We start from the raw sequence: 72,089 nt of genomic DNA, 5'->3' as shown, positions 1-72,089 counted from the left end.
ATTGATCTTTTTGCTTTTTATATTAGGAAGATAATGAATTTCATTTTTAAAATATGTGTATCTCTTAAAATCATTACATTGAAATACTAATCTTCATATATGGACTTCTTTACTATGTTTTTCTTTCAAATGGAAAACTTCAGAATTACATTTTTAAAATGACTATAATCTCATATCTTAGTCACATCATTCTTTTAGTTAATCCAGCTTCAATAGTTTTGGTAAAATTAATCATCCTTAAGATATGATAAACTTATATCTCATCACTTATTCTAATTTTTATATATTATCAGTCAATTTCATATCCAGGGTATCATGCAACCAATCTTCTGTTAGAGTTACACATTACCCTCATTAACTAATAACAAAATAATTTTCAACTAAAGCTTGTGTCTCCTTCCTTATTTGCTTTCTAGTATAATGCCTGCCTTGTAGCTAGAATTTCAAGATGCTCTTATTCCTCTGTTTGGTAAACACAAAGAAATTTTATACTTGTGGACCTTCCTCTTCTGCCCTTCTAATGTGTACTGGGTGATCCTTATGAGGGGTACCAGACCTAGTGTTATCCTAGCTGTCTTCAGATACCAGTAATCACAGTACTCCTATACTGTGGAGCAAATTTTAGGTCTTGTGGGTGTATGTGTATGTGTATGTGTATGATGTGTGTGTGTGTGTGTGTGTGTGTGTGTGTGTGTTGGGATAGCAGCAAAAAATGGAAAGTGGAAATTTTTTTAATGTCATTTAGCTTCAAAAACTTAACTAAGTAGTTCTCAATGTGTGGTCCCCAAACTGATAGCATTTCTAACTTATTAGATATGCACATTATTGTGCCTCTCCATAGACCATTGGAATCAGAAGCTGTGTTTTTAGCAAACTCACTGGCTTACTTTGTACAGCACATTTTGAACACAGTTGAAGGTAGCCAGGTGCTTTTGGTTTTGGAAGATAATTATTCTTACGGCTTGAACCCTAGCTCATTTTCCTCTTTTACTTCATAAATGTTAGCACTTCTTTCTGTAAGTTGGATTTCCCTGCAAGTCTGATTTCCTTTTCCTTCTTTTCTAAAGCAGGTCTCCCATGGTTGCATTCATCGGGCTTGAGGTTACCATATTCTAAGGTGGCAGAATCCTTGGATTTCCTTTTCTACATACATTGACAAGATGAACTGGGTGCTGCTACTTCCTTCTTTTTAAAAACACTTCCACGTGTTACAAGCCAGGCACATGTGTTTCTTTGAGCAGGTATTTGGTTCTTACATGTTCTCAACAATAAAATACAAGTAAAATTTTTATCTCCTCCCCCACAATTCAGATTCATAAAAGCATCCCCTCCTAAAATGTAAATCTCCATATAGATTTATTTGCTAGCAGTTTATAGCTGTATCAAGTGTTTTTCTCTGATCAACATTCTGAAAACATCCAGAGAGAGAATCTTTAATTGTTATTCTGGATCTGTAAAAGAGCATGCTTTCCAGCCACTCCATGTTTTTCATTTCCATATTTATGTTCCAGAATGCATTATCTGTTTTCCACAGTCTAAATTTACTGCAACTCCTTTGTGCCTGGGCAAAGTTCCCAGTGAATTATTTATTATGTTTCCCTCATACAGTTTTTGCAAGAGTGTTTTCTTATCTTTATCCCATTTGTCTTATTCTGGTGGCCAAGATGGATTCTTCTGGTAGATAAGGACAGCAATGTGATTTAGAGGATGGTACATGGCTTCCTTGCTAGCACAGTGCAAGGCCTGTGTTTTTATTGTTCTGTTAAGCTTCCTGGTTCTGATCTTTCTTCCCAACACCTGTCCCATGTTTTCAGCTCCTTGCTTGGTGTTATTCAACCTTCTACTATGAACTCTGACTTCAAACCAGTGCTTCTTAACCTGTACTGTGCACCACTGTCCAGTGGCTCAACTTGTTAAAACGACAGATTTCTGGGCCACCCAAGGCATTCTGACTCAGTAGGTCCTAAGGAATCCCAGAGAACTAATATTTCATGAATTCTGCAGGTCTGATGATGATACTTTGAGTGTCACTAATTGGCTCAACTCTTTTGTGATTTACCTTTAATTTTTATACAGGAGGCACATGGTTGATGTCTCAACCATCCAACAGTCATTTTTCCTTCCTCCTTAATAACAGGTTTTAATTTTATTCAGGGACTCAGCAAAGCCTCTTGCTTCAGGAAAGCCTGCCTTCAATTATAGTCCCAGGATGAGAATCTTAATAAGTTTAAGATAATGGAGTTAAGAAATTGAAAGTAATAGGAATCTCCTTCCCCTGTGAATTGCTTAATGTGAGACATGAATAAAGTTGTCTGTGGGACTTCTGAGAAAGGATTTTTATCTCTCAGGAAGATACACCTGAAAGAGATAAACCCTTTCCCAGGCCTGGGATTGACAGGCTATGTTTCAAGGGTGCTGCATCCAGTCCAGAACCACAGAGATCTATCAAAACGTCATGTTGCACCCCACAAATATACTCAATTAAAAAGACAGAGCTTGTCAAATACGAAGGACAGGCAAATGAAAAGTAAAAAAATAATTAGGTGACAAATCAACAAATTAATCTGGAGTCATTTTGTCTCAGGACTTCTTATGTGGGATTTCTGTTTCCTACAACTAGAAGCATATTAACCGATATTATCCATCTATCTACCTACCCATCTTTCTACCTACCTATCCTTACCTTGCCTCTACCATTAGATTACATTTCCTTTATAAATATTTGATGATCAGAAAAGACAGTTCTTACAGTGTTAGAATACATCTATGTTACTTTGAAAAGATAGCTGCCTTCCACCAACATCATATCAATAAATGATCCCATTTTTCTTCTATCATGCAAAAATCAAAAGGAATAGAATGTAGGAAAATTAAAGGTGATGAGATCAACACCCCAGAGTCTATTCAAGAATGTTCTATGGCAACTGGTTTCCTGTTATACAGCAGGAAGAATGGGGAGATTGTTTGCAAAAAATCCTTTCTGGTGTCTTGTACCTCAGCAACCCATTTTTCTCCGCCCTGCATTCACTAGGTTGTTTTTTTTTTTTTTTAATCTAATCAGGCATTCTCACTAAAACCCTTTACAGTCTTCCCATTTTTCTTAAGATAAACATGAAGAATCCTTAAGTTGGTCTGCAAAGCCCTGCAGAAGCTGGTTCCCACCTGTCTCTCAAACTCCTCTAATGCCATTCCCTCTGCCTGCTTTCCATTCTGCATTCCTGATGTGTGCTTCTTGCCTCACAGTTGTTATATACAGCACTTACGCTTCCAAAAAAAGCATCCCCCATATCTTTTCCACTTCACACCTTACCTTTCATCTTTTATAGTTGAGCTTAAATGTCACTTCCATAGAGAACCCTTTCTAGATACTGGAATAAGTTTCATTCTGCTCTTATACATAATTACCTTTTGTGGTACTTATCACAATTTTAATTGCATAATTATATGTGTGATTAATTATTTAGTGTCTGTCTCCTAAAATTATCATGTGAGTCCTCGAGGGCAAGAGCACATCTGTTTACTACCATATCCCATGCACCAGACACTAAACACAGGTTGAAACAACCTCTTTTTCCTTCAGGCATATTCTGTAATGACTGTAAGTATCTTCACCCACTCTTCCTTCAGCAAACACTCAATAAATGATGGTCAATCCAATTTTTTCGCTACCGTCAAATGGATAAAAAATAGACATTAACTTTCCTATCACACAAAGAGAAACTGAGATCTAGAGAAGTTAATCTGACCTGCTCATATTTGTTCTATGTTGACATTTGAAGTCAGATAGCTTGACTTCTACTCTCAGGCTTCACTTTAAGAAGAACATTATTAGTCAGTCTGCTCAGAATGAGCACACTCATGTTTAAACAAACTACAGCTTTCTCCCATTCCCTGCACCGGAATTCTGTGCAGCTTACCCTTGCCTGAGTCATTCTTGGAAAGCATCTGAGAATACATTATGTGAAAAACACCAGCCCAACCAAGAATCTCCTCCCCACACTCCAGGCACAAGGGGTCAATAGAGTGTTCTAGGAATATCACTGAAAAGAAAACAAGAATTTGAGAGAAAAGATTTCTCTCCAATCATTACTCATGACTCACCTGTAGAATATCTGACATGTGCCTAAGAATAAAGACCTAGGAAAACTTGACAAGAACTCAAATATTTTCACTTTCTTCTGTAGAGAGTAATTCTAGGAGTTATATTAGTACAGTCATAGAAATTAAGGTTCCTGCTATGGCCTTGAACTTCTGAAAGTAGTACTTGGGCAACTAAAAGATCTCACACCATGTGCCAAGGTTGTGAAGAAAACTCAGAGTAGTTGGTGTCATTTATCTAAGAGCTAAGTAGCCCTGAGAAGTTTCTATGTATCTGTGGACCTGCCTCCTCTTCTTCTCAACTCTTTTTGCATAGCTCAGGAGTGATATTCTTCAACATGACTCTATTGGTAACTAAAGGTTGTCATGCTTTTTATTTTCATACAAACAAGTAATTTGTCTCAGCTTCAAGGAGGATAAAGAAACCAGGTGAACTTCAATAGGTAAATGGATAAAGAAAATGTAGTATATATATACAAAGAATATTTCTCAGCCATAAAGAAGAATGAAATTATGACATTTGCCAGTAAATGGATGGAACTAGAGATTATCAAGCTAAGTGAAATAAGCCAATCCCAAAAAACCAAAGGCCGAAAATTCTCTCTTACATGCAGATGCTAACACACAATAAGGAGGGAAGGGATAGAAGTTCATTGCATTAGACAGAGGGGAATGAAGGGAAGAAAGAGGGAAGGGGAATAGGAAGACGGTGGAATGAATCCAACAGAGCTTTCCTATGTTCATATATCAACCTGTGCAAGTCTACATTATGTACAATCACAAAATGGAAAGTTATACTCCATCTATGTATAATACGTCAAAATACATTTTGCTGTCATGTATATCTAAAAAGAACAAATTAAAAAAAAACAATAAAGAGAAGCAAATGGCAAGGGGACAGTTAAAGAAGAATAAAGGCCCAGTTTAGGAGCTGTTATAGTGTTTGGAAATTCTGTTTTAAAATTTTAAAATCAATGTTATATGTCTCTATCAATTAATAAAGATTGAGTGCTCTGAGTCTGAGCCAGGAACAGTACAGAAATACCAAAGGATGGTCAGAAAAATGGGAAGTCAAAGTAGAAAGAAATAAGGCCTTGCAGTCTGAAGAACACAGATTCAGATCTTCCACCTACTGGATCAACTTCTTTTGCACCAGTGTTTTATTAATATAACACTAATAGCCTTACTAACTTCATAAGTCTGTTGTAAGTATTATGGAAGAAAAAATATGTCAAAACTACACCAAAAAAAAAACTATCTCAGCATTTTGTTAGTTCTTTGATTGAACAACTGTTTTTAAAGGCCTATCCTGTACATCAGAAAACTTACTAGGAAAAAAATCCAAACTTTCAGGGTAGACTCTGTTCTCCAAGGTTCAAATCAACTATTACCTCTCTGTTATGTCATTCCCTAAAATAAATCTTTCCCTTACTCAATGCTGAAAGCTCTTAGTTAGTTCATTGCATTGCTTTATATATTTGTTTACATGTCCATATTTCATCCTGAACTCTGAGTTCCTCAAAGACAGGGGCTGCATCTTGGTCATCTTTGGGCTGTCATGATGCCCAGGGCAGTACCTGGTCCAGTGTGCTTTTCACTGAAGGACAGACAAAGAGATGTGTGAAAAGATGAATAGGTGCCAGATATAGGACAGCCTGGGCTCCCAGGGAGGAGTTGCCATGACTGTAAGCAGACTGGCTGGGCTGGGACAGGAGCTAGGTTTGACTTACAGGGGAAAGAAAAATGAAGAAACACATGAGGTCCCGTGTTAGGAGCCTGGAAAACTAGGTTGAGGAATTTGCACTTAATTTTTTAAAGTGTCAAAGTCTATGGGAGTCCTTAAGTAGAAACATGGTATAATCAGACAAGAAAAAAAAATATGACTGGAGAATTCTGTTCATAATCAATGTCTATCTACCCATTTCGTGGGAAATTCCCTGGAACCAAAGAAAGCCTTGAAATCCTTGGAATTGCCCTTCTGCTAATCTGTGGCATGAAACCATCCAACACAATAGTATAACAATTCAGACACAGGTGGGCAATGAAAATTGATTTCAAATGCAAAGTATTATTGAAAAATGTCTTTATCAGAAGAGTTTAAGAGAAGTAATTTCAAATGTAATTTTTTAAGCTTATTTTTTTTGTAGTTTTCACTTGTGATAAGAAAATTTCCTGGAGTAAAAAATGATAACAACAACTTTAATATTATTTACCTCTAATGTCATGTTTACTCCACAAAAATAAATCTATGTGGAAGAAAAATATGACCTAAGCAATGTTAATCCAAATGATAAAGTGTATATGTTACTATAAAATTCGATTTGCTTTTGTAATCCTAAAGTATTCTCTGGAACTCAAAGATCAATGAAGTTTCTGAAATTAACCAACATTTCAAGAAATAATTTAAATAATGAGGTAATCTAACTTACTGAACCTTTTATCATAGACCCAACATTTGCAAAGTGGAGTGGAAATTCCTGCCTTCCTTGATTTGAAGAATCTGAGTCCTCCAACATTGTATCAGATGTTTTTAGTTTATATAGTGTAAGTGTTCCTGTGAAGTTTCAAGTCAGGCATTTTTAACAGTATCTTTGAAAATATGAGAGAGACCCTAGAAATAAAATCACCAGTAAATTCTTTATGATGCAAACACTTCTCTATGTCACATGTGTTACAGGATCCACAATTCTTGTGCCAGATTATCCTAGAATGGATATAAATGGTCAAAGTGCTGGGCTTCTCACCCACGTCCCCCCGCTAATTGTATATACAAGATTATAAGATGCTATTCTCATCCTAAACTGTGAGTTCCTCAAAGACAGGGGCTGCATCTTGCCTTTCTTTCAATTGTTAAGAGTCATTTCTAAAGAGCCAACACAAGAGCAGATGAGCCACACTGGTTGGATTTAGGAGTAATTGGATTTTTGTTTCTCTTCACAAAAATTATGCATGCCTGGAAAGAACAGCAAGAATAAACTTCAACTGATGCCTACTAATTACCATCAACTAGTGCCTGGCTTTTGAAATCTGATTTAAGAAAAAGAAAAAAAAATTAAATAAAACCACAGGCTTGGCTGATAGAAAACTGTATAATGCTTAAGCAATGATGGGGGAAGACCAATCTTAAGCAGGCTATACTTTGGACCAAACCCAACTGATGTTTCTCATCCTTGTTTATTTTGTTACTTGACATGATTCAACTCATTAAGGATTTCAAAGGTCCAAGGGAAAGTACTTCTAGTTTGCCAAGGCATCCTTAGTTGGAATTCCATTATCTCCCATGATCCGAGACAGGGATTTCCTCCTACTCAGTTCTGAGTAATTATGTGTAAGCAAACCCTTGGTGTTCTCCAGGAGTGACTGTACTAGTTGATGGTTCACCATGAATCATTCATGGGGTAGGTATCTTCAATGGGAGGGTAAGGAAGATGAATGTTGATTTGCGGTGTTTGGATGAAGTATGGCTTTCTCATTCATCTCATTTGCTTCATCAGACTTAATGCTTGTGCCTGTAAACTATACCCTCTCCTAAAATGATTACAGGAAGAGAGAACAAGTATGCTCAATTAGTCCTTTGTGCCCTACCAAGGCTAATTTAGATTACATCTTAGGAATAGGATTTCCTTCTTCCAAAAACTGGGAATGAGTGTTTCTGCTTTGCGTGTGTGTTCTCTCTCTCTCTCTCCCTGCTCTTCTTTTCCCTTCCATTATTGGTATGTTTCATTCCTTCCTTTGAATTCCTTTGAATTACATGACTTTAGGACTTTCCAGAGAGATACCTTGTTCTATCCACTCCTTAGTATGTTAAAACTGGAGAAAGGCTTTGAGGTCTTCATCCTCAACATTTGTACTCCTAAACAAAATTTGGACACTAATGAGGAAAAATTAGATTCATTAATGAGAACTCATAAAGACTTCATGAAAAAAAAATGGCTTTTAAGATAGTGAAAGAGAAGTAAATAATAAAGCCGGAGGCAGAGTTCTTTCCAAGCAGAGAAGCAAAGTCTGGAGACTAAAAGCCATCAAGCATGTTTGGGAAGCAACCACAATTAGATTTCCTGATGTAATATCCTATGCAGTAGGTAGAAATTTATCTGGAAACATAGATTGAGTCTCTATTCTTGACAGCTTTGAGGGAGTTTATGCATCTTTGCAATGTGTTATTAAGCCATGTGAACATTTTCCAATCACCTCAATCTTTTCCTCCAATAACAAGAATGACCTTCCTCATATGCAAACCTGACCTCATCTTCCCTGTTGACATTCCCTCAGTGGCTTCTTCTCAAGACAAAGCTGTCATTATCAACATGGCCTCCAAAATCAGCAGCTGGCTTCTGCCCACTCTTCTGCCCACCTACCCTCAACTCACCACTTCCTGGTTATGCTATGTTCTGTTTAGTGCAGTTACATACGCTGTTTTTTCTATTACTTTCCTTTGACTCTTGTGATTTCCTGAGTTTCAACCAACCATCCTTCAAGTTCAGGTTTAAAACAGTGCTTCCTAGCCAGTCTCAACCAGATGAGGCCAGGTTCAGCCTGGTATATCCTTAGGAAACACTTGTATTTATCTTTTATCTCTTTTATCAATACTGTCACTTAAACAATTTCTTTCACTGTTGGTTAAATGTCTATTCTACCACTAAGTCATGATGCCAATAATCATGTCTGAACCAGATTAAACTCTAATAAATATATGTAAATAAGTGAAGGGAAGAAATATAAATAGAACTATGCTTCAGATTAAAATAACCACCATTCAATAGATCATACAGTAATACACAGAGATTAGAGACAGTCTATCTTTAAGTAAAAAATCGAGTACTTTATATACTGAAATTGCCTATTTGTGTTTCTATTTCAATCACTGGATTCCAAGTGTCAAGGGCAAGAATGTTTTTTAAGTGTGTATCACATAGTAGTCACTTATTTATTGCAATATACAAAGCCATGGGTGTCTTAAACAAAATATATTGGCTCTTTGTCTTAATGTATTTAAGCTATAGCTCCTCTGCCCTTTGTCCTTTCCACAGGTAACAAGACCCATAGATTTGAAAACCACCTATAAGTCAATCGTTTGCCAGACTGAAATTTTCCCTGGTTTCACCTGCAAGACATCTAAATATAAGAGAATTAATAGCTATCTTTCCTCTGACCCTTTATATATATTTGCTCCATGTATCCTTCATGTTAGAAAATGGCATTAGTATCCCTCTAAGTGTGTGCAGGACTGAATTGATAAGTCATCCTCAGTGTCAGAGTATTTGGAGTTGGGGCCTCTGGGAAGCCATTGGTTATGAGAGTGAAGCCTTCAGAAGAAGAAACAACAGAGAGATGATTACTATATCCACTATGTGAGGATACTTGAGGAAGGCCATTAGCCATAATCCAGAGAGAGGGCCTCCTCCAGGAATGGAACTGCCTAGCAATGGTCCTAGACTTCTCAGCCTCCAGAACCCTAAGAAATAATTTCTCCTGTTTAAGAACCCAATCTATTGCATTTATTAGAGCAGGTGAAATAGTTCATAAGGGATTTTGAGAAATATCTGAAGTCTTTCTCATGGCCTATGCTGTCTTAAAAGGTCTAACTTGCCAGCTCTCTAGTCTTATCTAGTACCCTGTTCAATCACCTAGCAATTTGTCTTCATTCTAGTTCTTTTCATGACTTTTGGTCTTAATATTTGTTCTGGCTGGAATGACACTCTCTGAGCCTCCTTCAAGCTAGGTATGGCTCATTTTTCTAGTGTGAATTCAAGTGATACATCTTAGAGATGCCAACCCTGGCCATCCTATGTAAAGGGGACTCTAGTTATTTTCTATCTCATTAGCTTATTTATTTTATACACTTGCTTTCTGAAATTACCTTATTTACTTGTTTTCTATTTTTTTATCATTCTCCTCACTAGACCAAAAGCTTCTTGAGGCAATGGATCTTGTTTTATTTTCACTGCCCTATTCTCCAGCACTCAGAACAGGACCTTGGCAAATATTCTTGTGTAAGTGAATAGCTGAATGAAAAATGAGTGCGAAAGAAGGCTGAACTGAATGGCAGACATAGTATTACATTCTTGGAAAAGAAACCAAACAATGAAAGTTAAAATGAATAAAAGAAGATTCTTGAGCCATGTACCTCTTTCCAAGTGTTATATATTTTTGACATATAATTTCAGCACATTTTTTGAATACTCTGAGTCCTATCTAAGATCTTTTTGGCAGGGCTCATGGATATCAAGGTAAGAATTTTGAGACTGACTAGTGACAGCCTTATTCTCCAAAAGAACTTTTCATTCTCAAGTTCATCTTCCATCTAGCATGGTCATTTATTTTATCACTTCAACCATTACATCAAATTTTCTCTCAAGATGTAAGAAGTGAGAGAACTCAATTCGTGTTACACTCACCTCAAAAATTTTTAGGTTAGTCAAAGTTATGCAAGACAAAATATGAAGCAAAAGAATTACCTCAAGAATCTGTAGAAAGAATCTGACATTATTACCCTATGTACATATATGACCACAACCAGTGTGATTCTACATCATGTACAACCAGAAGAATGAGAAATTATATTCCATTTATGTATCATGTGTCAAAGTGCATTCTACTGTCACGTATAACTAATTAGAACAAAATTTTTAAAAAACATATAAAAATCTAAAAAAAAAAATCATAATAATCTGTAATTTCTTCCTGTAGATCTACTCCAAATATGCCAACTTTGCTAGGTTTTACCTTAATCATAACTAGAATATCATTTTTAAAAATGTTCTCAGGATTCGCACTGTACTCATAGCTTCCAGATAGAAATAAATTATTTTCAAACTCTGTGGACCAAGACTCTAAAATGGAGCATGGGGCAAAATATAATTAGAGTAGTATAAAGTATAAAGAAATGTATTGGAATGACACCTCTTGTGCACATATTGTATCCCCTGGAGGCCATCCGGCCTCTACCTGCTCCATTACAGTGGAATAGTGTTGCATTTTTCAAATGTTTCCAAGAAAACCTTACCTTAGAAACATTTCCCCCCTTATTTAATCTGAGTTTGCTCATGGAATCAAAATCATCTTGTCCCGAGCTGCATGCCATGTGCAGGGTCTCTAGCACACAGAAAACTCTAAGGAATCGTTATTCAGTGCCTCCTGCCATCTGCAAGCCTGTGGAATTCAGGTGCCCACAGGAAGGAGTGGAGAGGTTTTTCCAGCCTGACCATATCAGCCGTCTCACCACAAGAACCTTCTGTTTTGGCTGAAGTCCTTCTATGGGACTCAGGCTGTTCTTTATGGCCAAATGTGAGTTTAACATGTCTGGTTTACATTCTGTCAATGAAGTACTTCTCTATTCACAGGCTCTTTTCCTTCTATCCAATGGATTGAGTGCTTTGTAGTCCTGTTTGTTTTTCAAGAGAAGGTAGGATGGGTGGATGTTGGAGAACATAAAACAGCTCTAGGAGTTTCAAACCAGGGAGTAGTGAAATTAATAATATTAAAGGGAACATCAGGCACTCATAATGAGGCAGAGAATATTAAACAAGTGGGATCAGTAGTGTGATGATACAGGGGGTGATGAAATAATCATGTGATTGCGCAGTGGGTAGTAGCAGTAACAGAAAATTTGTTGAAATAAAGGAATGTTTTAATGACTATCTTTTTTCAAGTATTTGTGAGGTGTGGGTTGCTGTACATTATAGTACCAAAGCAAACCAAGACTTGATGGAGACGAAAACAGTTTTAAAATTTCTTTTAGAACCCAGCCCACTGGAATTATGAAAGCAGCCTCAGTAAGTAAGATAGACTTGTACGCCTGCAGTTGCAGAGGTGTAGGAAAAGCAATGACTTCGGTTACTGGAAACTAGTATTTGCATTGGACACCATTATTATTTGAATTGGATGGTAGAAAGAAAGGTGCATCTTAACTTTATCAAACACAGCACAGATGTAATTCTTAATTCCTCCACTCAAGGCCATCCTGTTTGTGGTTACAGGATGACTGTTAGTATTTTTTAAATATATATTTTTAAATTACCTTTAAGCTCCTTAAATATTCAAAGACTATGCTTAAGCTCCTTAAGAATTCCCAAAATAATCCCTTTGCACTGTCCAAGACTGATATTTGCCATGTTCCATTTTTAATTCTTTTCAATAAGTAATTAATATAGGTGTCAAGCCTACTACAGAGGCACACCTCACTACCCTTTCCTTGTATGCATGAAAGAATCAGGGAACACTGTTTAATAAAATATTTTTCCCCTCAGAACAGGCTGCGAGAACCCATTTGACACATTGAAAAGCTTAGGTTTCAGGGTTACATTTGCCTGGATTCCAAAAAAATTTCATTGACTTCAGTTAACCTGCTGAAAATGACTCAATGAAAGGTAATAAAACATCATTCTCAAAAAGAGGTCAGCCTTTTCAGGGCTTGCTTTTTTAAATGCTCCTTCCCTTGCCTTGTTTTCAGATGGATGGAACTGTGTTCCCTGTTCGCCACCAGGGCTAAGCCTCTGCTCCCGCGACTCATCAGCTTGCAGGAAGCGCATCCCGGTTCAGTCACAGGCGCATCACGCTCCCAACTCCCTGCGGAGGGTGCACTCGAGGTTTGCGAGTGGGGGTGGAACGGAGGCGTTTCCGTTCTATTTTGGTTTCTCCTACTGCCTGGCTGCTCAGCTGTTCATGACTCACCCTAACCTCAAAATCTGTCATTAAAACTGAAATAATGATACCTATTTTTTCTTTGTGCCTTGCATGAATTACATGAAGACATTATTCATATTTCTAAAATCCATGTGAGAATTAGTCAAGGTTAGATGTAAGGAAAAGTACAGTGTAATTGTTTTTCAGCTATGATAGATATGCTTTTATCACTTAGATCTTGCGGATTCTCTGTCCCAAAAAGTTAAGAATGAGAAAAAATTTTAATGAGGACTAAATTTGACAATATATTTATTTGAACTACTGGATCAAGAATATATAAGGTTTTAAATATACGTGGTGTTAGGACATGTTTATTCAAACATTCATTTAATAACTTTTTTTTTTTTTTGCATTCTGGTAGTAAATCAGATACTGAAACAAAACCTCATATTAGAAATAGGTAAATGATTCTTGGTGACTGCATGTTCAAGTTTGGTCTTATTTAGATTTACTGTCTGATATCATCTATATTAATGGTTCTTAAAGCAGTGGTTTAGGATTTTCAGAGAGAAACAATTCTGCTTAATAGGAAGAAAAGTTTACATTTATCTTAAATATGTTTTTCTATAGCTTGTCTTATTGTTATTTTTCTAAGTTTGTGAGTTTAATGTTTATTTTTACATTCTCTCATATTTAGAAATAAAATTAATAAGGCATGAGTTTTTCTCTGGACACCATTTCAAATATTCTATATAATGTTTTTTTTTTTTTTTTGTTAGTGCTGTCTGTTATGCATTTAAAGCTTTGTAAATTTTATTATGTGATCATATAAAATTTTCTAAATGATATCAAGTTTATGCTTTTATTTTTGCTCTCAGGATCCAGCTAGCTTATATAAGCAGGTTTGTTTATATAGCAGTTCCTCTCATCTTTATAATAAAGTCTAAGTTCCTCATAGAGTTATTGTATATTTGACCTCTGGGCTAGGAGGGTGTTTTACAGAGGCTGTATTTAATTCTTCCTGGTCCACCCACATGAGGCTTCTGCCATATTAAGCAGTTCTTATACAGGCTCCTACAAACAATGAAAACAAGTCGATTCATTTGGGTTTGGGGAACAACAATGAAATGGAACCAAATCTGTGCCCTTCATCCTCCTATCCAAGGTCCAAGGGAGTCCATTCTAATGAATTGGCATTCTTTTCCTGGGGTTGGATGTGATATTATTGGACTTGAGCTCAGTTGTGTGGTTTCCTCTATTTCCTGTCCTGGGAGAGATGAAAGAGTAGCATTGAGTCTCCGTGCAGTAGTATCCAAACACTGTGGCTGGATTCCCAGCTCATAGCCTTAGTCTGAGTTGGGCTCAGATTGTTTATCATGTTGTCCTGATCTAGCTAAGCAGGGCTGTCTTATCCCTGGTCCCTCTCCCCTAACCTTGACATTTGAGACAAAAGTCTTCTCCATAAAAGATCTATTCCAAGAGAGGTGGTATTCTAGCTATTGTTGTCACAATGGTTTTAGCTCGTTTAGGAGACATAAAAATAAAAAATTAAATTATTCTTCTAGCTAGATCTTGCTGCATGATGCCACGTTATTTTTGATTCATGTTATATTTTAAGCCAAAACATACTTGCCACCTGAAATTTAGACATACTCAGTAGGCTGTTTCCCTTCTTTTGCTAAAGGACAAATTTCATAATAATAGTTGGTACAAAATTCACATATACATGCACAGATGAACATTTGCTTTTCCCTCCTCCTCTGTCAAAATAAGAGGATGAAAAATGAGGTATCTATATGAGAACTTGAATGAAATTAAATTTCTTAAAAAATAGATAATTCCCAACTCCTACTTCTAATTCATAAGATTTTGCATGCTTCTCTAAGCATCCATTTTTTTTCTTTCTTTCTCTCTTCACAGTTTCTTTGTTCCCATGATACAAAATGATCCTTGCTAAATGGATCAGCGTCACTCCCTAACCTGTCATTTCTCAACTCTTCATACAATCCCACCAATAGGCTCAGCCAAATTATAGATGTTGGGAACAATCCTTTTGTTACTGGGAGAAAATGAAGGGGCACTATTCGAGCAGTTTGGATTAGTCAGCATCAAACTAACCTTGCTTAGTCTTGTTCTGCTATAGCAGCTAGGCTCCTAGAGTTCCCAACTTTGTCACCAATGGCTCAGTATTAGACATATTTCACCAGCCTGGAATATTTTTCTGGATAATTTACTCATCCCTTACTCATTCTCTTCATTCCATTTCTTTATCTTCATTTCTCTCTTTCATTACTTTACATATTGACATCCTGCTTGCTACTTCTTCTTTAGGTCAATGGTTGATTCCCTCCATGTAGCCAGACTTCCTGACACCAATCAATGCCCTGCTCCAGTCTGCTTCTCACCTAATTCCATTTTGTCCATCATTATGTTCCTGATTACTTTCTTTTGAGACATAACCTGTTACTTCTTCTTGGACCTCCCTTATGCTGGTGACCTAAGGTGCCATTAATCAGCTGCTACCCTTAGTACGAGGTAAGTTAGAACTGCCTAGGGTACTTATTAAATATCTTTAACATTATCCCCACTTATACATACTACTTTTTGAGGACACCTTATAAGGGAATTCAAAATTGTAGTGGGAAAACTAAGTACATAAAGAAGCTAGGGTTGTCTATAATAGGAAAATAAATTTTAAAAATTGGGTTAGAGGGGATGGGGGTGTGACTCAGTGGTAGAGTACTTGTCTAGCATACGTGAGGCACTGGGTTGGATCTCCGGCACCACATATAAATAAATAAATAAAATAAAGGTATTGTGTCCATCTACAACTAAAAAAAATATTTTAAAAAATTGGGTTGGGGATATAGCTCAGTTGGTAGAGAGCTTACCTCACATGCATAAAGCCTTGGGTTCAATGTCCAGCACTACAAAAAAAAATTAAAAATCAGCAACAAAATAATATTTAAATATATAATCATAAATCATCTGGTTAATATTAATGCAAGCATTATAATTATGTTTCTAGGGATGGGAATGTAGTTCAACAGTAGAATGCTTTCCTAGTGTGTGTGAAACCCTGGCATCAATACCCAGCACTGGAAACAAAAAAAAGAAAGAAAAGCACAAAATTATGTTTCGGAAGAGAAAGAACTATAATTGTATGAAAACACTTCTACACTATTATAGTAATTTTTTAAAAAATAAGATTTACTGCATAATATATAATAACAAATGTGTTTGCTTATTTAACTTAACCATAGAAGCCAAGATTGGAAGGAAGCAATAAAAGTGTGAATGATTGTCACACTGATAGCCTTCTTGCAGTTTTTTTTTTTTTTTCATTTTCTAAATTTTTGGTAATAATTACTGTAGTGGACAGCATCTAAGAAGGCCCCTGAGGATACCAGCCTCCCGCAATTTATACGTTGGTATCATTTCCTCTTCTTGAGTGTGAGCGTACTTGTGTCTAACCAATAGAGTACAGTCAAGATGATGGAATGTTGCTTTGAAGATTAGAGGATTGTGACTTCCATCCCGCTATCAGATTTTCTCTTTTGCCTTCTTGGCTTCATGCTTTGGTAAACAAGCTGTCATCTTGGACAGCCCACCTGGCAAGGAACTGAGGGCCCCAGTCCAACAACCTGCGAGGAAATGAATGCTGCCAGAAACTACCAGTTGAGCTGAGAAATGGATCCTTCCTCAGTTAGGCCTTCAGATGAGACTGCAGTCTTTGGAGACTTTGAAGAACATGAAGCAGAGGATCCAACTAAGTTGTGCCCATATTCCTGACCCTCAGAAACTGTAAGACTATAAATGTGTATTTTAAGCTTCTAAGTTTTGAAATAATATGTTATGGAGCATAACCAAGCAGCACACGAAGATACTAGTTTTATAACATAGTAGTAAACATCTTATTAAAAGAGTTCAATAAAATGAATTTGAAATGCTGAAGGACTTTGTAAACATCTCTTGAATAATGAGTTAGAAGCTGATCTCCTGCCCCGGAGAGGAGGGAAAAGGAAGAGTGTAGAGGTCATGACTGCATTGCACAGAGTCTTGGCTGGAGCTCACAGGATTGTGGGATCATTGTGGGCATTTCAGCACTCGGGGTTTTGTACTTCTATTATCCCAGAAAATGGAGTGATTTGAAAGGCTGAGCACTCATAGTGGAATTACTAACCTAATTAAATGTCGTAAATGTATTTGGGAGAGGCCTTTACTCTCCTGTGAGAATTGGCTCCCAGGAAAGTAGGAAAATGAGATACTATAATACTAACCATCTCTTTCTACTCCTTAAGAGATGGAATGAGAGCACTCTAATGCTGACCATTTGTTATCTAAGAAGGCCATAAGGAGTCTTTTCAGAGAGGAGTGGTGATTTTCCAACCTCCACCTCTGGGGGTTCCCCTGAGGCTGGGCTTCAGAACCATGGACTGTGGTGGAGTCAGGGAAGGAATTGCTCATCCTAAACCATTGAGTCCTTCTTTAGCCACCAGAAGGACAAAGGCAACTAAGGTCTAAGGAAGCAATAAGAAATTGCATCCGGGCAATCATGTATGGCTTTGTATATCAGAGTTTTCCAAAACCAAGCATTTTGAGTTTTTAAAACTATATGTGTGCAATTGGATCAGGCAGGGACTGAAGGAGAATAAAGGAAGAGTCAGATAAGTATCTAAATAGACCCAGGCAATGAAAGGAAGGGGGTTCTTGTCCTCTTGTAAATTAATTCTGCCTCTCCTTCTTACCCATGGCTCTACCGTGTGCTTCTCCATGGAGACAGGCATTAGCCCTTTCCATCCTGAAGCCAAGTTTCACATCTTAGTGGATAATCCATCCACGTTTGTTTTGTCATCCGGCCTTAGCTCTTGAAGGGCAACCTCATGGACCTTTCCAACAGACAAGAAACAGCTAGTACAGCTCTTTATAGAAATCCAATTTGAGTTCTGAAGACACAATTTGTTCTAATACATAAGACACATTATTCATGTGCCTGCCTGAGTCACCAACCTTTAGACTGTTTCCTTTTAGCAGTTGTCACTGTGGGAAAAATGCATCACCATGAGAGAGTATGTGAAAGAATAGCAGTCAGAGATTAATAATCAGACACTCTCATAGTTCATTCATGAATTAAAATGGACAGTCATAGATAAAATCTCTTTTCTACATACATTTGCTTATAAATAACATCTGTTAATTTCCCCCCATTGGTTCTGAATTAACTCAGGCTACCAAAATGAAATATCATGGACTAGGAAGTTTAAAGAACACACACGTAATTTCTCACAGTTCTGGAGATAGGAACTGTGAGTTCAGAGTACAACTTGGTGGGATTCTGGTAAGGGTTCTTTCTAACTTGCAGGTAGCGGCCTTCTCATGGTGATCTGGCATGGCAGAGAGTGCATGAGTGAGCATTTTCTGGTGTCTATTCTTAAAGGCACTGATCCTGTCCTGATTGCTTCCACATCATGACCTCACATAACCCTCATTACCTCTCAAAGAGCCCATCTCTACATACCATCCCCTTGGGGTTTAGGGTTTCAACATATAAAGTTTTGAAAGACACAAATGTTCAGTCCACAGCAAGTTCATTGTCCCTTATGTCTTCTTTTACATCCAATTTTAACTACATGTTTCTTTTAAAGAGCAAAATTCGGCTATTCTTTATAGGGTATCTTCTGTGTGTCAAGAATTTTGCCATTCAATGAATGTTTCTGATGATTAAAATATATATTCAACATTTTCATTTTAAGAATATGGAAGCCAAAAAGAAAGGAAGGAAGGAAGGTAGAAATAAAGGAAGGATGAAAATGTAGGTCATATTAGCATTATTCCTTTTAAAATACTTTCTATTTTAAATAGTACTGGGAAATGCTACAACACAGACATGGAGGATAGATTCAGATATGATTTTAAGTATCATAAAATGCACATTGCCTGCACTGAGATCAAACTGTTAAGCTGTATTCACTTACAAATCCCAGTTACCTTATATACGAAAACTTACGCTGAGTGGCCTGAAATAAGGTCATTATACCCTGATGCTTTCACAACCTTCTCCTTTTCTCTGTAACAAGTGCTCAGTATTATGGGAAGAATGCCTGCCTTTTCTTTGCAGCTTTGCAGAGCTTTAAGGAAGCAGGGTTTTTAATCACACTCTTCTTTTCTTGCTTGCACTTCTGACTTCTCTAAGTTGGCAACAGAATTTTAAGTTCATCTCACAGATAGCATCGCTCTTTAACCTTGGACAGTATAAAAGTCTCTACCAGGGCATTTCTAGGCGTTTTATTGCTTCATTCCTTTATTCTCTTGTCAAGGACAAGTGGACTTGAGCCAAAAAACAAAATTAGAGCAGAGCCCTTACTCTATTTCCAGATCAGCTAAACCAATTAATACAATTTAATTAAAACTTATTTTCTTTCTTTTCTGCAGAAGGGGCTCAGACTGCAGCTGTTGCGATCAGGTTTTCAGTATGTGGTTCCAACTTCATTTAACTCTTACGGGGTCATTTTCAGAGTAAGATACACAGCATGTGACGTGTATCTTATTCCTATGTGGTCCCCTGCTAAATGGCTCCCTTCAAGTTATGTGTTTTCTTAATCAGGAAAAGGGAAATGCTGATTTCATTCCCATCATTTTCCTGGGGATTTAGTGCCTCAGTAGAACACACTATTCATATTTGGCAAATCTCAACCAATTCATTGGAAAAAATGCAAAGTACTCCTGCTACAAAGAGAAATCTTTTCTAATAGAGTCACAGGATGTTTTTAGCTTGAATGGAGTAAAAATTCCCAATACTAATGATCCCCATTTCCCCCATTATATTTACTTTGAGCATGCATATAGTATTGGCAAAATACATATACATATAGTATTGGCAAAATAATTCTGCAAATTATACATATACATATGGTATTGGCTAAAATAATCCTATAAATTTTACACATACATACAGTATTGGCAAAATAATTCATTTGAAAGTACAAGAAAAATCCAGCAAGAACTTCTATCTTCACTTGATCCTCACATTTACCTTAGGTTTCTCAAGGTCCCTCCTGAGATAAAGTATGTTGTGGAGACAGCATTCAAGCTCCTTTCTCCAGTGTAGACAGGTTGTAATTTACTCTGTCACTAATCTTCCACTCTTCTTAACCCTTCCTGAGAACAAAACATCTTTACTGAAACTAGGGCAGGAAGAATTGTTTCTAGTCCATACCAGTTAGAATTGAGTTTATTTGAGGCTTACACAAATACGTGTCTTATTTTTGCTCACATTGAAGCCTAGAAAAAGGTAGATAAAGCTGAAAGAGCAACCAAAGACACCATAAAGGACCCTGGCTCTCATTGTTTCTTTCTGGCCAAGTTTAGTGGGTGGTGTTTAGCTCATGGATATAGGGCAGTTCTAGAAACACCACATATTCCATCTATGTTCCAGGCAGGAAGATGGAGGAAGGGAAAGAGAAAGGACCAAAAGTCTTATGCTAGAAGAGTGCACTATTTTCAAAAGTTTTTCAATATGCCCCATCTAGTGATTTCCACATATCTCTTTGGGGGTTTAATTAAGTTCAGGTAATCTAGAAAGGTCAGTTGTTTTTCTTGACTTTCCGATTCAACCAAATAAATGTGGAGTTTCTACAATAAAAATATATATATTTGGTAAGCAATTGATTATATCTGCCACAACCTATAAAACCCATATATACATCTATTCTAGTATTCAGTGCCTGAGCAAATATTGTAAAAGTTATGGAGATATTTTTACTTCTCATGATGATCAAGAGGCATGCTGTTACCACTTAGTGTATAGGGGCTAGCAATGTTAATAGTCCTATAACGTGGAATATTCCAGAATAAGAATTATCTATCTAGAACCCCAATATTGACTCTTATGAGAAATGTGGTCAGATGTAGGATTACTAATTATCTTCCAAAAGGAGACTATATCTTAATTTCTATTCCTCTTCCTAGTCAAATCATGAGTTTCTTAGCCAGTGTAACTTTTACCACATGTAATATCTCATTATAAAGAAACCTAGTTTTTGGAAAACTGGGAATGGAACCACCATTTGACCCAGTTGTCCCTCTCCTTGGTCTATACCCAAAGGATTTAAAAACAGCATACTACAGGGACACAGCCACATCAATGTTTATAGCAACACAATTCACAATAGCTAAACTGTGGAACCAACTTAGATGCCCTTCAATAGATGAATGGATAAAAAAAATTGTGGCATATATATACAATAGAATATTACTCAGCAATAAAAGAGAATAAAATCATGGCATTTGTAGGTAAATGGATGGAGTTAGAGAAGATAATGCTAAGTGAAGTTAGTCAATCCCCAAAAACCAAATGCTTAATGTTTTCTTTGATATAAGGAGACTGATTCATAGTGGGATAAGGAGAGGGAGCATGGGAGGAATAGATGAACTCTAGATAGGGCAGAGGGGTTGGAGGGGAAGGGAGGGGGCGTGGGGTTATTAATGATGGTGGAATGTGATAATCATTACTATCTAAGGTACATATATGAAGACACGATTTGGTGTGAATATACTATGTATACAACCAGAGATATGAAAAATTGTGCTCTATATATGTAATAAGAATTATAGGGGCTAGGGATGTGGCTCAAGCGGTAGTGCGCTCGCCTGGCATGTGTGCGGCCCGGGTTCGATCCTCAGCACCACATACAAAACGAAGATGTTGTGTCTGCCGATAACTAAAAAATAGATATTAAAATTTTCTCTCTCTCTCTCTCTCTGTCTCTCTCTCTCTCTCTCTCTCTCTCTCTCTCTCTCTGTCTCACTCTCTCTTTTAAAAATAAGAATTATAATGCATTTTGCTGTCATATATAAATAAATAAATAAAAATTTTAAAAAAGAATGGTTATTACATAGCTTTTCTACTTACTCTTGAAAATAAACAATTTTGGCATTTGTAGGTAAACAGGAAGAAACCTAGTTATCTCCTTGCAAAATTCCCAATATACTATGGGAGAACAGAAACAGCATTAGCTGCAATAATAGATCTTATTTAGAGAAAGGTGAAGTCAAATGTTATGGCACCTGTCATATCCTGCTAACAAGAGTAGCTGAAACTCTTCATTGACCAACCTGGACCAGCTGGGAACCTTGGAGATCTCTCTCACTAATCTTCCACTGCCACCTCTTAGTTGAATACTGTATAAGAGTACACCATCAGGGCTGCATGTGCTCTCTGTTTTCTGTAGAGTCTAAGGATTGCTTTGGGGGAATAGTCACAGGCAGATTTTGACCTGTCTTGGGACTTCTTTGTTTAGACAATCTAGGTTCCTCAAAATTAAACGGGCTTCCAGGCTATTTGATTCAGTTAAATTCTCTGAATTAATTATACACAGGGATTCTGTATTAATACAGCTTTTTGCATTCAAGTCTTTTGTCTACTGGCTTCCATGGACTGACCATTTTTCTAAACTCCTGTTGGTCAGTGTTTTAAATTAGGAATCACAATTGTGTACACACTCATTGTGACATTTTTTTCCAAAAGTTCTATCTATATTGGGCAGGATACTTTGGGAGAAGGTGTAGAGTAAAAGCCCAAGGTGTCAGTCTAAAACCAAGTCTTCTAAATTGCCTTCTGTTTGAGACAGAAAAGAACTGAAATTGTTCAACTCTCTGAGGTTTAGCCATGAGAGTTTCACTCAACTTGGCTTGCAGGCAATGCATCTCTCAGCCAAGTTACCTTACTAACCTTTCTCTGCTTCCAGATGTCTAACTGTAGTCTTAGTTCATTTATCTCTTATAGGACTTAGTAAAAGTACATAAGAAGAAAAGGCAGATCTCATTCTTAATTGTTTCCTCATTTTCCTTAACACTCAGCCTTGGTTTGCACATGGTCAATACCCTCTGGGGTGACAGTTTAAATGCCGAAATATTTCACTACCAAAACTAAGGGTCACAGGGAGCTGAACCACACTAAAATGGTTTAACCAAATGGGAGTTTTATTTTCTTCAACACAAATCAGTGGCTTCTGACATCAGCTGATCCAGGATCCTTCTTTCTTTCTTTCTTTTTTTTCTATCTTAACATGTAATATTTATTCTTAAATGTATTACTTGTGGTTACAAAATGGCTTCTTCTACAGAACTCCATCTTCAATAATGTAACATAGAAACTGCAGTTAATCTTTTTGTTTTTGCAGTTAATCTTTTTATTTATGGCCCTATTTTAAATTTTTTCTCACATTTTTTATTCATTCATTATAGTTATACATAATGATGAGATTTGTTGTTGCATATCCATACCTGCAAACAATATAACTGTATAATTTGGCCAATATCACTCCTCAGCACTTTGCATTAATTTAATCTTTTAAAGTTTAATTTTATTAATTGTAAAATGAGGATATTAATATATGAACTAAATATCATCCCTCTCAGACCAGGTGTTCTTAACAATTCCAGCCTGCTATGGTACCTATTCTCTAAGATTTAAATACAACTGATTTGACCTTCTCATAGATGGATGGAAAATCTAGTCTACCTTTCAACATGTCTATCTTACTGCTGAATTCCTTAGGTTTCTGCTAGACACTTTAAATCTGGTTTCTTCCTTCCTCTGAATTCTAAATCCCCAAACTACTTCTGAAAATTCCATACTATTGTATGCAGTCTAAATGAAAACAATGTCTTTCAATTTAAAGTTCAGTATTTCTCTTGCCTGAAACCTTTCAAATATTTTCTGACCAGAAACCTGCCTCTAGTTATCAATTCTCAGAGATTCTTAATTTTTAGCTGTAATGCTTCTGTCTTTTCTCTATCTGCTACTTTCGCCTCCTACTTTGAAGCTGTCTAACCCATGTTATAAATTCCGGTATATGTTTAGGCAGAGGAAATTGACTCTTTGTTTATTTTTCCCCAGATAATCCTGATCATGTCCAGGGCTCTTCTCCTGTCATTACTAAGGAGAATATAAATATATATCTCCAGACAAGAGTGTTTCTTGTGTGACTATTTCAAATTTAAGCTTTTAAACTCTGTTTACTACATTTTGTAAATGCCCCACTACAAATCTCACAGAATTATTGTAAGGGTTACCTGAAAAAATAGATGTAAAAGTGACCAGAATATTATACATATTTTGTAAATGTTTATCTCATCTTGTAAGTTAGGCTTATAAAAAGTTGTATCAATATTTCTAGAATTTTAAAATAATAAAACATCTAATTACAGCCAGTAAAGTAATTACTATGAAACTGATACTTTAGAAAATACTGTATATTTTAACTCTGGATTTGAAAAATCTTTCTAAAGTATGTTATTCTGTCTTTCACTTTTGCAAGTATAACAATCCGAAGTCAAAGAAGTCTATCAGAGTTATTTCAGATTTTTGGGTGAATTTTTAGTGTGAGCATCACTTTTCATTGTACAGCTTTATGGATATGCGTGAATTTGGTTCATCCCAAGGAATTTCATGTGCTACCTCCAACTGGATGAAGTTTACTTGCTAGAAGTGCTCATAGAGCAAAATAAGAAAAAAAAAAAATGGGTGGGGGCATTCTATGAAAATAGAAGGGAGATAAGTGGAATAGAGGAAGGAGATAGAGGGGGGTGGGAAAAGGGAGGAGCTGCAGAATGACATTGACCAAATTATGAATGTACATATATGAATATACCATAGTGAATTTCACCTTTATGTGTATCTATAAAGCACCAATTCATGAAATAATAAATAGAAGGAAAACCAGTAGATTAGAGAAAGGGGAATGGGTGGAACAGGAAGGGAGGGAAAGAGAAAGTTCTGGGAACTGAAGTGGAACAAATTATATTCCTTGTATGTATAATTATGTCAGGATGAACCCCAAGCTGGAGGTGGTGGTGCATGCCTGTAATCCAGCTGTTTGGAAGGCTGAAGTATAATCTCAAGTTAAAGGCCAGCCTTCCTCAGTGTCTTAGTGACACCCTATCTCAAAATCTCAAAATGAAAAGGGGGCAGGGTGGCTGGGAATGTAGCTCAGTGGTAAAGTGTGCCTAGATTCAATCCCCAGGCCCACTAGAAATAGAGAGATTGATCCCCATTGTTATGCATAATACCCCAATATAAACATATTACAACAACAACAAAATAACTCTTGTGGATCTGGAATCTCCTTTTTGCCTTTGGAGTACATATGTCAATTTGCAATTATGTATTCACCAATAGAATTTATATAACTGAGGTCTCTCTCTTCCACAGGACTGAACCAGGAGTAGGACTTTTCCCCATTATTGCCTAACCTTTTTGTTCCCGGTACCTAGTAGAGTGAATCCTGCAGTTCAGGGAGCCCTCTTACTATAGTCCGTACTCCACAACTAATATGGGAGATTCTGACATGTCCCTTCAAGCAGCTTCATTTTTTAACAATGCCCATTACCACCAAATATGTCCAGAATCTCAGTAAAACATTTAAGGCTCTTAGAATTTGGTGTGTGCCCCGTTTTCAAACTTCATCTTCCACTACTCCCCCAAAAGGATCGTAGGCTCCCACAGTACCCAATGACCAGCTAACATCCTTGGTGTGATGATACAGGAGGTGATGAAATAACCATGTGAATGTGGAGTGGGTGGAATGTAAAATTATCTTCCTGACAAATATTTACTCTTCCTTTCAGACTCAGGTAAAGACCTCCTTTTTTTTTTTTTTTTTTTTTTAATTAAGCCTCTTCTACCTACCCTTGAGCAAAGGTGGTGTGTTCCTGTTCCTCATAATTTTCTGCACATACCTCTATTAAAATACTTATCCTATGCTTCAAGGGCAGGGGACCTTTTCTCATAAACTTTATCTCTCTAGTCTGTAAACAAATGACTGCTTTGTAGGTTTTCTAAAATGCTTTCTAAATGAATAAATACATAAATGATGATAATACTGGATTAACTTATCCTACTTCAGTTATTTGATTCCAATTTAAATATGTATGTGTACACACACAAACACACATCCAACAAATTTTGCTCTTTTCCTAAATGCAAAATATTTGATGGGGGTTCAACAGAGGAAGATTCTATTCCCTCATGGTTTACACTATTTATTTTCTCATGAAATTTCTTTCTTTAGATAATATTCTAAAATCTAATGAGTTTAATGTGATTTCTAAAGATTTCACCAGATTGTCTGACAGTACTTTGGGCAGAAGGAGAATCTAGCAACATACAACAAATATTAAACAAGCATTTGGTTTCAGCATAGGAGAAGAAATTAGAAAAATATTATTTCCAGGATACATACTTTTTCTTTAACATAGGTATCTCTATTATTATGCAATATACATGTTCCTACAACATCTAAAGCAAACACCTTTGGGTTAACTCCTGTATCTCTATTGCATTAATTTTCTTCATCTGTCATAATTATTTACTGATTAGTATATGCTAATTACAGATGTAGGTTACCATGAAATATTTCCCTATACACTACTCCCTAAATACAAACTTGGCATACATATTTCCACTTATAAACTTGCAAATAAAGTCAACCTTTAGAATATATCATTCTAGCTTGATTACCAGAAGCTAATAAGAATAATTGACTAAATGGTAACTCTATTCAGAGGATTGACTAAAAGGTAAGAAGAAATATGACATGAAAACTGAAAGGAAGAAAATATTTGTGTGCAGGTTGAGGCTTTTGAAAAGGCATTCTTTGTTTTGCTTTTTGATTTTTTTAAAGATGGGTCAAGATTGAAAATACTTTGGATTAGACAAAGGGGAATGAAGGGAAGGGGAATGGGAATAGGAAAGACAGTGGAATGAATCAGACATTACTTTCCTATGTTCAGATATTAATACATGACCAGTGTAACTCCACATCATGTACAACCACAAGAACGGGAAGTTATACTCCACGTATGTATAATATGTCAAAATGTAATCCATTGTCATGTATAACTAAAAAGAACAAATAAGAAATTTTTTAAAAAGATGATTAAGGTTGGAAAATCTTTAACAAGCTAAAAAAGAAATCTTGTAGAAATAAATAATTGTAAGAATGAAGACTGGTAGGATAATATCTTTAGTAGAGGTGATTTATTCCACTTTGAGTATGTTAGAATTCAATTCATGGATCCAGAGGGAAGTTAGAAATCATCAGATCTCCTTTTTGGGTAAATTTTTAAAATATAGCCCATAGAGGTTGAATGACTTGTCCATATTCACTTCCTGAACTCTAATTTTTAATTGTGAGTTTCTACTTAAATGTTGGTTGAGGTTAAGTGATTTATGAAGTCATTTGTTCCTGAATACTCTTTTTTTTTTCTTTTAAGAGAGCGAGAGAGAATCTTTTTTTTTTTTTTTTTTTTTTTTTTTTTTTTTTTTTTTTTTTTGTAGATGGACACAACACAATGCCTTTATTTTTATGTGGTGCTGAGGATCGAACCCGGGTACCACCCGTGCTAGGTGAGCACTCTACTGCTGAGCCACAATCCCAGTTCCCTGAATACTCTTAACATAAGGCTGTTGGTGAAAAAAGAAAGAAGAAAAAAATCCTTTAACCTCTTGTTCCCATTTTCAATTTCTTCTTATCCAGTTCTTTCAAAACCTCTTGACACTGACCATATTAGTGGGGAGCTGAATGAAGAACCGAGGAAGATAATATGATTCTCCTATAAAATTTACTGAGTTTTTAAAACAGTACTAATAGTTTTCCACATTGCAGATATATAACCAGGATTCAAGGAAGACACCTAAATTTTCTAAGTTCACACAACTTAGAGTTGAAATCAAGATTTGAACATAAAGCAAAAGATCATCTTCTCTTATCCTCCATATTTTAACATGCTAACTTGCCCTTAACATTATAAGGGTAATACCTAATATCTTAAAGAAATAGATTTACCTTCACATTTTAAAGAAATCTGAACTTTTCTAATAATCAAATAATCAACAAGTTTATTAAGTGCCCAAATAAGATAGTACCATCATTGTGCTAGATTCTAGTAGCCAGAGACTGAAAGCAATATAGCAAAAAATGTAAAACATAATCTCTTTCCTCAAGTTTATTGCATAATCATTACAATTGCTCCAGATGTCTCACCAAAATACACATATTCTAATGGTAAGTAGCATCAAACAAAACACTACCAGTATTAACAGGGGAGACTGCCCTGTGGGCTTCCAGGATTATGGTTAATCTATTGTAGATGAGCCTTGAAGGATGAACAGGATTAGGAGAGATGGAGAATAATAGCAGGGAAAGCATGTCTCCCAAAGGTGGGCAACTATCAGGGGGACCTAAGCAGCATGTGCAAATACAACAGTGAAGAGACTGGCTGGACTAGCTTGGTATTCATGTGCCAGAGAGAGTCGGACAAAGGCTTGGAAGAAGCCCAGCCATGGGGGACCTTTGGAGCTTGACAAATACTGAGTGTCAAGTTCTTATTTCCAAACTCAATGGTCTATGTCCTCTTGATACACATGGTGTAAGGAATCTGTACTATATGATTGATTATTAAACCCTCATTTCCCATGTTATAACCATTGGTTAATCAAAAGTCTTCTTCCAAATGTCTCTCCATATCTCATGGTATATCCAGGTTGTCCTGAAGCTTATATGATTTAGGGATGAATTTAAGAAAATGATTATAAAATTATACAGTAAAATCAATTATAAAATGCATATTTATTTAGAATTTAAAAATAAACTGATTAGAATTTTTAAAAAGCTGACAGCTACCTCCAGTATCACAAAACTTGAAGAAACTGCATTCTACTTTGTTAACTAACTGACTGGCCCTAATCTGCAATACATTTTTTTACTGTACTTTTGGGCTTCATGCTCTTTGATTGCCTTTTCACGTGACAATCATCAGAAAGATAATTAACATTCCGCCATCATAGTTGAACAAAATTCTTTTTATTTTATTATTTACACTTTTGAGAAGCAGATTTCAGTTGCATAACCTGATATTGATAATGCTATTTAATAAAGTTCATTTATTATGTAACAATATTTAATTTTGTATAAATTTGGGGAACAATCAAATTTCCATAACATATGAGAAGTTTTCTCTATTGGATTAGAGAGAATTTCAGGTTTTCTTGTGTAGTGACTCATTTGACTGGGACACTCATTAGAATGACAAGCTATGGGTGCTGTAGTGTTATTACCCTGGATGAGCTGGTACAATGGGCAGGCCAACCAAATATTGCAAATACAGTTAAAATAAAAGCAAAGACAGTTTTATTTGGATTCAGCATAGAGTTATAAATCAGAAAACACAAGTTCAATTAGAAATCAGGCAAGTTTTCTACTGAGGAGGGGAGTTAGGACTTTTTTTTTCTTTTCTTTTTTTTTTTTTAACAAGAATAAGGGAAGCTTAGACATGCATCTCATCATTCTTTGTGAAGATAAGCAAGTGGTTGGAAACTCAATGCAAATGGGGGTAGTCATAAATTTTGCAATCAATTAAAATGTCCGGGTCAGGACCAATGTTGAACAGAAAGTGGCTAGGATGATGTTCTTGCAGAAGTACTTCCTGTATAAGGTTGCAGCGGCCTCTCTGTGTTTGTTCTGGCAGAGTCTTTTATGATAGTATCAGGCAATCATGCGTAAGAACCCTTCCTCAATAACCTCCCAGCTTTATTCATTTTTCTGTTAAGGTTGACACATGTGACTCCATTTTGACTCTGACAAGTTTCACAGGCAATAAAGGTTCTACCACCACAGCACCAGGGTTCTACTGTAGTAACAATAACTTAGCATAAGTGGAAATGGTTACAAATCGTAACAAAACCCCAAAACATCACTGCTATATGTGGAGAGGTTGGGACTTACAAATTTCATAGGAGATAATGGAATGGAAAAGTACAGCCAATTGGGATTAATACAGTGTGCTTTTGCAAACCTCACAGATATGGTGTTACAGCTGGCAGTCACTTGCCCGTACTGTTATTGCCATCTATCCTGTCTTAGGAACACGCCTTCTGCTCACTGTGCCAGTTCACCCATAGTAATATCATGACATCCATGGCATATCACTTGTCTGTCCCCAATTAAATGAGTCACTGCCCAAGAAAGTTTCAAATGCCCTCTAATGGCTTGCTGAGGTGTCTTACAACATTGGGTGAGGCCTGAATTTAAGCTCCATTAGTGGTGTTGGAAATTGTTCCCTGGTAACCTATTATACAGTGAAGCCTGTAAATCATGAAGTAAAACCAATCAGAAAGTTCATACCTTTGATTGCTCTGCAATCACTCTGCCTGTGGCAACCTAAATAGAGGAGGATGAATAACTTGCCCCTTTACATCTTGCAAAATGTGCTTTATCTGATCTTAACCGATTATGGGAATTTTGTTTTTTAATTTCTAAATTTGTTATTCGAGTTAAAGTCAGTATCTGGTTTTTCATTTTTATTTTTATTATTTATTATAGATACAAGCGGGAACAAATGTTAAAAAAATTTTTTTTTTCATGTCACAGTAATACACAGAAGTATCAGGAAAAAGATGAAGCTCAACAAACAATTTGAACCGTAGGGTAGAGAAAGCTTTGTTACACCCAGTGCAACTAAGCTTTGGGGGAAGTTAATACTTCTTTAACAGTTGTACTAAGAACATTAAAAATACTTTTGCCAAGGAAGGGTATCAACATTTTAATCTACCTTACACTGATAAAAAGAAAAACATAGCAGGGAGGAGGCAGGGGCAGGTTTTCGTGGAGCCACAGGCGCTAGAAACAAAACGCCCTTTGTTTGGAGAACACTGCACCTGCATTAAATTTACTGCTGACATCTCTTCGTAGAAATTTGATTTTCCTCTCATTCCCCCACCTTTTATTGTTCTCAACACTGAGGAATGTGAGGCATGCCCGTTGTCCTCCTTGTCACTGTGAAGTTTCTGTCTTCAACTGTGAAACAGAACAGGGCTTCCTCCCCTCCCCGGCCATCAGCACGTCATCTCAGCAATGCACCTGCACTGGTAACACTACCCTCTGCCTTGCAGAGCTTCATACTTCTGTGACAGACTCAAGAGATCAATTTCCTGTGGATCTGGGCCTCGGAGACTGGGCCCTGTTCTGACAAGGAAGGTCTCTTTCAAATAATCCTCACGACTGAGAGCAGTTCAAATGCAGACCATGAGAGGAGCTGGGATATTGATATCATAAGGAAGGAATCATGGCCATAGGCACAAGGGTATTTTTGGCGGGGGGGGGGGGGCGCATGGGTAACCTCAATATTTATGCAATGAGGGTGACCCTGGCTTTTCAGTTTTCAAGAAAATTCCATAATTGCCAAAGGAGAAAATGTGAGCATGATGGCACATAATATGATTTTTTTTTTCAGAATTATTTTACCTATTTAAGTGTGACATATTGTAGAGTTGTTCAGTGTTGGTAGTTATTTTCAGGCTCTGGAAGTTTTCTCTGGCCATTATGAAGACAGAGTTTATCCCACTTCTGTACCTTGTGTGTTCACCTCTGTCTTTGTAAATGCAATTCTGCTCAGCAGTGATGCATTGAGCTGACCTCTTAGACCACAAGTTTTCTAGAACAGAGCCAAATTGTATCCCCTGGGGGATCATGAAAGTATGATAACACCTCTACAATAAGCTATGTCAGTTTGACTTGGACTTAGGACTCAGAAATTTGTCTCGTCTTAGGAAAGAGGAAGAAAGACAAGAAGAAAAAGAAGAGGGCAGAAGAGGATTCAGTGTGTTCATTTCTGGTCTGATCACCTCGATTCCAGATGTGGTTCTGACACCTACAAGGAGTGATTTGGTGAACTTTGCATGTGAGTGTCCTCCTCCTTACTGTAAATTGGGGATAATGAAAGGAACTAGGAGGGTTAAATGAGAAAAATCAACATAAAATGCTTAGAAATCCTTGCTCCAGAGAAAGAATTCAATAAAAAATCAGCAGTTAGTATTTGAAAAGTAAGAGAAAATTTTAACTTCAGTTTATTGAAGATGTTATCTTCATATTATAATTTTAAAAAGATTTCCGAAAATGAAAAGGAAGTCTTAAATTAGAAGACATGCCTTAAGCCATCTGCTCTTCCTATCCATTCAGAAATCACCAGGCAGGGCCTGGCTTCTCTACCATTGTTTGCTTTCTGAATACCTACTGACCTCTCTCTGTAACTGTAAATGTTCCAGGGGTTGATTTATTTTTGGCAAGAGAGCAGAATTAAAATGGAAGTCTTTTAGATGTTATTTCTCAGGCTAAAACAACACAGCTCATTTTTTTTTTTTTTTATCATTTAACCTTTAACATGAGAGCACTCTGAGGTAATTTTAAGCATCATCCACATAATTTGCTATAATTATCCAGTTTACAGTGACCTGAAAAGATCACATTTCTCCATATTCCATGACCATTTCCAAGCTGCACCTGGTCTGTGAGATGCAAGTCTAGCATCAGCTCATGAATGAGCCACTCATTGTGAATATTTTAATCCTCTTTCCCCATTTCCCCCAGATATGTTTGCTTATTAGGAAGTCAGTCTGGAAATAGAATTTAACATTTTGTCCTTAAAATCCTATATTTTTATGAGATTTCATTGAATGCCTATAAATGTTACCTAAGTTCCATTCAGTGGTCTGTGAGGTCATTCTTTTTTTTTTATTTTCTTGGTACTGGTGATTGAATTCAGAGGCACTCAACTGCTGAGCCACATCCCCAGCCCTATTTTGTATTTTATTTAGAGACAGGGTCTCAGTGAGTTGCTTAATGTCTCGTTTTTCTGGGGGCTGGCTTTGAACTCCTGGTCCTCCTGCCTCAGCCTCCCAAGCCGCTGGGATTACAGGCTTGCACAACCATGAAGGTGAGGTCACTCTTTAATGTTCATATTATATGTTTGAGCCTGATCATATGAGTCTTGGAAGTTCAATCTTTTATTGGATTTCTTCTTTTCCAATTCCTCTATGCTTCTGGTTTGAAAAGGCCTGCATATTCCTCAAATGTGCTCTGATGGGTGGCCACTCTGCCATCATTTGACTTTTCCACTGAGGGTTCAAGGTCTTCCTGCTGGCACCTTGAGCCCGGCTACTGCTGCCTCACATCAACGTGGGGCACAGACTGTCTGCCCAGAAAACCCCTAGAGGAATAGCTGAGGCCAAATCATACCTCATTTAAGCTTAAGGTTAAAAAAGGCCTCTTTAAACTTGTCATCTGTTATGGTTTCTCTAAGAATCTACATGCTAAGTGTCTCAAGAGGCGCCCCCTGTCCAGGGGTCCTCTGCCCAGATGTGGTCTCGTCATCTTGTTATAGGGGTGGGTTTACGCCACCACAATTCTTTCAAGCATCTCCCTTACTCCACTCTTAGCCCTCTGCTGAGGACTATCTATTTCTCAAGTCTAGAAGAAGGGAGGGGCGTTTTCTGCCTTTATATTGGCCTCCTAGGCCACCATTTTCCCTTAGGATAGAAATCATCTCGAATAAAACATTCCAGAACTTTGGGATGACGCTGAGCCCCACTATTCCCTTCAAGGGAAAGCCATCCTTAGGTTTATCATCTTGCCTTTGGACTCCTTAAAACACAATGGTCATGTGTACATTTCGTGCATAACGTGTATTATTCAACTTCAATATTTCCATTCAGTTGAGCTCCCCTCCCCGATTGGCTCATGAGCAGATCATTCCGTGCTGCGTCAGCTGGTGCTGGCTCAGTCTACTCTGTTCAAGAACTCAGACAAGAACAAATGCACAAGAACTCTCAAGAAAAAGCAATACATAGCAGAGTCAGTGCTTATTTACAAAAGGATTTTCTCAAATTTCCTGAAGTAAATGATTGAAATTCAGTTTTGTCCACCAAGATGCTTATGAAGAAAAGCAATTTGGGGTTTGGAGCCCCATTATCATCAATATATCCATTCCCCAATGAAGTTGCATGTTACATTTGTAGAACCAAAAATCCAATGTACACGTTTCTTGCTAAAAGAATTCATTTGCTCTTAAAAATAAAGAGCTGGGCATGCCTGTAATCCCACTGGCTTGGGAGGCTGATACAGGAGAATTACAAGTTCAAAGCCAGCCTCAGTAAAAGTGAGGCACTGAGCAACTCAGTGAGACCCTGTCTCTAAATAAAATACAAAATACGGCTGGGGATGTGGCTCAGTGGTCGAAGTGGTTGAGCGCCCCTGAGTTCAATCCCTAATACCAAACAAACAAACAAACAAACAAAATCCATAAGAAACTCCTCTATAGAAACAACAACGACAGACAAAACAAAACCAAAACACTGCTTCATTTTGCAAATTAGTTTTTCCTTTTACTAGCTATGCACAGAGTTTTTCATCATCTTGAGTGTCTAAGCCAATTTACACAACCACATAATAGGATATTGTTTCAAAATCAATTTTTAGCCATTAATTGATGTTTTTTTCTCTGTATTTCCCACAATAGAAGGCCCTTTGCATTCTTTATTGTGGGTTCTTGCAAAATGGAAGTTAGAGCCTTTAATAAATGTCTACCTCATTGACTATTTCAGTGTCTACAAGTGTGAGGACAGAGACAGGCAGATAATTAGATGGAAATAGGAAAATGATAGAGATTTTTCTCTGGAGATATTAGCGGATTTTTCTAGTATTGGGAAAACTTGAACCACCTCTACTCAGGCCCCAGAGAAATAAAATCCCTAGAGTGGGTAACTGCCCCAAGCATAGAAGCTCTCTGCCTTACCCCATATACCCAAGATCCCAGTAAATCCTAATGTGCCAGATCCTAAAGGAAATCTGTAGGCTGGAAGAGTGCAGCTCCAGGGTACCCAGTGTGGATCAGTGGTGGTTGTGGGTGTCCCCTTGCCTGGAAGCTCTGTGGCTCCTTGAGACCTTTTCAGATTTATGCAGATTTAAATGAAAATAAAATCAGAATAGAATTTTTTGTACATCTGACAATGTGAAAAGACTCACACTTCCATCATGAGAAGGGTATTTGTAGAATCCCCATTTCACAGTTGAAGAAGCTGAGACTCGGCGTGAGATTCTCTAACCTGTATTTTAATTTTTCACAGACAGGAGGTGACAGAACTGGGTTTTATATCCAGATCTGTTTAACCTCAAACTTGTCTCCTCTAACTACACCTCTGTGGCTTTTAGGTTGATTAAAACCTGGAGAAGATAGAAACTGTCTTGGGAAGAAACCCAGCAGACACCACCCTCACCAAGTGACCAAAGTGAACCCCCGGTACATCCATATCACAAACCCCTTGATGTGACACACTGAGAAGGGTACTACATAGTTTATTGTATATTTTCGCCTTTGCTCAAATCTGAGAGAACACAGAGAAACCCAAACCAAGAGATATTTTACAAAATAAATCACTATCACTCTTGAGAAGTGTGAAAAGTCAGGAAAGACAGAAACCATTGCAGGAAGGAGAAGATGAAGGGAAAATAGAGCCTACAGCAATGAGAGCTCTGGCAGGGATCCTGGAGCAGAAAATGGTCACAAGTAAAAACTGATAAAGTTTGTTGGTTTGTTTGTTTGTTTATTTATTTTATACCAGAGATTGAAACCAGGGGTGCTTTAGCCACTGAGCCAAATCCCCAGCCCTTTTTACATTTTATTTTGAGACAGGGTCTTGCTAAGTTGCTTAGGACCTCACTAAGTTGCTGGGGCTGGTTTTGAACTCATGATCTTCCAGCCTCAGCCTCCTGTGCTTCTGGGATTACAGGAGTGCTCCACCATGCCCACCGAAAACTGGGGAAGTCCAAATAAGATTTAGAGTTTAGTTAACAATATTGTACTGATGTTTATAACCTATTCAAGACAACTACACTATGACTATGTAAGATCTTATCATTAGAAGTGACATGAGGAATATAAGGGAACGGTTGTACTATGTAACTTTTCTGTGAATCTAAAATTAGTTCAAAAAAACAAAGTTAAAAAATACAAAACAGTCTGTGTCAAATCATAAAGGAGGTTTCAGCAGCAATTTACTAAATCACCTTCTATAGACAATTTGGCACACCTGAGCGGACATTAAGACCTCTTGAGGACAGTGTCTTCTGGGCACAAAAATTTGTAGAAAATTTACTGAGCTACCATGATATACATTTACCCTTGAGGTGAAAGATGATTATGACGTTAAATATTGGTAGTGAGGCAGTGTTATTAACCAGGTAAAGCCAAATGAGTAGCATTCAAACCTTCTGACAGGAGATGCCTCTGATTCATTGGGGAAGGAACTGGTCTGAAGCAGACATTCAGTTGGACAAGGTTTTAGTCAGCTTTTTCGCTGCTGTGACTAAAAAAAAAAACTCAACCAGCACAATTATAGAGGGAAGAGTTCACTTAAGGGCTCAGAGTTTCAGAAGTTTTAGTCCATGGTCAGCTGGCTCCATTCCTCAGGGCTCGAGGTGAGGCTAAACATCATGGTGGAAGAGTGTAGCAGAGGGACACAGCTCACATGATGATCAGAAAGCAGAGAGAGCAACTCCACTTGCCAGATATGAATATATACCCCAAAGCCACGCCCCCAAGGACCTAACTACTCCAGCCACACCCCACCTGCCTCTAGTTAGTACTCAGTTAATCCGTATCAAGGGAGTAAAATTCACTAATTGGGTTAAGACTCTCACAACCCAATCATTTCCCCTCTGAACCCTCTTGCATCGTCTCACATGTGAGCTTTTGGGGGACACCTCACATCTAAACCATAACAGACAGATATGGTTTAGCATCTCATTCAAGGTAAATCCTTTCTTATGTAAAAGATATTTTGTGTTTGAGAGAGTGGGAGTCGGGCAGAGTAAATGTGTTGGGGATATAGGAGAAAGAAAGGTAAGCTGATAGGAGAGAAAAGGAGAAAGGCAATCAATTTGGGGGGTGGGGGCAGGGGAAGACTTACACAAGAATCTTCAATTTCCTTAAGCGTTTTTATAGCCTTTTCCCTAACCACCTCTGAAAGACCTCTGCATGTGCTAGTTTTATTTACAGGATGTTTTGAAGAACTAAGATATATTGATGCACCCAAAAATAAACAAAAACGGATAGTGCTGAGCTATTCTGATAGGGGCCAACCTCACATTACATCGTTGCTGTAATACTGGTGAGTGGTCATGAAGCCAGTTGCTGATACACATCAATATAGGGGGAGTCCATCTGTGTCCAGAGTAAGGACGCATAGAAAGCAAATTTACTCATTTGTTTGGGAAATATCTGTTACGCCCTACTGTGTATCATTCAACACTCCAGATTCTGGGAAATAAAGATATGTTTTGTTTCCATCTCTGTTCAAAACAAACAAAAAGGATTGTTTTCACTATCTCTAAATATGTGCCCCAAGTAAAACAGGGTAGGTAGAACTCAAACTACTAGGGACATGGGACAGAGGGAGGACTGCTAAGGGGCTCAGACAGTGGGAGGTTGGTTCTGTGAGGAGCTGTATTTTGAGTTGAGACCTGACAGAGGAAAAATGGCAGCCATGAGAAGCTCTCTCCGAAATAGAGAAGAATGTTCCAGGCAGAGTTGAATTGTGAAGATTATGTCATAAAGTCTAGAAGCAGACTCTTTATATTTAAATCATGATTCTTTCAATTACCTAGATATAACCTTTCTTTTATTTTTATTTTTTTAAACTCTTTCATTTTCCCATCTTTTTATAATTAAAATTGTACATAATGGTGGTATGCATTGTTACATATTTATACATATACACAATATTACAGTATAATTTGGCCAATATCATTCCTCAATATTTCTTTTTTCCCTCCCCTCCCCCACCCACCCCATTCCCCTTTCCTCTGCTGATCTTTTGATTTTCAAAATATAAACTTTCTGTGCCTCAGTTTCCTCATATGTAAAATAGGACAAATAAGGACTAAATATTTGCAGACTTAGTATAAAGTAGGGTTTTTGTTTCTTTGTTTGTTTGCTGCATTTGGAATCAACTGGCAAGGGAAAGTTTTAAAAGTGCAATGATTGTACTAAATTTTGATGTTTGGAGCAGGAACTCTCTAAGTAGAGGGAAGAGTAGAAGGAAAGATGAACTAACTAGGCTGCTCTGTTAACTCTGGGAAGTGACAGAGCACAGGCACGTTCAAAGGAACGTTCTTGTTAAACAATAATTCATTATTATCTCTCACAACTAATGGGAGTTGTTGGGTTCTGCTAGGGGCTCTAAAGCAATTGCAATAAGAAAATGGTAGCTGGGTCTGGATGGGCTGAAGACTCCTTACCTCTTGGTCTGGTTCCCAGGAGGGAGTGGCTGGAGCAGCTGGAGGCTAGTTAGGCATCTGTCTCTCTTCAGGACTTTTCCAGGAAGCCAGCTTGAGCTCTTTCACAGAATGGGGCCTCAGGGTACTCCGACTTTTTACCTAGCAATTTCTCTTGGAATGAGAGTTACAAGAGGCAGAAAATGGAAACTGTGAATCGCACAAGGCTTGAATTTGGGATCTGGCACAGGAAGACTTCAACCACACTTTGTTGTTAGAAGAACCATAAACCAGTCCAGATTCAGAGGAGAGGACACAGACTGTAGCTTTGATGGGGAAGAGTCAGTGTGTGGATAACTAAAATCTGTTCAAGGGGTGATGAGTGGTGGGGCTTTTTTTTCTAAAGTTGTGGCAAAAACATGAGATCTATACAAGAGAGTAGGGAATAAAGTATTATTCTATAAATTTGAAATATAATAATTTATTTCCAGTGCTGATTCCCTAGAAGCTTTCTAATGGCCACAGATCAGTACTAAGGAACAGGGAGATGCAATTGCAGCTAGGATGTTGTATGGAGTAGAGGGCAATTTGGTGAAGGTCCTTTGCCTAGTACTCGGAATTTCTCACTGAGTTTTATTATCAGTTTTATTGTTATGGAGTACACAGAGACTCTTCTGACCTGGGGAAATTAACCAATCTCGGATAAATGAGATGTTGCCACAGTAGTAACTCACCTTAAGGAACTGACCTTCGAAGTTAGTTCTATGAAGAATGTTAATAAGTTCATTTTTACACACATTTATATAAGCATTAACTGATATTTTCTTCCTTCTAGTATCTATTTTCAAAATTAGGACCCAAAAATTTAAATAATTTCTCACAAAAGGAGCATTTATACTGTTATAAAACTTAAAGCAAATTGACTTTTGTCTTCAAAATCCCACATTCCTGTGGGATTTCTGGGCTAACTGGAAGAATTTTTATTTTAGGTGTAGGTTTTCAGCAATAATGGAATAAGTACCTAGGATGGATAACATGTTGCTTTATTCACCATTAAAAATTAAACATGTACCTCAAAATAGTTTCTTCATCTGTATTCATTTTCCCAAACCACAGGACCTTACTGAACAAGCACTTGCATCTCACTTATATGCCAGAAATGATTCTAAGCATTTTATAAATAATAACTCATTTTCTCATCAGAATTACCCTAGAGATGAATACTGTTAAAATCATCCCTGGTTTTATCAGTGAGGCATAGAGGAATTGGGAACACAGCTAATAAGTGACAGAGCTGAAATTTAAACCAATGCAGCTGACTCCAGAATTTATACTCTTGAACATCGTGCTTGCTTGATGTGTTAGTAGGACTTCCATTGCTATGACAAAATACTTGAGATAAACAACCCCAAAAGAGGAAAGATTCATTTTGGCTCACAGTTTCAGTTCATGTTTGCTTTGTCCCCTTGCTTTGGCAGAACACCATGGGAGGTAGTGTGTGGTAGAGCAAAACTGTTCACCTTATGGTGGCCAGAAGGAAGGTAGGTAGGGGGGAAATCCAGGGTCCCAACAATATACACTTCAAGGGCACACCCCCAGGGACCTTCTTCCTCTAACTACGTCCCACCTCCTAAAGTTTTCATCAACTCCCAAAATGCCACCAGCTGGGGACTTAGCTTTCAATATATGAGATTTTAGGAGGCATTTAGGATCTAAACCATAACACTTGCTTCCTCTATTTTTTCATAATATCACTATTGACTTCTATATAACACTATTTTAGCATTTGACTTTACCATTACCACGAGCTTCACATTATTATAAGATTTCTGTAAAAAGAAATCCTGACTTTTCTTCAGCAAACCCACAATATCTAGTATTGTACTTAGCAAAAAGAAAGCACACAATAAATGGGTTAATCTACACTGTATTAATAATAGTGTGTATAAATAATTCTGAATTTTCTGCTCTGTTTTTTTAACAGGTCTGTATTAACCATTATTGTCTACACATGCTTTTTTAAAATTTTCCCTCACATTAGGATGAATTTGAATCTCTATTCTTTCTCTATTTTCTTCTGTATATCTGAGCACCTACAATTTTTTGCTGTCTAGAAAAGATGGTATCGTAAAGTCTTAAATTTGATTCTAAGACAAAGATTGCAATTGGCAAAGATTGCAAAAACATTAATGTATATGAATCAGAAAGTCAGCTGGCATTTCTGGATCAGATAACTCTTATAATAAAATTTTGAGAAAAATGACATTTTGTAACATAATGTTTTGAGCCTATTGAGAGATTTTTTTTTTTTTTAACACTATTAGGATAATCCTGGTTGATGTCTGTGAACTATAAACTCCTAAACTATGCAATCTATTGAGGACATTTCTGACAAAATGTCTATATTACAGGCAGGGTCACTGAACATACATCTCTTGTCAAAGTATCATATCCATTTAAAAATGTGTAGAATTTAGCAAATATTATTCACTGTATTTATCCAGTTTTGTGCTAGATTTTTACAGTGCTTAGAAACTTTATGATATAAAAAATTATATTTTCATTATTAGACTACTTACATTCAATTTTAAAGAAGCCTCTTGAAAAATAGAAAAGTTCAAACAATATTTATTTTTTCCTGAGAACAATTTTGTAAGGAAGTCACAATTATAATCCTAATGTCCCAAGTTTATTGATTTGACATCTCAATTAGAAGAATTGAGCCATTATTTCTTCTGAAAATAAAAAAAGCATACACAAATTTTATACACACACACACACACACACACACTCATATGTATGTAAATATGTATATATTGGAAATACTTCCAGTATTTGAAAAATATTTCCTCCAAACATTCTTAGTTACAAATGCTGTATTTTAAATTTTTCTGAAATAAATTTATTTAGAAATGTGGATCATTTTATGCTGTAGTGTTTATATATATTATATACGATATAAATATATATCTTATTTCTTATTAAAATGAAACAATCTTTCTTTTACAAAAATAAAACCAACTCAGACTCTGAAATAATAAACATACGAAAAGACAGAAAGACAATTCCAATATTGTTTTAATAAAGGCATGTTTTTCTTATTACATTTTTGGGATGGATATAAGATGCATGAAACAGAAACCAGGGATATAACTGGAACAGCATACAATTTGGAGATCTAGTAAAACTGTAGGCCTTGAGCCTCCATCTCCTTTTAGGATGGTGTTATCAGAACTCCTAAGCATCACTTGCTAGCTCTCTGCATGGGGCCAAGAAAAGAGCTTCCTTTACCTCAATCCTTGTTATCCTTGAGTATACATGCAGGTCAGGGGGATTCAGCGCTGCACAGAATTTGACTGATGAAATGGTATGTTACAGCAAAATAGTTTGGTAATTTTATCTTTCTATTTTAGTTAGGGAATAACCCCTAACCATAATAGAGATCATGACAGCAACCAAGGCAGATCAGATAGTACTGAGGCAGTTGGGTACTTGGTTCTAAAGGCAGCAGTGAGATGTTCCTAAAAGCAGAGACTTGGGAACACAACTGAGAAGTTGTTAGAAGTGACCACTTACAAGGTAATTGAGAAGTGAAAAGCATATATCTTAAGGAAAAATCAGATATAAAATGACTTGTTTTCTTGCTACCTAATTCCAATTTTTCCTGTATCCAGTTATAAAGCCAACCTGTGCTATGCCAAGGATCTAGTCTAGCTGCTAATCCTTTGTTTGCTTTCACTGATTTTCCCAGGCTGTGGATAGGAATTACTTACAAAATAACAGCCTGGAAGAGATCTTAGATAGCATCAAATCAATCTCTCCGTTTATTGCTTTTCAGGTAAGAGAAATTAAACCCAGCTGGGCGCGGTGGTGCACACCTGTAATCCCAGCAGCTCAGGAGACTGAGGCAGGAGAATCTCAAGTTCAAAGCCAGCCTTAGCAAAAGCAAGGTGCTAAGCAACTCAGTGAGACCCTGTCTCTAAATAAAATACAATATAGGGCTGGGGATATGGTTCAGTCATTGAGTGCCCCTGAGTTCAATCCTTTGTACCAAAGAAAGAAAAAGAAAAATTGAGACCCAGAATGGTTAAGTGAGTTGGTGAGGTCACATAATGAATTATTTGAGATCTAGCACATGCCAAAGCCAGAGGTGAAGTCCCAACTTACAATGTAATATTTTATTAACAAAATTATCAAAAAGGAAAGGAGAATGTTATTTTCATATGAGAAACTGATTTACAAACACCACCTCCCATTGTAACAATACTTGTGTCAGAATTGTTTTCAGTTTTAGGTATGAGAATCCAATCACTGTTCCTGTTATTAAAACATGGACATGGACTCAGATTCTTACTTCAATAGTTGAATAAATTGACTCTCTCTGGAGGTAGGATGACTTGCTTAGAGGCATGCAGTTACTTGCCAAGCAGACCCCAGGTAGCTAGTCTATAACTTCCTCCAACACCATCACACTTAGTCCAAGAATGATGGACTTTGGAGCAATGCAGGAGAAGCACATGGAGGTGGATCCTGTGGGGCTCAATGCTGGGAAACTGAGTATCTTTTTCTATGCTCCAGTAGTTACCGAGGCTTCAGAAGTTTGGAAGAGGACAAGCTTATGGGAGCCCTTCCAGAGCTGAGGGTTTTACAACTGTTTACAATGCATTATTTAGGACACCGCCTGGTGCCAGGATGTTTTGCCAAAAGGCCATGTTGTCACACTGCACGAAGCCCGAAGGTTGTTTGGGAAGTCTCTTGCTTGCTGGATTTCAGGATATGAGACTGTATGTGTAAGGGAAATAAAATGAGAAAGGGTTTTATCAAAGGCAAAAATGTAAGGACTTGTTTATTCAGATATCCTGAGTTGGAATCCATAAGCTCATCTCTCTGGTTTTAAAGCAAAATGTACACTGGAGCGCCTTTTAACCCAGTGCCAGAATTTGACATGAAATGAAAGAATGAATGCAACAACTGCAGTAGAGTATGAGAGGAGTTACCCAGGCATGCCACAACTATTCCTTGAGCCTGCTGCTTCTGCAAAGGAGTGAAAGTAAAGGATTTGGCTGCTATACTCATCCAGTAGACCCCAAGAAGTCCATGTGCTGCTAGATCAGAAGAGTTTAGCCCTCCAACAGCTGAAATAATAATACATAACAGGCCACATTAATCTATTATGGTTTAAGGCCTAGATGCTTTGTGGAAGAGAAGTATCATGAACTAGGAGGGTTTGTAGTCTTCTGTCTCAAGTTAGTGCTATAGTACATCTTGCCACCGTTGACATTGGCATACACTGTTCCTGCCTGAGGCATTAGATGTCTAATTTGATCAAATTCAGACTCTATAATTTGGATTTTAGCCAAACCACAATCGAATCATAAAATTTCCAAAGCTGCCACCATCTTGGAAATGTCAAATGTTGCGGGGGAGGGGTGGACAGGGGTCAGGAAATAACTATATGGGAAATAAATATAGCCCATTTTAATGAATTTTGCATCTGGTCCTTATGTGAGTCCAGTAATCCACTAGCTGCAATTTAAACATCTTGATTAACATTTCATTACCTTATGTGACTGCTGGAGAAAAAAACTGTATCTCCATGAACCACATATACCAAAATATTCTAAGCTCTTTTGAATTTTGAGGTGCTAAATATAGTGTTCTCTGTCCACTTAGAAAGTCTCTGAAGTCTGCTTGATATTAGGCATAAAAAATAAAAGTTGAGAAAAAAGGATGTTTTTATATGCTCAGATATGAGGGCCTGCTAAAAGCATAGACACTTTGGCAGTCACCGTTGGACCGCCCGGTGTCGGAGGGATTGTATGCGCCTTTCTAAATCCTTTCGGAAATTGCCAGTTTGATAGAATAACATTGCAGGAAACCACTCAAATTGAACATGTTTGTTGTTTTATATTCTGCCAGGCAAATGTCAGAACAATGCCAGGAGACCAGAGTGGGTCACAATTGGAGAGAGCAGGAGGGGAGGTGAAGAGAGAGAACCAGGAGAAAAAGAGACAATGAGGACAGGATAAAAAGTTATTTTCATGGGGAATTTTAAAAGCATAAAACCAACTCTTGCTTTTGAGAATTAAAAGCAAAATGGATTGCATCTTCTCAATTGTCCTGTGGTCAATGGCATGATGTTTAATTTAAAAATTGTGTTGTAGAATTTAATTATTCTGATCAACAATTCTCTGGTAAATCTCTATGCAGTGGTCAGTGCTGTTGGCAGTAATGAATACTGAACACGGGCTCAATTGAAGAACTTGCTGATGGGGTCATATTCTTATTTGTTCTTTATTGTATTTTTCTTGAAAATGAATCTGTTTTACTATTGGAACTTTTTTTTTTAACGTTGCATTTTTCATTTACACAGTGTGCCATATAAATCATTTTAATTAATTAGGAATAACAATTTACCATAACCATTTCCCCCCCCTCACGTCTGAGTGAAACTTTCTTTTTTTCTACATCTGGCAATATAATAGAATTTACTAGTAGTGATTCCAAATAGTTCTGCAGGAATTTATCTTTCCAGAAAGATCAACACAGGGAAAAGCTGCATGAACGACTGTTTTAACTTTGCCTTTTTTTTTTTTTTTTTAAAGTGGCTGCCTCATAAATTAGGAACTTGATTCTCTCTTCCGGGCTTTGGATGGCTTCCTAATGAGCAGAAGGGCTGCTTTATTTATTTATTTACTAACCTTTGCGGATTCAAACCCTTGCAAGCACTTAACACCTTAGTGACTGTGGTTATGTTGGTATTTCAGGCGCACAGCATTGGCTTGGATACCAGCAAAACTTTTGGCCTCATCTCGACTCAGATATTAAACCCAGTACCAAACCCAGGCTGCTTAATTTTGCTAGATTATCATTACATTTTTAGTACATTGAACAAATTTCATATTGATTAAAATTGAACGTTATTGATCTAGTTTATTTACCACAGTAGTTTAAAAAAACTGTAGTTTCCTTTATAAAATAATCTAAATACATATGCTCTGACAACAGTCAAATAGTGAAAACTATATCATATTATGAAATGTGCGTCAATGTATCTAGTAATTTTTTTCAAATCATGATTTGGATGAATAATTCTTTGAAAAAAATTAATGCTTACATTTAGGTACATATTTGTCTAATTGCCCTAAAATTGAAGACTTTGTTTTGATGTGATTTTATTATACTTAACAGGTAGAAATGAAGATGTAAAGGAAGAATAGGTGGTCACATATGTTATATGACTTGAATATAAAAAAAAAATTGTCCCTGTTATATCCCTGTTATATATCCCCAGCTGTCTTTATTGAAAAAGACAGATTCAACAAAGAGCAAATTATCTTCATGCAAATTTTCCTGTTACTCTTCAGAGAATGGAATCTATTTTATTTCTTATCAACAATCAAGTAGAAAATATTTGGTCTATCTCCCCCGCTCCATCCCCATTTGTTCTAACCATCCCTTTTAAAGGATTGAAGGAAGAACTAGAATTTAGTGTTAGAATTGATTTCTTACTCTCTGGAGACACCTTCTAATAAAAACAATCTTTCAGTTGGTTTTTGTTTGTTTTATGTAGTACTGAAAATTGAACCCAGGAGCATTCTGCCTCTGGGTTACATCCCCAGGCCTTTTTTTTTTTTTTTTTTTTTAATTATAATTTGAGATAAGATCAGGCTAATTTGCCCAGGCTGGCCTGAACTTGGAATCCTTCTGCCTCAGCCTCCTGAGTTGCAGGGATTACAGATATGCACCCTGTGCCTGGCATTTTTTTTTTTTTCTTTTTCTTTTTCTTTTTTTAGTTGTAGATGGACACAATACCTTTATTTTGTTTATTTATTTATTTTTATGTGGTGCTGAGGATCGAACCCAGTGCCTCACAGGTGCAAGGCAAGCGCTCTACTACAGAGCCACAACCCCCAGCCCCTGTTTTTGTTTTTAATAGCCACAGAGATTGTAACTTTTCTAGATTCATGACATTAGGGATGACATTTTGTACCCCCTGGTTCCTTCCTCCCCTGCCCCTCTCTGCTTCCTGTCTACGCTGAGCTGAGCAGCTTTCCTCTGACATCCTTGTGCCTTGATGTTCTGCCTCATTTCAAGCCCGGAGCAATGGAGTTGGATGATCATAGACTGAAACCTCTGAAATCTTGAGCCCAGAATAAATTTTTCCTCCTTTCAGTTGTTCTTGACAGGTATTTTGTCACAGCAACCAAAAGTTTACTAAAACAATCATAATGTGTTTAGATCTCTCTATGCTGGTGATAAAAAGGGATTCACTGAGTAACTACTTACACTGGGATCTTATTCCTATTGGTATTAGTTCTTTGCCGAGTAGATATTTTTCCTAGAGAGTGATTCTTTTTCTTTTCTCTCTAGTTTCAGTCACTTTGGGTTCAAGTTGATCCAAGTGGCCCTGAAGCTTGGGCTTCAACTGAACTGAATAATACTATAGCATAAGATTAGAACTTTCTGACCAATTTTCAATTCACTAGAATTGTCTCTTGTGCTGCCACTACGTTCACGTTGTTATCTAGAAGTTAACCTTCAGATTTCCCATAGTTTGGTATTTTTCTTTTAAAGAGAGAGAGAGAGAGAGAGAGAGAGAGAGAGAGAGAGAGAGAATTTTTTAATAATTATTTTTTAGTTTTCGGCGGACACAACATCTTTGTTTGTATGTGATGCTGAGGATCGAACCCGGGTCGCACGCTTGCCAGGCGAGGGCGCTACCGCTTGAGCCACATCCCCAGCCTATAGTTTGGTATTTTTAAAGAATAATATAACTATATTTCAAGCCTGTGTCTAAATATTTTGTCTTTTCAAAACCTTAAAACTTTAAAGGTTTCTTTAGTCTCCCTCCTTCTTTAAATGGGGGCATACAACTGTAATCCCAGCAGCTGGGGAGGCTGAGGCAGGAAGATTGCAAGTTCATAGCCAGCCTCAGAACTTAGCAAGACCCTAAGCAATTTAATGAGATCCTGTCTCAAAATTAAAAATAAAAAAGGGGGGGCTGCTGAGGATGTGGCTTAGTGTCGAAGCAACCCTGGGTTCAATCCCTGATATAAAAAAAAAAAATGACATTTGATATCCCTCACTTTTATTCTCTCTTTCAGTTTGGGGGTTCTGAAATAATTTGTAGAGAGAGAAAGTCTGAAGTATGAATATTGTAGCAGACTCCTATAATGGACACATTTTTAATTACACACCTACCAGGGTAATTAATTGCTTCTCTCTTGCTTTTCATGCTTTTTCTGAACAATTTTTTGAAGAACACATTTCTTATTGCAGATAGTTGTTTCAATTACTGATTCAGATATGTAATTAAAACATATATAAAGAGAAAAAGAAGAGTTTTCACATGCACAGGTAGAAACCAATTTATCACATTAACAAAGACAATGAGGTGTGGGGTGGGGTTTAAACTCTGTAATATTTTACTTGTTTTTTAAATGAGTGAGCTCTGATTCAAGTAGAGCAAACTATAATTTCAGTTCACTTTATTTGCTCATTACACTTGGTTCTTTTTTCCATATGTGAGACCTGTAGAATATGAGAGGGGAGTTGTCTGTGCCTTGCTGTGTCCTTGATTTTCAGCCATCGAGGTTTCTCAGTCTCTGTTGGTGACAAGAGTAACACACAGTATTTCTGCTATACTGAAGGAGTGGCCGGTCTGCTTTGGCTTTCCTCTGAGTTGTACTTTGGGTCATCGATAGTGCTGCCAATGATAACATCTTGTCTTTCTGAGAGTGATGAGTTTCCCGGGAGGGACATAGAAGTGCACCATGCAGGAGGAGGAGACGATGATGCCTTGTGGAGTCAGGACTGGCCACCAATAGTTATCTTCAGTTCTTTGGGTGAATCCTGAAGGTTTTCTAATGTTGACTCAGGAAGAATCCCTCTTTGTTATGGAGTATTTTAGGTGGAAACTGTAAGTATGAAGTTCATTCCACAATAAACATTTCTCCCTCCAGTGCTTACAGAAGCCCTTCATTTATGGATTTCGGTGGAAGTTTCCTGCCAGTTTTTGGTTCTTCCCTGTTCTCTGACATGGCACTCTCAAGGGTCCTCCATCCCCTTTCTTCTCCCCTAACGGCTAGGACAGTTCTTGTCTTCATAAGTGGCTGCAATTGTTAACTTATATCCAATAACCCTTTAAGTGTGTAAGTGCAATACAAATGATAAAGGAGAGGAGACGTCTTCAAATTTTTATTTTCATAAATCAGACATTTAGTTGATTAATGGATGCCTTGTTTCAGAAATCTCCAGGTATTACAATGTGGTCATAGCACACTCAACTCTCACCAGTTGATATAATTAGAGATAAACTCTTTTACCATTTTTTTTAAATAGGATGCTAGTAGACACCCATTTCATATTTATTAATTGATAGATCCCATTTCATAAACATCTGCATTCCTTCCTAATCACTAACATTTCTTTAATTTGTTAACTAATATGGAACATGAATGTCATCCCATTATGTTACACGTTCTACATACAAAATTTAATTTAAAATTTCTAGCTCATCCAAAGTTTAAAATAAGATTAAAACTATTAGAGAACAGACAACATTGAAAAACAATATTTAAATTTTTGTGAGTAATTTTTATCATGATGGTTTCTTTGCTGACTCATAAGTAATTTTTTTTTTAAGGTTTGTTTTATTTATTTATTTTATGTGGTTCTGAGGATCAAACCCAGTGCCTCACGCGGGCTAGGCAAGCACTCTACTGCTGAGGCACATCTCCAGCCCCATGTTAGTGATGTATTAAACATCGACAAATGGTCAGGTAGTATGATTTATTTCCCTAGAAGTTTTCAATTATTATTCAGATGGTTGTTCTAAAAGAAACTTTTCTTCTTATTGGAAAATCATAATATAAAATACAAAGAAATGTGTACTTTTATAAATAACTCTTTTTAAGAAAGCATAAAATAAATTAATTCATACAGATTTCATGATTGCACTTTAATATATTGCTCCATCTGAATTAGTCCTCTGATATTCTGTCAATAAAAAATTGTAGCAAAGACTCGAATTTTTTTAATGGACTGAAACATAGAAACCAAAATAAAAGCTTTTTTTCATAGCCCTTGAAGCATAAAACTATAATAGAATTCAATCTCACCGAATAAATGCTTTCTCAGTACTGATTTATAGATTACATCTACTCATTTATAAAATGATAATCTAAGTGAGCTCGAGTTTCTTTAAAATCTCTTCAAAACCCATATCCATTTGAGTGGAACACTTGTCATGTGATTGACATTTCACTATGTACCTAATGTTCTTAATCGTATAAATAATTGACTCTGTGCTATCCTGCTTGTAAGGATGGTCTTCTCCAAGATCATCTTTTGGATCTCATGTATGCAAAGTAACCCATATTGTACATCATGTATCTAAATATTCTACTTGATGAACCAAAGGCAAGTGATCTTTATTTTGCTTTTTCTACTGAATTTTGAGATTATGAAATGCTAGTAATATTAATAAAGAAGAAACCATAATAAATACTTGCAAATTCACAACTTAGTTTTAAAAAATCTTATTTAGAAATATTTACTGTATGTTTTTGTGTTTCTAAGTAGTTACATAAACAAAAGCAATATTATGATAATTCTTCAAGTTTTATAATTTTATGTATTTATAACTTTTTATATTATTTATATTGTAATCTACATTACTGTGACCTGACTTTTTAAGAATATGGATTTGATAGATATGACTGAAGTTCATTCATTCTCTTCTTGTGATATTACATTTATACTATAAGACACAGATTATCTTTCTACCGATGGACATTCAGGTAACATAATTTTGTGATTAAATTAGTACTATTACAAAAATTATTTGTAGATATCTGCTTTGAAAGTGTTAGAGTGATTTTCATTTGGCAGGAGAGAGCAGAAGTTTACTATTCCTAAAAGTAGAATCAAGGGAATCAGGAATTTTTATATATATTTAAATACATACATACCTTAATTTTTATTAAATATTGTCAAATTTCCCTTCCCACGGTAATTGTAACAATTTCCACTCCAAGAAGCAGCTTTTATTTATTTTTAAATTTGTATGTCTTTATAAGATATCTTACTATATAATGTATATTTATAGTTCCTTGTAAGTAAATACTGTAAAGACTTTATAAGGTATATTACTGAAATTCAATACATGTATAGAATTATTAATAAAAATAGTGTAATACACATTTCCATCTCATCAACAATTAACCATTGTTTAGTTGGGAATTTCATATGCTTCTTTTTTAGCCATTTTAAAATATACCATAGGTGGTTTTGCCCGAGAGTTATCCTACTGTGCTTTATAAGAACCAGGGGCAGTTCCTCTACCCCACCTGTGTTCTAGAGGCCTCTTATTGAATTTCTATCTATCCTTCTTCCCTCTGCCCTTCCCTGTCTCTAGTAACCAATGCTCCATTTTATTCTTCTACAAGGTTGACTTCTACAGTGAGAACATTTGATATTTGTCTGTATTTTTTCACTTAACATAATGATCTCTGCTTCCATCCAAGTTGCAAAAGCAGCGGTTTTTGAGAATTACCAATTCCAAATATTCTTAATGACATTTGATATTGGCATATTTAAAATTATTTTCAATTTGTGAGTTTCTGTTATTCATATGATTTATATTACTTTTGTTTATTTACATTGACTTGATAACTTAGAATTTTGAAAATCCATTTTGTGTGTGTGTTTATATTTTGACCATTCAAGTTTTTAGTTATATAAATTAAACTTTTCCACTTTGCTAGTATTTTATTTTACTGCTTAAAATATTTCTATTTCAAGGTTGTCAAAGTTATCAATTTTTTCCTTTAATCTCCATGCTTTTGAGACTTGATATCATATTGATATTATTCTATATTTTCTTCTAAAATATTGAAAGTGTAGCTTTTTCACATTCACATGTTAAATTCACTTGGAACCAATTTTTTAAATATTGTGTGAAGTAGTGTTTAATTTATATTTTTTTCACATGGAAAAATCTTGTCCCAATGATGTTTATTTAAGTTATCAATGACTATTAATGTCATGTCTCCCATATGACAAGCTCCATATGTACCTGTGAGTATGAACCTTTCTCTCCACATTCAAAGAGTAGCTACTATCAGTTATAGTCTTTGATATGACTGGCAGTTAAAAATTTATTTATGTTCAGATTGTTGATTTGTGGCTGTATCACCTGGGCTGATTTCTTCGTGTGTTTCTCAATTCCAGTTTTTTCTATTTCTGGTCCACTTTATCAATTTATTATTGAGGTAAATTTACTTCACTTTTTTCTTTTATAAATTAGTCCTTATTGTGAGTCAGGAATTTTGTATTTATTGTTAGAACCCAAATTATGATAACTTGAGGCAGATACCTAGATGAGCACTATCCTCTATTATCCTCAACTCTTTCTGCACACATCAAAAAGCATCTGGGAAGTCTCAACAGGTCTCATCCTCATCCTCACTATCTTCTACTCAGCCCCTGTGACAGTCTTCTTGTGGTGTCAGTACTTTGATTGACATGTCTGCTGCTGTTGAGCCACTTCCCTGACCATTCTATTTCTAAGTGAAAGGGCAAAATACATTCTTTCCCTTTACTGTGCATACCCAATTTCTCACTGCACAGCAAAGACTTAACTGGTTATGGTCAAGGAAGCTCCATTGAAGACTCCACAATAAAGAAAGGAACTTTACAAGGCAGAGACCATGGCTTGAGGGCTGTTTCTCCAGGTCACCTCCATGCTTCATTTTGGGTTCAATTCTCTGAGGCAAGGGCTGATCCACTCTCCATCACAGTGTGTTCAGCTTATCTCAATGCATGGAATCCAAGGCAAGACCTCTGAGAAAATTGTAGTCTCATGTGTATTCCTTAAATATTTTTTCTTCCAGGATAACTGACCTCTGGTATATTTATGGCAATTGAGAATTTATTAGTTTCCTATTGCTGTCATTAAAAAAGTACCACAAACTTAATGGGTTAAAACAACACAAAAGTATTATGTTACAGTACTGGAGGTCAGGAGTCCAAAATAGTTCTCAATGGCTAAAAGGAAGGTGTTGGCAGGGCTACATTTCTTCTGAAAACTCTAGCAAAGAATGCATCTCCTTCCTATTTTTAGCTTCTGGTGGCTGCCCAAATTCTTGCCAGAGGCCCCTCCTTCTCTTCAAAGATAGCAATGGCTGATTGAGTCTCACTCAATCACATCATTCTCTCTTCCGCCATCATATCCCCTTTCCAGGCTCTTCTGCTTTCCTTTTCTACATTTAAACGGCCTTTGTGATTTCATTGGATCTACTTAGTAATCCAGGATAATCTCTTTATTTTAAGGTCATTTGGCTAACATCCTTCATTCTCTCTGCAATCTTAATTCCCCCTCGCCATGAGTGTTAGTCAGCTTTTGGGAAAATCTGTTCTATAGTTAAATTGCCATGACCAAAATAAGAACCTAATAAGAACAACATAGAGGTGGAAAAGCTGACTTTGGCTCATGGTTTCAGAGTGTCAATCCATGGTTGGCCGACTCCATCTCTGTGAGCCTGACATGAGGCAGAACATCATGGTGGGAGGGCACATTGGAGGAAAGCGGCCTGCTATGTCTGGCCTGCTGGGAAACAGAGATCAAGCCGGGAAGACTGAAGGGAAGATGAATCCGTTCAGAACATGCCCTTAGTGACCAATGTCCTCCAGCCATACCCCACCTAGTCAGTCCATTCCAAGTAAGATGAATTGATTAGGTTAAAGCTCTCATAATTATTTCACATCTGAATATTCCGGTATTAAAATAGAAGCTTCAGGGGACACCTAGTATTCAAACCACAACATCTGGTAATATAACATATTTGCAGGTTCTGAAAATTGAAGCATGGACATTTTGGGGAGCCATTATTCTTTCCATCACAGTAACAAAAGCTTTTATGACCAGGGTTTTGATTCCTCTATAAGTGCATTAGCATATATTTATTTGTATCTGTGCATTCACCGAATACCAGGTTATTTGTCTTACTTGTCTTTATATTTGAGACCTTCCTAGCTCTGTCCAGAGTGGGCTGCAAAAATCTCAAGTCTATCTCCTGCGGCATATGGTCATAAGATGAAGGGAACATCACTGGATTTTTAGACCCTTTTTTTTTTTTTTCTTTTTCCAGGGTCTCCAGGCAGCTGTTTAGATAAGACTACACATGTGTTCTTCCTAAGACCAAGACATAAAAATTCATGTAAAATCAATCTAGACCCACTCTTAGGAAAAGAAACATATCTCCATCAGAAATAAAACTTGCAGAGACTTTTAATTCCTAACAACACATTCAATTTTCAACGCTAAGCTGAACAACGAGTCATTTTGTTTGTAGTATTTATGTTTGATTTAATTTCTTACATCCAGCTTTTCCCTAAGAACACAGGTGGTTATTTGTACATATGCATAGTCTAATATATATATATTTTTTTTTACAGAACGATGGGAAAATCTGTTCTATAGTTAAATTTAAGTCTCTATTTTAGAAGACAGAAAACAATTTGCAACACTTAAATGACACTATTTGTAGTTTAGAAATTGCCAAGATCCTATCTTAAAACAGTACCCAATATCTATACTAGTCTCACTGTCAATAATTTTGATGTCCATATGTGAACAGATTTTTCCAAGCCTTCTAAATTTTAAAATACTTGCCTTTATTGTCCTTGTTCAGAGCTTAGGCACTCAAAATGTCATCTATTTCTATCTCAACTTACTTTTTCATCTTAAATGTAGCTAAAAGAATTTGCCAGTTAGTTAACATAATTTCTTTCCTTCATCTCCTCCAAACCCCTGCCTAATGTCTTCCAAAATTTATCTAAGTTCCTCTCACATCCTACAATTTTTCTCTCCTATTGCCAGCCTCTAGTTATACCAATCTATTCTGTTTATTTAAGGCATTCTTTCTCTTCATGCCTAGCCCAAGTTATCATCTCTGTCATGTTAAAACCAGTATTGGATCCTCTTCGTGATTAGGCCAAGAATACATTTGATTTATCATTGCCTTTTTCTTTTTTCCTCCCACATATTATAAATGAGAAAGAGCAGTTTATCTTAATCATCTAAAAATATAAATCCCCTGGGGGCAAGGACTGTATCTTTCTTACATTCAATAACCTTCAAATAATTGTGTATAGAAAATGTTAAAGTGCTTAATTAACAAATGAATCAAGGCACTACCACTTCTTTCTTAAATGTCACATATTTTTACCCAGCTAAAAATATTTTTCTGTGGTCTTGGCATTTTGCATGTGACATGACATCTGCTCTGAAAGTAACAATAGAATTATAACAGACCTCTCCACTGCTATTTTGAGTAAACTATTTTGTCATCATAAAATCTTTTGTTAAAATGCAAGAGAAGATAATTATTCTTTTTTTCTCAATGCTATTGTGAGTAAAAAAAAAAGTGCAATGTGCTTACAATAGAAAAAATATCATTGAATGGTCTAATGAGGTTGATGTGGAATCATTTCAGTACTGTCCTCTCGGAGATCACTCCAGATTTTTTTCACACAAGTATCTTAAGCAGTGATACTCTTGACTATAATCTCTCTCTCAGGTATTTTTTTTTTCCTGTGTGTGTGTGTGTGTGTGTGTGTGTGTGTGTGTGGTACTAGGGACTGAACCCATGGCCTTCTGCATGCGAGGCAAGTACTCTACCAACTAAGCTGTATCCTCAGCCATCTTTCTTAGGCTTTTAAGGTACACAATTACATGATCATTTTCTTTTCTATCTAAATAAAGACTGGGCAATGCAAACCTACCTGAATAGCCCATTACACACTGGAGAACCTTGCTCAATTGCTTCAAACCTAGCAACAGGCAGTGACATTTGCCCAGAGAATTGACTGGGTTAAAAGTTAGGCTTCCCAAATATTTTAACATCTCAGTTGTAGATCATCAAATTAAATTTTAAAAAATCAATCAATTTAAAGTGATCAACTTCATTTGTATAAGACACCAAATAAATGCCTGTGTTACATTTCCTCCCATAAAATTAATGGGTTGGTTAATTAATTAACAGTTTGCAAGGCAAACTGTTAGGAAGAGTGTGCAATTGATCTCTGAATTATATCATAGAGATATGAAAAGTAAAGAGAAAATGAAGTGAAATAATTAAACATGTAATTATGCATACTAAAATTATGATAGAAAAGCAATCAGACTTATTGCATAAATCACTGTAGTGTGTCATACAAATTCTCAATTTCTAGTTTATAAAATTGTTCTTGCTTTATCTAATTTATCTCTTTTTAATTGGCAGAACTACAAGTATGAATCAATCAGTCTCATTTTCTATATTTCAAAATTATAAATTATTTTCTCAAATTTATGCATGAATTGTATGTTCGTTATTCTTTCACCTGTGATAGATACTTGAGTTGTTTCCGTATCTTGGCTGTTGTGGACAGTGCTGCAGTGAACTTAAGAGTGCAGAGGTCTCTCTGAGATGCTTACTTTGCTTCCTTCAGATATATACTCAGTATTAGATTGCTGGATCATATGGTACTTCTATTTTTAATTTTTTAAAAAACTTTCATATTCTTTTCCTCAATGGCTGTACCAGTCCCCACCAACAGTGTAATAGGTCTCCCTTTTCTCTGCATTCTTACCAACATTTGTTCTCTCTTATCTTTAGATAATAGTCATCTTGAAGCATGTGAAGTGATATTTCAGTGTGTTTAATTTGCATTTCCCTGATAAATAGTGATGTGGAACACCTTTTCTCGTTCCCTATTTGTATATCTTCTTTGGGAAAACATCTATTCAAGTTCTTTGCTCATTTTTAAATCAGATTTTTAAAATTTTATCCATTCTTTCAAACATCTCCTTTACTAGATTTCTGTTATGTCATTGGAACTAATATTTTTGCACTTACTGAAGCCTTAAGATTTCTTTCTTTCTACATAGAATCTATTGGCAGATATTTCACCTCCAGAAAGTGATGTCCTTTCCCTCCCTCATTTTACTCAGTCCCTTCTCCAACGTCGAGTCTTCCTCAGAAATATCTGGCCTGATCACCAATTCTGGACTAGCAACTTTTCTTCGAGCTTTCCTATTCCCTTACCTTTATCACTTTATCTTGGTGACAAACATTTTGTTAGTCAGCTTTTTATTGCTGTGAATAAAATACCTAACAAGAACAACTGAGAGGAGTTCATTTTGGTTTTAGAGTTTTAGTTCATGGCTAGTGGGTTTCGTTGCTTTGAGCCTGAGGTGAGGCGTGACATCAGAGAGGAAGCCATGGCAGAGGAAAGCTGCTAGACTCACAGCGGCAGGAAGGAGAGGAAGAGCAGGAAGAGGCTGGGAGGAAGATGAGTCTTTGCCAGGCCTGTCCCTAGTAACCTCCTTCCTCCAAATGGGTTCCAATTCCCAATAGTTCATTTTTCTATCAATGGATTAATCCATCAGATGGACTAACCCACTTATGAGATCAAAGTTCTCATGATCCAATCATTGCCTAAAAGCCTTACCTTTGAATACATGAAACTTTAGGGAACAATTCCGATCAGAACCCTAACAAGTAGCTTTTAAACTCATCTTGTTGTTTCCCCCTTGGGTCCCTTTTAACAAGTGATCTTCTTAGCTTCCAGAGTGATCTTTCAGTTACACATTACATCATTTTTTTTTCACATGAAAAATAGGAAAGTATATTAAGAGGCCCTTGAAATCCATAACAGATCCATGCTTCAATCTCCTGATATTAAAAAGTTCTGAAATCCATATATTCTAAGGTCACCACATATAAGACTTTCATTAAAATGTTGAAAATTGTGTCAGATTAATCATCCCATTTCACAGATAAGAAAACCAAATCTTAGATAAGATTTGCAAGGATACATAGCCAGTTGCACATCTGAGAACTGAACCAAACTTTTAAAAATTCATATTCTTTCTTTATACCACACAGCAACCAGGTTTTTATTCACATAGTCATGGGAAAGCCAAGATTGTTTTGGGCCACAGCTTCCTCAACAGCAAAGACTGAAAACAAACCTTATTTTATAAGGTGGTACAAGGTTAATCCAGACAATGTACTCTCAGTTCACAGTACATGATTGCCTACCTTATAAACATAATAGATTCAAAATTTCCTTGAAATTTTGAATTATTTCAGATACAAAATAATTATTATTTTTGAAATAATCAAGATAATTGAAGATAAAAAGCCCATATCATCATCTACTTAAAACTTTAATTGAAGTTATTGTAAAATCTAGTGTGGGTACAGATGTAAAAGCAACGTAAAAATGGGAAAGTCCATTGGGCTTATTTTTTTAATTATTCAGCTTATGTCATATGCATGCAAAGGCATCTTGGCCTTGCAAAGGCCACAGGTGTCTTATAACCACCATCCTGGCTTGCCTTCTGGGGTTGTATAAGAAGCACTAACCTTGGAAAGTTTTCTGAATGACTTTAAATGTTTCTTAAGAATGTTTAAATTCTTCTTATGACATTCATAATATTTGATGGATATTATGGATACTTTCATCAAAGATACTTGACTCCACTAATAGCAATGGCATATTCACCTTAGAATTTTGCTCCATTCCTAGTTAAAAGTAGGTACACAAAAATATAGCAGTAACAGATCCCTATTAACAACTTTTACATAAAACCTTTAATTGTAAAAATAAGTGACATAATTACAGCCAATGTTTTTTGAATATTTAGTGCCAGGTATTTTTGCATACACAATTGTCAATATTCCACCAGCCAAGCAAGATGGAAATTACTAGACATCAAATGATTTCCTGGGGGCTAAATGGTTAACTTAGAGAATTACTATTTTAACCCAGTTTTCTCTACTTATAAAATGCTACTTTTTGTCTCATTCCACTCATTATTTCATTCATTCACTGAACATTTATTCATTCAATGGCCATTCTGTGGTAGGCACTGTGTGAACTATTAAGTAAAACAATATTGCTATTTTTGGGAGGGTATTTTATTTTATTTTAAAATAAAAACAAAACAAACGAAAGAGCTAGGAAAGGGTGTTTGGTAGTTAGATCACAGAAATTTCCTGAAGCTAGACTACGAGAGCAAAGCTCTCCTTAAAGAATTAGAACTAATAATCCAAATAATATAGTCATATAAATATCTACGATGATATAATCTGTTTTTTTACAGAATTATTTAAATTAATTTACATATTTTTTCAGAAAATGTATAGAGAACATTCTATATATCAAGTATGAAGTTGTTGGGGCCAGAAAGGCAACTAAGACAACACTTCCAGCCAAGTGGGAAGCTGTAAACAAGGAATTCATTCATGAATTTTATTCAGAACATGAAATTTGTACAAAGACATTCAATGAGATCCTATTATGCTCTGAATGCAAATACCACATGAGGACTGTAGATATAGTATGAGAAAGTATGACCAAGGAAGAAGGGGTCTGGAGCTTTCTCCAGAGGAGAAAACATATGAATTTGTTCTTGAAGGATGAGTAACAGTTTACCACATGATGACTGGAATGGTCATTCAGGTAGAGGAGATGGCAAATAGTGAAGCAGGGGAGGATACATTGCTTTGTTCAGCAGAGTACAAGAAGAGCAGTGGCAGGAAATGAGACCAGAATAGAGATGGAGCTGGACTCTGAAAGAGGCAGTAGTGAAAGCTTGGATGCAGTTGGTTGACTATGATGAAGGATTTTTTTCCTGTTTCACGTTTCCATGGAGAACTTCCACTGTACTTTCATCCTAACCATCTCATACTCCTCTCCAGAACAGGGAGAGAAACCCACAGGAAGATCAATTCAGGGAAGGAACGGAGCATGCACAGTCAAACACGCCTCCACCACAGGTAAATCACAGAAGATTCTTTGTCTGCCTTTACTGGCCAGCGACTGGGTGAGGGAAGCATCTCATTCAGGAGTGAAGTGTTAAAAAAGACCATTTGCCATGGACCGAAAGTTATATTACTCAGTTTTATCAGTAATAAAGCTGATGTTTCTATGCACTTGAGTTTGACTTTTGTATTCTTTCTTCCAGTTGGTTCCTGAATTGGAAGGAGAATAACAAGTTTACTCATTGGCTTTCCTAAAACTCAAACATGCCTCTGAAAAGCAGCGTGATGGCCCCCAGAGATGCCTATGTCTGAATCCCCTGAACCTGTGAACCTGTGAATATGCTACCTTTTGTAGAAAAGATACCCATACTTTGCAGAGGTAATTAAGGTTAAGAATTCTGAGATAGATTATTCTAGATTACTCCAATCTAATTACATGAGTCCTTAAAGGTCTTTCTCAGCTGTGTCAAAGGGAGATCTAACTATGGAAGAATAATCAGAAAGATGCAAGGTGCAAAGTATTCAACCAACCATTGCTGGCTCAGAGGAGGAAAGGAACACAAACCAGAGGATGTGGGCAGCCTCTCAGTACTGAAAGCAAGCCCCTGGCCAACAGATAGTGAGAAAATGAGGACCTTGGATTTATAAACACAGAAAACTGAACGGGGTACCAACAACCCAAATGAGTGGAAAATAAATTCTCTCCTAGAGTCTCCAGGAAGTAACGTGGCCTAGCTAAGATCTCAATTTTAGTCTAGTGTAGTTTTAACTCACACACAAAAAAAAAATTGTTGTAATTTGTTATGGTAGCCACAGAAAACTTATCTAATATAAAAAACATGATAAAGGTTTTAATACAAGAGGGTTCACGTGCCCAGATGGATATGGGTTGTTACAATGGCCAGTAGAAAACATTTGAGAGACAGCAGAATGTGATGACAGAATGCAGTTCTGGGCAAAAGAGTTCAGAAATATCTTAGCTTGCAGTTGAGGGACAGCCACATTTGTTCACCAAGACTGAGATTCTAGAAGAAGAAACAAGTTTACATGAACAAATCGTGAACTCAGTGTTGGTATACTGTATTGAAGTATATAAGACCTCTAGAACATTCAGGTGAAGATTTTCAAGTGGTTGGAAACAAAACCGCTAAAGAAAAGTAGTGACATTGCACAAACCACAGTGGATAGCTTGGGATAAGACCATACAAAATGAGAAACAGTTGTGACTATAATTTAGTCATGATTTGGATTATTTAAACATTATTTAAAGAAAATAATGTATTTTTTTTTTTTACTACTAAACCAATCATCCATAGCTCTACATAAAGAAAATGTGGTCACTCAACTTGGTAAATAGAGAGGTGACTTTCTAGAAGTTACTTCAGAAGCCAGTTCAGTTTTATGCTGTATCCTGAGCATGACCTAACATTTTTACTTCTTTTAACATTGTGTTTTTAGACCTTCCAGTCATCTGTACAAAGTTGAAGATTTTTCATAGAACTTCATGGGTAATCCCACCATTTGCCATAACCAAAAACACTCATTTGACACTGTTTTTTGAATCATTTAAGGGCTTAATCCTTCCACTTTGTTTTATTTCCCTTATGAATTCATACCCAGAAAAACATTAGTAATAATTCCCTCATAATTTGTAAAGTGCCATCCACAAAACTGTAATTTAACCAACTTCCATGTTAAATTCCATTTTTCTTAGAAAGTACATTTAAATAAAGTCTTCTTTCTAAACTTAAGGTTGAAAATAATCTTCATTTTCTATGAGGCCTAATCTTCCTTTATTTCTCCCTGTCTCTCTCTCTCTTCCTCTCTCTCTCTCTCTCACACACACACAAACACACATACACACACACACACTCACACACACACGCACCACACAAAATCAATACCTCTCACCTCTGAGTTTTACAGTAGGCAGTTTTACTGAGGGAAAAATAATCAGGAAATTTTATGTAGGGACAGAACTTTAATGTAGGGACAGAACTATTGGTCAGATAATTTGTTTTACATAGTTGAATTTTTTTATATGGCCCAATACGCATGCCTTATTAAAAACAGGTGAAATTTTGAAAGATTTTTTTAAAAATCCATATTTTAAAATAGTTAATAGCAACCAAGAATTTATAAAAACAATATAGAAAGGTCCCTACACCTATTGGTGAGCTTTCCCTAATGGCAACATCTTACATAACTGTAACATATTTTCAAAACCATGAAATTAACATTGGCATAATACAGTTACCAGACTACAGACCTTATATATTTCAGAGTTTTTCATATGTGCCTGCTCTCTTTTTTCATATATATGAATATAGTTTATGAAACTTTGTTACATGTACATGTTTATATGATCTTCTCAATGATTTATCTACAGTATTTCTCTCTCATCATACAGGAGCTCCCCGGAGGTAACCATAGTTCCTCCTCCTGCTCCTTCACTACCTGGTAATCACTTATCTGTTCTCCATTCCTATAAGTTTTATCACTTCAAGAATGTTAAATAGATGGAATCACATAGTGTGTAACATTTGGGTGTTGGCCTTTTTCTTTTTAATTCAACTCTATTCATTCATGTTGCTACATTTGTATGAGTAGTATGTTCCCTTTTATTGCTGAATAATATCCATGGCATGGATTTCCAGTGTGTTTATCCTTCATTCCCTGAAGGACATTTGGGTTGGATTGTTCCAGTCTTGGTCTATAATAGTTAAAATGAACATTATCTAGAAACGTTATGTGAATACAAATTTTCACTTCTCCAGAAAAAAGTCCCAGAGTGTGATTGTTGGAGTATGTGGTTTAAGTGTATGTTTAATTTTACAAGAAACAACCAAACTTCCAGACTGGCTGTACTGTTTCATATTCCTGCCAGTAATTTATGAGAGATCCATTTCTCTACATCTTTGCCAGCTCTGGCTATGTCAGCAATTTTTTTTTTTTTTTTTTTGACCATTCTAATAGGCGTGTAGAGAAAAGCAGATGGATTGTTAATGGTACTTTTGGAACTCAGTATAGATACTTGAATAAGATCTCTAAAATGAACACAATTTCCTGTACCACAAATGAGCATAGTGCTTTAGTTAAGAGGTAAAGGACAGTAGGTTGGATCTTAGCCCTCTACATTTAAGATCATCATGGAAACTTAAGACCATCAACAGCCATAAAGGCCTGTTTATGTGTAACACTTTTTGGGGAATCCTTGTAGTCAGTTTCAGAGGAAAGCAGAAAAGAGGTCAATCATCTACCTTAATGACCTGGTTCTCAATGGTCAAATGATAAGGGGGCCCATGAAGCTTTCTCAAGAGTTTAGCATGTTTGGGGCTTAGGGTTGTAGCTCAGCAGTAGACAGCTTGCCCAGCCTGTGTGTGGCACTGGGTTTAATCCTCAGAACCACATAAAAATAAATAAATAAGACAAAGGTATTGTGTTCACCTACAAAAACAAAAAAGAATTAAAAAAAGTTTCAAGAGGCGGAGGATGGACTCTTAGAGTTTCATAGGAGGGGGTGAGAAGGTAGCTCAGTGGTACCTAGATTTGGCTAGATTTGCATGCCTGTGCTGGGTCCTGGCTTCAACTTGTTTCATTCCCAGCATCACTGAAATAAATAAATAAATAAACAAAGAAATAAATAAATGGAAGAGTTCAGCATGTTCGGACTAGAGAACAATGAAATGAAGGTATTATATTGGCCCGAAAGCTCAAGATTATTTTATTTAAAAACAAAACTCAAAATATCAGGTACTATTGGAAAGCTCAGTCAAATGCTATGAATTTTCTCTGAGGGACATTTAACTAGATTGATGAACTCAAAGTTAAAGATTTTTAATGTTTAAATATTCTTTTAGTCATGTATATTTATAAATGTTCTATTTATTCTCTCTTATTTATGACATTAATTAATAAGTATGTCAGCTACTATAAACATTACACAGCATATAGAAAGCTTTCCAGTTGTAAAAGACCACACCAAACTTTTCCAATGTCAGCTCAAAGAAACAGTAGTCCCATAGAATGTGAATAAGTTGAAGAAGAGTTTCATGATCAAAAAAAAAAAAAAAAAAAAAAAGTTAAACAGCTTATTTGCTGCAAATGCTCTCAAAGTCAATATTAGAGGAGCAAATGGGCATACAATGTGACACTTGAAGAGGTCAACGTGGTATCAAGAACTTCCCCCAAACTTATTTGTCCATAAAAATGCTTTGTACAATATCTCAAAGGACTAGTTTAGAAACCTCTGGATGAAATTGATTGAAAACATAATCTATAACTGAATTCACCTATCACTAAAATTGTTGCTGGGCATAGAGCCATTGAAGAGGCTGTTATCTAAAAATGGGTGGAAAACTAGATTTGTATTCCTGCATGTGTTTTTGTGTCCAGTTTCTATGGCCAGCTCCTAAAGAAATCAAGCTCAAATTAGACTATTAACAACTTTAATGATTCAAAAAACATTCATTTGGTCTAGATTATGAGAAATGTTGCCTATGAAAGCTACATCAAGAAAATAAATCATGTGGTATGATGTTTAGCTTTTTCATTACAATTTTCAAGACAAGTCAAATTCTCTTAATGTTGGAGGTGGAGGATGGACTCTTAGAGTTTCATAGGACGGGGTGAGAAGGGAAAATTTGGGAAAAGCAAATTCCAAAAAGAGGCACAAATGAAAAAAAAAAAAAGGAAAAGTAAAAGCTTAAAGTGTTTTATCAGTGGAAATCAGGATGCTTCATTCTCTTCATACAAAAATTAAGAGAATATATTTAAGCAAAAAGTTGCACTCATGGGCTCAAGCAAGGTAGGGATTTAAAAGTAATATTAGAGGTTTAAGATTATTATCAGCACATATATGAAAATATCAATATACTGTGAAATAGAAGTTTAATTTTATGTAAGAACATTAAAAAAGTAAAGACAAGGAATTCCATTCTGTTTTTTCTATGTTCCTTAAGAGATATAAAATTATTACTGAATGCATCATTTGTTTTTTATTATAATTCCCCCTTTTCTGACAGAAAACACAATGTACTGGAAAGAGCATGGGCTTTATAGCTATAAAGAGCAGAGTCTGGGGGAATAATTTAAACTTATTGTGCCTTCGTTTGCTCATCTGAAAACATATATAAAAATATCTGCTAAAGAGTGAACTTGAGCCAGGCCTGGTGGTGCATGCCTGTAATCCCAGCAGCTTGGGAGGCTGAGACAGGAGGATCACAAGTTCAAAACCAGAAAAAGTGAGGTGCTAAACAAATCAGTGAGACCCTGTCTCTAAATAAAGTACAAAATAGGAAGCTTTCTGGGTATGATGTACCAGGAGCTAACAAGATGGTCCTGCACATTACAGATATTTTCCATTATAGACCTTCTGGAAGTACAACTGAAGATGTTCCACAAGAAATTCTTACAGGCTGAGAATCAAGTACAAATTTTCAGTTCTGCATACAGGCATATCTTTGAAAAGGATCCTTGTAAGATTGACATGCAAGCCCCATTTCTTTCAAATCAAACTGAATAAAAGCCTAATTTTATTTGGAAATTTTAATTCTACACATCAGTGATTTACTGTTTTAAACTTTCAATTTTCCTCTATTCCCAACAATTTTTATTACAACAGAAAATCATGAAAAACATAGCTTATCTACACACACACACACACACACACACACAATAAATATATATTAATCAATCCACAGATCACTCCACTATTCTTTTTTGGTTATATTTAATATATCGATATATCTTTATATCAAAATCTGTTAATCTGTGGATTGATTTGGAAGTCTCAAGAGATTTAATTGATTTATATCAAACTTATTGATATAAAGATTCCCAAGAATGCATTTTTGGGGACATTAAGTGCGATAGTTAAAGTCTATTCTTTTCTCTTTTCTCCAAAGGAAACTAGAGTAAGACAACTATGAAACCCTCCTTTCTTAAGGAAGTCAGTATTTGCTTTTCAATTTTCATTGCTTCTTAGCCATTTAGTCATGCTTCATCTGCATTTCTTAGTAATAAGAGTATGACCCAACTTCAATTAACTTTCTCTTTGAATAGAAAAAATATACATATTTTATTGTGCTTTAAAATAGGATTTTGAGAATTAGTCAAAGGAAATTTGCACTGGGTTTGTAAGGAACCATTTGCCTCAACCACAGTAAAACCTCCCCTTGGAGGCCACTCCTGGACCCAAAGTCCAGCCTTGGTTTCATACCGTAGCATCTGGAATTTACAATGTAAATTTCTCAGGTTTCATCTCCAGTGTCACCCACAAATTACATGTTTTATATACTAACCTAATTTGACCTAGTTTATCACAATTGGTCAGGAAATAAGAAGATACAGCTTCTTTCTATGGTATTCTATTTTGTTCATCAAAATGCCTTTACTTTACCTACAACAGGACCTTTTTTCTTCCACAACATATGACAGATATAAATATGGATATATACAGTAAATATACTGGAACTTAGTGTATTTATATTTTATATACAGTAAGAATAAAGCCATTCAAAGCTGGCAAGGGGCAATAACTTGCCTTTCTTCAAAGCAATGTATATACATATTTTTTTCAATGACAGGTTAGAAATTATAATCATCCAAAAATATGTTGAAGTTTTTGTCAAGTGGTGTAATTTCATCAGAGGCACAATTCAAATGAGTACAATAAACTATCTCAAAAAAATATTCCTAGTTATCAAGTAGATAATATAAAAGCACCCTAACATAATCATATTTGTTCTCTGAGACCTGCTGGTAAATGAACCAACGAAAAACATTTTACTTACCAGAAATACCATTATTCATGACCACCTTTACACATATGGTGCTTAGGAAACATTTTACTAACTTGGTCTCCAAATCATCTCACAGGACTTATTTTTTAAGCATTACATTATTTTTTACAGGGAAAAAGGTCTGATCCAATTTATAGCTCTTTTCCTTTTAATCCTTGGTCTTTTTCCATATTTGGTTCTTTTAGTGCTTATAACACATTTTTCTTCTTTTTTAATCTGGTAAAATTTAGCTTTGGCACACCATCTGTTTCATAGTGAAGTGCTTGTATTCAGCTTCCCAGATGGGTTGAATAAGAGAAAAAGGTTAAGTGATTTAACTTGAATTCATACAGTGAGTCATCTGCCCTCAGCCCAGGCATGACAAAGTGAAAGATCTTGAAGGTTTTTTTCAAGACACACACTTGGCAATCACACAACTTTTAGCAGAGTTTTCTCAAAACTGGACAGAGTAACAAATACATTCAATATTGTCGAAGAATAATTTGGATTTCAAGTTTATTTCTAACATACAACATTTTAACAAAACTTTTGAAAAGCAAACATTTCCCTTTAACGAGAAATGAAAACTGAAATTTTTTAGTATCATTTTTTAGTATCACCTCCTAGCTGATCTTTCCTTTCTCTCCCTTCTAGCACATCTTTTAACCTGGTACTATATTAATTTTGTAACAAAATTCCTTTTCTCTCATTTCTGTTGAAGAGTAGGCAGTTTCTTTCTCAGCAGGACACAGGCCACCAGCCCTTCTAAAGAGTTTCTGAAATCCACGTTCTTTCATGTTTCCCTGGTCAGAGAGTTAGTATTTCAATTCAGTTCCAGAGTTTGGACAGCAAAAAAACTCCCATTATATGAGACAGTTCAGATAACAGGAGATACCAGTGTGGATTAAAGTGTGCATTGGCTAAATTTATAACTTATAAATTTATAATTTATAATTTTAATAATTGGAAAAGAGAGTGCAAGTTGATTTCTTCTGCCATAACTAAGCTTTCATTTGGTAAAGAATTCTAGTCTAGATACTGTGATGAGATTCAAAAGAAATAGAGATGGTGCTTACTCTTGGGGAATTTGGTTTCTAGTAAAAGCCATAGTAAAGATAGTCCTCCCACTCAGGGACGAAAGCAGGTTATATCATTGATGAACCATTTTTTTTTTTTATTAACAATTTAGTCAAAATCTGATAAAATGATTGTTTAACTGAAGTATTCTTTTGACAATCCACTCAATTATATATTCTGCTACGGATTGAATATTTGTGTCCCAACCCTCCCCCCAGATTTATATGTTGACATCTTAATTCTCAGTGTGATAGTATTAGGTGGCCTTTGGGAGCTAATTATGTCAAAGGGAGGAAACTTCCTATGATAGTATCCATATAAAAAGTCTCTGGGGAACTTGCTTTTCTCTTTCTGCTGTTCATCATGTGAGGATAAAATAAGGTCATCTGCAAAACAGGAAGAGGGTCTTCACTAGACACTGGATCTGCCAACACCTTGACATTCTTCAGTGTGGTCAAAACACAGGCAGTCACTCTGCTCTTAATGTTTTGTGGCAAGATGTCTCTTAGTTTACCATAAAGTTATTGGTCATATTTGTTTAATATGTGAACATATATTAATGTTACATATTTGAAGCTATGATTCAATAAAATTTATCTGCTTCCTAAAGAGTCTGAAAAAAAAATCCTTTACACTTAGAATAAATTTAACTTAAAGTTTAAAAAAAATAAACCAACTTGTACATAGAGGGCTCATGTACAATATATATAAGAACCTATCCATATGCCTAATCCATAATTTAGTGACTGTTCTTTATCCTCATGAGAAATATATACAATGATTTGAACCATCTAGAAAATTCATCTGGATTTTGTAAGACAGAAGCAATGAATGATTAAAACTTCACTAAAGAAACTTTGAACTTCCAACTTTATTTTTAATAATTGGGAAAAAGGTGCAAGTTGATTTCATTTGCTTGCATATCTCTGCTTATGCAGAACTGTCTCCACAGCGCTAGATTAGTTTCTGCAACATTATAATGATGTTGTGTTGAATTGAATGGCATTGAAGCCCATTTGCCTTCCCTTTCAGGAACTCATAGATTAAAGGAGAGGCAATATTAAGGAAATAATTTTAATCAAAGTAAATAAATATTTTCTATATCAAATGAATAGAGTTGTGTGAAAAATACCAAGCTGGGGTTTGCACAGGAATTCACTAAGTCTGAGTCTTGGTCAATGATTGGAGCCATCTACGTAGAAGGGTGGGCAAGGTGTTCCAAGCTAAAGAAACAGACTTGATTTTTGTGTTAGTCAGCTTTTTGTCACCATGACCAAAATGCCTGACAAGAATAAGAGGAGGAAAAGTTAATTTGGGGCTCACAGTTTCAGAAATTCAGTTCATAGTTGCTCTGGGACCAATGTGAGGCAGAACATCATTGCGGAAGGGTGTGGTGGAGGGAAGCTGCTCATGGTAACCAGAAAGCAGAGAGAGTAGGAAGGAAGATGCACCCTTCCAGGGCACACCCCCAGTGACCCACTTGCTCCAGCCAGGCCCCACCTGCTGTAGTTACTACTCAATCCATTCAAACTAGGATGGACTGATTACTTTAAGTATCATAATCTAATTTCTTCATATCTCAATATACTTCCATTAACACAGGTGCTTTGGGGGGACACCTCATATCCAAACCATAACAATTTTTCCAGAACTGGAAATGAAAAAAAATAAAAAGATCTCCTTTACCTTATTCTTTTCCTCATCGAGGCAAAGTGTTGCAAAATGTTGAATACATTTCTTTCAGTCACATACAATTGAGAAAGATGCCAGCATGACCAGATGGACGGTTTTCAGATTCACACTTTGGAAACACATGGTGCTTCTCTGAGGCAATTGTGTACTATTTCTTTTAAAATAGCAGAAAGCATATGGGAATAGGATTGGATCTGTCAGCTACTATCAAAAGAATAGTGAAGCTTTAAAAATAAATTAAATAAAAACTTATAAAGTAGCAAAATTTTATCATATTTTGAAATTGTAAGGTTTACATTTGTAGATACATCTACATCTCAAAGAAAGAACTTCTACTAATTTAGATAAACCACAATCCCTGTTAGGGCTGCCAAATCTGAGGCAATTAAGAGACAAGGTCAGTGTAATGACAGTCTGGAGTAATTACACTGACTAACAATTGAGTATTTCCACCCTTCACCCAAATTATGAATTTCTTTTCCTAAAGAAAGCAAGTATAGAACAGTTTGCAAAGCTTCCTCTAAGGTCTCTACTTTCTTTTCTTAATATAAACATACAAGCAAACGAAAAACAACTACATCAAACTTACATGCACGAAAACACCTGCTTTAGTTGAAGTACGTTGGGTATTATGGCTTGCTGTGGCACACTTAGAAAAGCTCTGTGGAAAGGCATCTCTCCCTCTATCCTGTCAGTACCTTTTAGCAAGCACAGAGCTGGGTGGTTTCCCACCAATTCCAACCACAGTGCTTTCATGAATGGATTTTCTAACCAGGTCAAATCTTCCTAATGCTAGACTCATAACTCCACCATACTCCATGTTTTCTATGGCAATCTATCTTTCCCCAAATTATTATTATGGGATTTGGAATGATTATACTTCAAGGAGAATGACTTCATAGGGCAGAACCCAAGGAATTAAAGGAGCTTTAGATAGCAAACCTCTATTTTAAGAAAATATTTTTTTTTCAAGGTGGATGACTTCCTCTGCCTTTCATCCACATGGGGTCCTTGATCCCAGATAAAGTAAGCAGTCTGCTGGTGGCTTTGAAGTCATCTGCTCTCCTTCCTGATACAGGAATGTGCATTATTCTTTTTTACTTCCACATGCATGGAACTTTGTTTCCAAAAATCTGTTACATCTCAACATGAATTTGTCAATATTAATTCTGGAATGCTGATATGAAAGTAGCATTATTTGTTATTCTTGTTTAATGATTGATTTCTATGATAGGTGTTAAGGGCATTTCAAGACAATTCAAATATTTATCATGTCCTCAAGCTATTAGGTGAATTAAAATAAATAAATAATACAGAACAAGGAAGAAAGTGATAAATATCATAATAAAGATACAAATTAAGTATTATGGGAGTTCAATGGGTAGAGACGTTCAATATTCATAAATATTTGGCTGATTTTTCTTTTTAGTCTATTTGAAAATCTCCCTTCACACAGTCAAAATGTTTTGGTCTAAGTCATTGTGTAAAATGTGCCCTTCTAATATGTGAGGCTTAAAATTTCTACAAGATATTAAGTTGTCATCATCATCATCATCCTGGCTTATTCTCAACCCCTTCTTATGTTTATAGGCAAAGTCAGCAAAAGATGAAAAGATCACATATATTTTTTTTCTATAGTTTTTTAAATAAAATTATTTTACTTTTGAATCCATTTTTATGTAATGTGCAGTAAAAGCTATTTTTGAATTAACTTTTAATATTGGTCTCAACTTAAAGGTATAATGTTCTCAAAATTAAAAAAATAACATACTTGGTTATTAATGGGTGAGCTCCATTTATGTTTTCAACTACCTTATTGTAAGCTGAATCAGAAAGAAAAGCTCAAAATCTGATATGCTAGGATGCTGCCTAGATCTCATGTTAATATAACTTAAAAATATTGAAAGCATGTCTAGTTGATAGTAATTTTTATTGTGGCATTTTAAGATGATTGTTAAAGTACTATGGAGTAAAAATGAAGCTAAATTATAGTGAAAGGAATCAAGATTATAGCTAGGGAAACACTTTTTGAGACTGGATGACCAAGTATTAAAGGAAAAGAAAGAATGAAACCTCAAGGTCAGTTGTCAAGAGAAAAATCTGCTTTGGTGAGCGACTGAAAAAAATAGCTCAGAAGAAAAGGGTCTTAGAGTTTCTGTCCTCACCTGAAGTCTGGTTTGTTGTTGGGACAAGGAAGGCAACTTGAAGGAGTAGCAACATTCAATCTATCTTCATTTAGTTTCTGAATAAATACTCCCAGATAGTCTTGTCACAAAATATTTATGTAATAAATATTTATGTCATAAATATTTGTCATCACCCATGCCAATTCAGTTTCAAACTCTTCCGCATATTTTAAGTAATAATGAATGATCACCAAGTATGAGGGCCAGGCTTAGGCAACTGTCATTCCATCGCCAAGACACTTTAAAGGTGTTACCCTGTTTCCTGGGTTTCCAAATCAAATCACAGGAATAGTAAATCTGTTAAGTCGTGGGCATTGCCAAAAAATAAAATTAGTATCAGCTCAGTGAACATTTTATTTCTAATTCCAACATAAAATAAAGCATGCTACATAGAAAACATGTACTTTGTAAGTAAGAAAAATTTTAAAAGAGCTTGTAAACACTAAATTTTCAATGACTATGCAAAAAAAAGTCATCTGTGTATATTTCATTATAATATATGCAAAACAAAATGTCATAAAGTAAATGCATACTAATAAAAATTGGTTTGTCATAAGTAATGTTTCACACATAATAAATTTGCTTTAAAAGAAATGATTTCTTTGCTAGGGTGGTGTCACCTTCCACAAGTTTAAGCTTCCATCCTTCCAAACATATTGGTCTCTAGGTAGAAAAAAAAAATTAAACATTTTATTAATAACAGAGTTGATAGAGACTTCAGGAAAGATGGTAATTGAATGCTTTCCTCCTTTCCTCCCACCTGAATATCTTAAAGTTACAGATGGCTTTCGGGGAAAGTCACTGCCTCTGGTCTCTGAGATCCTTATGGTAAGATGTTCCTGGACACTCTGCAATCAGTTCTCTGTGCCTGAACATCTCTGTTGTCTATAAGTTTGTCTCTCGTGGTCCTACATGGTTGCTGTATCCCTCATTAATGTGTTCCAGTGTGGTGAATAGTGATGTCAGTTTGGATTTCCCTTAGTAAATTGTGAATCCTTTGGGAGTCAACTCTATGTTGAACTCTTTTTCTCAAAGATCCTTATGACAATGCCTTACATACTGTAGTTAAAGGAGAAGGTGAAAGAGGAGTGTTATAGAATGAGTTTTCTATTAACCCTGTTTTAAGCCCTAGTCAAAGTAGTATTAGGGTATCATGGAGGAAAAAGTTGACTTCCTCCCTTACACCACCCCAAGCTTCATAATAGGAGCTTAGGATATTTCCCATAAACCTAGAGCTACAGTAACCTAGACCAATATAACCAATGAGTAAATTAAAATATTAACATATTACTTTATACTGAGATGCACATATTCCCTTCTTGACTCAAATTTCTAATTTGGAGCATCTTTTCATCACATTCAGCCCACAATGTGATCGAAAGATGCTCAAGTTTACCAGCAAGACTGGTCTGCAGTAATAGGAAGAGGCAACATATTACTATAATTTAAATTTAAATTACATGATTTCCAGTAACTCAACTAGTCTCTTAGGAGTGTTTCCAAGGAGACACTATCAATTATGGTTTGAAGAAAAAAAAATATTTCTAAAGAAGAAAGAACTTTTATAGGAATTCAAAATTTACTCATTTGGTTTCTTTTAGTGTAACTCTCTACCTAAATTAATGACATTTTTCTTTTATTTGTTGCTTAACAGATTTATTCAATTCGAGGAAGTTCTCCTTACTCTAGCTAATGACC

Source organism: Callospermophilus lateralis, chromosome 12 (genome assembly GCF_048772815.1).
Source record: "Callospermophilus lateralis isolate mCalLat2 chromosome 12, mCalLat2.hap1, whole genome shotgun sequence".
NCBI lineage: Eukaryota > Metazoa > Chordata > Mammalia > Rodentia > Sciuridae > Callospermophilus > Callospermophilus lateralis.
Note: the sequence above shows the minus strand (reverse complement) of the source record.